Here is a 72,089-nt window from a genome sequence, read left to right as displayed (position 1 = left end):
GCCAGCTCCTCATATGCTGCACTAAATAAGGTTGGACGATGATGAAGCTTTAAATCACACAGCGATTTATTGCACAACAGTTATAACTATATACAAAGAAGCTCAGTACAGATATGGGTCTAATTGCACTGACTCCCAGGCTCACACGACAGGTCCCACCTACCTGAACCTGAGCCCTAACACCGAAGGGCTGAGATTCACATACTCCCATTCTGATAGGCCCCAGGAGGGTCATGTGATCCACAAATGATCACCCTTTAAAGGAACCACACTGTCACATTCCTCCCCCCTTAAGTTCCCTTATAAACACACAAAATAAACCTTTATATACAACTGTATACAATCAAAACAGCAGCTCCAGAAAGGGGGGCATCCAGCAAAGTTCATAAAGTCAATTGATCTGGGACTTTGACTCTTTGGGACTGTCATAACTGCACACCGGGTCCTCGGAGCTTTGGGGGGGGGGGGGGGGGATCAGAGTCTACAGCAGAGGCAGGTGGGTGGGCTAACACATTCCTAAGCTGAGCCAGGACCAGTTGCTTCTGCTTTCACTGACTGTCGAGTTTCTTCCTGGGGAACATTAGCTTTGCTAGCACAGACTCAGCTGCTGACACACTGGACTCTATTACTGAGTCCCGAGCACTGGTGCTGGGGCTGCAGCTTTCTGCCTTCTGATGTGATCAATGTGCTTTCACATATTGCAACCCTGCAGGCCAATGAGATAAGACACTGGGCCAGTCTTTCGAATAATCTTCCCAGATACCCAAGCTTCCCCCCCATCTCCCCCCCAGAGTTATGAACAAGAACATGTTGAATGATGAAGTTAATTGGGGGAGTCTGTGGGAAGGAAAAGGGACGTCTGGTAAGTGGGAGGCTTTCAAAAGTGTGTTAACCAGGGTTTAGGGTAAACACATTCCTTTTAGAGTGAAGGGCAAGGCTGGCAGAAGTCGGGAACCCTGGATGACTCAGGATACTGAGGCCTTGGTCAAGAAGAAGAAAGAGGCACATGACATGCATAGGCAGCTGGGATCAAGTGAATCTCTTGAAGAGTGCAGGGGGTGTAGGAGTAGAGTTAAGAGAGAAATCAGGAGGGCAAAAAGGGGACACGAAATTGTTTTGGCAGATAAGGCAAAGGAGAATCCAAAGAGCTTCTACAAATACATGAAGGGCAAAAGAGTAACAAAGGAGACAGTAGGGCCTCTTAAGGATCAACAAGATCATCTGTGTGCGGATCCACAAGAGATGGGTGAGATCCCAAATGAATATTTCTCATCAGTACCGTTGAGAAAAGCATGAATGTTAGGGAACTTGGGGAAATAAATAGTGATGTCTTGAGGAGTGTACATATTACAGAGAAGGAGGTGCTGGAAGTCTTAAAGCACATCAAGGTATATCCCAGGATGTTGTGGGAGGCTAGGGAAGAAATTGCGGGTCACCCTAGCCGAGATATTTGAATCATCGATAGTCACGGGTGAGGTGCCTGAAGATTGGAGAGTGGCAAATGTTGTGCCTTTGTTTAAGAAGGGCTGCAGGGAAAAGCCTGGGAACCACAGGCCAGTGAGCCTCACGTCTGTGGTGGGTAAATTGTTGGAAGGTATTTTGAGAGACAGGATCTATAGGCATTTAGAGATGCAAGGACTGATTAGGGACAGTCAGCATGGCTTTGTGAATGGAAAATCATGTCTCACAAATTTAATAGAGTTTTTTGAAGGGGTAACCAAGAAGGTAGATGAGGGCAGTGCAGTTGATGTTGTCTACATGGACTTTAGCAAGGCCTTTGACAAGGTACCGCATAGTAGGTTGTTGCACAAAGTTAAATCTCACAGGATCCAGGGTGAGGTATCTAAATGGATACAAAATTGGCTTCTTGACAGAAGCCAGAGGGTGGTTGCAGAGGGTTGTTTTTCAAACTGGAGGCCTGTGACCAGCGGTGTGCCTCAGGGATCAGTGCTGGGCCCACTGTTATTTGTCATTTATATTAATGATTTGGATGAGAATATAGGGGGCATGGTTAGTAAGTTTGCAGATGACACCAAGATTGGTGGCATAGTGGATAGTGAAGAAAGTTATCTCCAATTGCAACGGGATCTTGATCAATTGGGCCAGTGGGCTGATGAATGGCAGATGGAGTTTAATTTAGACAAATGCAAGGTGATGCATTTTGGTAGATTGAACCAGGGCAGAACTTACTCAGTTAATGGTAGGATGTTGGGGAGAGTTACAGAACAAAGAGATCTAGGGGTACATGTTCATAGCTCCTTGAAAATGGAGTCACAGGTGGACAGAGTGGTGAAGAAGGCAGTCGGCATGCTTGGTTTCATCGGTCAGAACATTGAATACAGGAGTTGGGACGTCTTGTTAAAGTTGTACAAGACATTGGTGAGGCCACACTTGGAATACTGTGTGCAATTCTGGTCACCCTATTATAGAAAGGATATTATTAAACTAGAAAGAATGCAGAAAAGATTTACTGGGATGCTACCGGGACTTGATGGATTGAGTTATAACGAGAGGCTGAATAGACTGGGACTTTTTTCTCTGGAGCATAGGAGGCTGAGGGACGACCTCATAGAGATCTATAAAATAATGAGGGGCATAGACAAGGTAGATAGTCAATATCTTTTCCCAAAGGTAGGGGAGTCTAAAACTGGAGGGCATAGGTTAAAGGTGAGAGGGGAGAGATACAAAAGTGTCCAGAGGGGCAATTTTTTCACACAGAGGGTGGTGAGTGTCTGGAACAAGCTGCCAGAGGCAGTAGTAGAGGCGGGTACAATTTTGTCTTTTAAAAAGCATTTAGATAGTTACATGGGTACGATGGGTATAGAGGGATATGGGCCAAATGTGGGCAATTGGGATTAGCTTAGGGGTTTTAAAAAAAAAAGGGCGGCATGGACAAGTTGGGCCGAAGGGCCTGTTTCCATGCTGTAAACCTCTATGACTGTGTGACTCTATGACATGTCTCCCCCAACGGAATCATGGTAGTCTTTCTGTGAGCCTGGCTTAGCCTGCACCCTCCCAGTCAAATTAGGGAAAATGAGGTCAAGGCAGCTTTCCGGACGTTGACCAATCAACAATTCAGACAGCGTGACCCCATCAGTAGCATGGGGAGGGGGTGTTATATGAGAGCAGAAGATTGGCTAATCAAAAGCGCAGTGGTCTGCTGGATTGTTTCCTCATCGATGCTTTGAACGTTTGCACTGATCTTTGTGCCTGTCCAGGGTATTATGGGGGCTGTGTACAGGGAGGTACGTGGCTGTGTGCAGGGTGGTATGGGGCGGTGTACAGGGTGGTATGGGGCTGTGTGCAGGGTGGTATGGAGCTGTATGTGCAGGGTGGTATGGGGCTGTATGTGCAGGGTGGTATGGGGCTGTATGTGCAGGGTGGTATGGGGCTGTGTGCAGGGTGGTATGGGGCTGTGTGCAGGGTGGTATGGGGCTGTGTACAGGGTGGTATGGGGCTGTGTACAAGGTGGTATGGGGCTGTGTGCAGGGTCTTATGGGGCTGTGTGCAGGGTGATTTGGGGCTGTATGTGCAGGGTGGTATGGGGCTGTATGTGCAGGGTGGTATGGGGCTGTGTGCAGGGTGGTATGGGGCTGTGTGCAGGGTGGTATGGGGCTGTGTGCAGGGTGGTATGGGGCTGTGTACAGGGTGGTATGGGGCTGTGTGCAGGGTGGTATGGGGCTGTGTACAGGGTGGTATGGGGCTGTGTGCAGGGTGGTATGGGGCTGTGTGCAGGGTGGTATGGGGCTGTGTACAGGGTGGTATGGGGCTGTGTGCAGGGTGGTATGGGGCTGTGTACAGGATGGTATGGGGCTGTGTGCAGGGTGGTATGGGGCTGTGTGCAGGGTGGTATGGGGCTGTGTAGAGGGTGTTATGGGGCTGTGTACAGGGTGATACGGGGCTGTGTACAGGGTGGTATGGCGCTGTGTACAGGATGGTATGGGGCTGTGTGCAGGGTGGTATGGGGCTGTGTACAGGGTGGTATGGGGCTGTGTACAGGGTGGTATGGGGCTGTGTACAGGATGGTATGGGGCTGTGTACAGGGTGATACGGGGCTGTGTACAGGGTGGTATGGGGCTGTGTACAGGATGGTATGGGGCTGTGTACAGGGTGTTATGGGGCTGTGTACAGGGTGGTATGGCGCTGTGTACAGGATGGTATGGGGCTGTGTACAGGGTGGTATGGGGCTGTGTACAGGGTGGTATGGGGCTGTGTACAGGATGGTATGGGGCTGTGTACAGGGTGATACGGGGCTGTGTACAGGGTGGTATGGCGCTGTGTACAGGATGGTATGGGGCTGTGTACAGGGTGTTATGGGGCTGTGTACAGGGTGGTATGGGGCTGTGTGCAGGGTGGTATGGGGCTGTGTGCAGGGTGGTATGGGGCTGTGTACAGGGTGGTATGGGGTAGTGTGTAAAAGGAGATAGTCCTTGCTTTGAATGGTGGCACGGTGGCACTGCGCTGCTGCCTCACAGTGCCAGGACCCGAGTGCAATTCCAGGCTTGGTTCACTGTCTGTGCGGAGTTTGCAGGTTTTCCCCGTGTCTGTGTGGGTTTCCTCCCACAGTCCAAAGATGTGCTAGTTAGGTGAACTGGGCTTGGGTAAGGGTGGGGTGGTGGGTCTTGTTAAGATAGTCTGTCAGAGAGTCAGTGCAGACACAATGGGCTGAATGGCCTCCTTCTGCTCTATAGGGATTCTGTGGTTCCATGATTTCATGAAACAGCCAGCAAAATCAATGTGGAGCCTCATCCAAGTGTGGCCAAGCCACTCATAGGGGTGTGGGTTTGCTGTGGGTGAAGGATCTGCAGCATTTGACAATGTTGATAAGAATTGGTCACACCCTCTATCTCCTTATCAATTCCTGGCCAATATATGTAGTTCCTGGCCAACATCTTCATCTTGGTTTGCCCAGGACATTCAGCTCCTGGGGAAGTGGCTGTCACCCCGGGTGTGGTACTATCTCTTAGCTCCCCGTCTTTGCAGCTGATTTCATCCCTATGCTGCAGACGATGCTGGAACTGCTCCGATTCCATCTGGTCAAAACTATTCACTTCACTTTCAAAAAGGCTGGATCCCTCTGGGTCTATGTCTTGCTGTGGGCCAATGAAATGGGCAGTGTCCAGAAAATTAGAAGGAGGCCATTCAGCCCATCGCATCTGCACGACAACAATCCCACCCAGGTCCTATCCCCATAACCCTATGTGTTTTACCCTGCTTGTCCCCCTGACGCTAAAGGATAATTTAACACGGCCAATCCATCTAACCAGCACATCTTTGGACTGTGGGAGGAAACCAGAGCACCTGGAGGAAACCCACACAGACACGGGGAGAATGTGCAAACTCCACAAAGACAGTCACCTGAGGCCAGAATTTATGATGTGGAGATGCCGGCGTTGGACTGGGGTAAACACAGTAAGCAGTTTAACAACACCAGGTTAAAGTCCAACAGGTTTATTTGGTAGCAAAAGCCACACCTTTGGTGTGGCTTTTGCTACCAAATAAACCTGTTGGACTTTAACCTGGTGTTGTTAAACTTCTTACTGTTGCCAGAATTTAACCCAGGTCCCTGGTGCTGTGAGGCAGTTGTGCTAACCACTGTGCCACCGTGCCACCATTCAAAGCAAGTACTATCTCCTGTGGAACAGACGACAAAGATACCATCTGAGGACGTGGGAGCAAGCTTAGAGCATCAGCATTAGAAATCTGTGCCCATGGCCTGTGCTGAAATGTGTAGCTATACGCAGCTAACAGTGAGGCCCATCTTTGTACTTGGGTCGATGTGATCGGCGAGACTGATTTGTCTTCATGGAATAGCCCTAACAACAGCTTGTGGTCCGAGTTGCTGGTGAAAAGGTGGCTGTACACACACTGGTGAAACTTCCTGACCACAAGTGTAACTGCTAGTTTATCGTTATCAATCTGTGAATAACTCCTTTCAGCATCAGACAAGGTCCTGGAAGCAAAGATGACGGGCCACTGCCTGTCATCTCCCATCTTACAGGCCCTTTGCCGTAAGGTGATGCATCACATGTCACTATCATCTGCTTGCCTGGATTAAAATGGAAAATAAGGTAGTTGACAGTAGGGCCTGTTTTACTTGGCTGTCCTCTGGGCATCTTCCCATTGCCAACATTAATTTTTTTAAAATATGGTGCAAGGGTGTCAAAATGGTCAACAAGCTGGCTAAAAAACAGCCATAAAAGGTGACCATCCTGAAGAAGAACTTCCCTTTGCTACGTTCTTCAATGAAGGCACATCTCTATTGCCTTTACTTTTCTTCTAGTGGGTGCAATTCTTTTGTATCGACTCAGAATCTGAAATACAGGGCCTCATTGGCCTGAAACGTACATATTTTTCTTGTAATTGTCACAATTCCTCACTATTCCATCTGGTTTTAGCACTGGGAATATTGACGCAGTCCACTCTGGGAATTGTAGCGGTCTTCCAACTTCTTCAACTCCAGCTCAACCTTTTGATGGACGGCAGGGGTCTCCAAACTTTTCAGTACGAGGGCCACATCGTATATTTTACACATTTTCGGGGGCCAAAGAAAAAAAATTAGTTTTATAAATGAATGAATAAAATTTAAATGAATGAATAAGTTTTATTTGGATCATCTTTGTAATCAGCATGATATGATTCAGAACAAAAGAGAAATGTGACAATTACAAAAGAAACAATGCCGTGTTTACACTGAGAAATGATATATAATGAGTAAAAATGTCAAACATTAGCAAATGCTCTGACAAAATAATCAATTACTTAACTGCAGATGAGAAAAGCAAGCTATTCATTTTTAATTGATTTTATTTACTGAAATTTTACAAATGTTTACTTGAAATGAGAATTTGCCCAATTTTGTGGCACGCAATGAGAAAAATAAACACGCCCCAAGAAAGAACTTCCGTAAAACAAAGCAAAGAAATTCAAAATAAACTTGAACCATTAATAAAGGTCGAACAAAAATAAATTCAGTCTGCACCTTTCCACACAATTCTGGCAGTTGGAGTTTTCAATCATAACCAACAAATCATGAAGTTTTGCACAAGATTAATGGGAATGATGGAACTGCTTTTTAAATTTCAAAATATTGCTGAACTGAAGTTTCAAGCTTGAGGAGCCAATTATTAGAATGGACTTCAAATGCTCATCAGGTAAATTTGCTCAATATTTGGACTTGACATACTTCATTTTTGAAAATGTTTGTTCACACAGGTACGTTGTACCAAAAACTGATACAAATCCACAAGCAAATCGCTTCAAATTTGGAAACTGCTCAGGCTACAAAGATTTATAAAATTGGATCAGATTTCCTTCTTTATAGAACATAGAACATAGAAAGCCACAGCACAAACAGGCCCTTCGGCCCACAAGTTGCGCCGATCACATCCCCACCTCTAGGCCTATCTATAGCCCTCAATCCCATTAAATCCCATGTACTCATCCAGAAGTCTCTTAAAAGACCCCAACGAGTTTGCCTCCACCACCACCGACGTCAGCCGATTCCACTCACCCACCACCCTCTGAGTGAAAAACTTACCCCTGACATCTCCTCTGTACCTACCCCCCAGCACCTTAAACCTGTGTCCTCTCGTAGCAACCATTTCAGCCCTTGGAAACAGCCTCTGAGAGTCTACCCTATCCAGACCTCTCAACATCTTGTAAACCTCTATCAGGTCACCTCTCATCCTTCGTCTCTCCAGGGAGAAGAGACCAAGCTCCCTCAACCTATCCTCATAAGGCATGCCCCCCAATCCAGGCAACATCCTTGTAAATCTCCTCTGCACCCTTTCAATGGCTTCAACATCCTTCCTGTAATGAGGTGACCAGAACTGCGCGCAGTACTCCAAGTGGGGTCTAACCAGGGTCCTATAAAGCTGCAGCATTATCTCCCGACTCCTAAACTCAATCCCTCGATTAATGAAGGCCAGTACGCCGTACGCCTTCTTGACCGCATCCTCCACCTGCGAGGCCGATTTAAGAGTCCTATGGACCCGGACCCCAAGGTCCTTCTGATCCTCTACACTGCTAAGAATGGTACCCTTCATATTATACTGCTGCTTCATCCCATTGGATCTGCCAAAATGGATCACCACACACTTATCCGGGTTGAAGTCCATCTGCCACTTCTCCGCCCAGTCTTGCATTCTATCTATGTCTCGCTGCAACTTCTGACATCCCTCCAAACTATCCACAACACCACCTACCTTGGTGTCGTCAGCAAACTTACCAACCCATCCCTCCACTTCCTCATCCAGGTCATTTATGAAAATGACAAACAGCAAGGGTCCCAGAACAGATCCCTGGGGCACTCCACTGGTCACTGTCCTCCATGCAGAGAAAGACCCCTCCACAGCCACTCTCTGCCTTCTGCAGGCAAGCCAGTTCTGGATCCACAAGGCAACAGCCCCTTGGATCCCATGCCCTCTCACTTTCTCAAGAAGTCTTGCATGGGGGACCTTATCGAACGCCTTGCTGAAGTCCATATAGACCACATCCACCGCTCTTCCTTCGTCAATGTGTTTGGTCACATTTTCAAAGAACTCAACCAGGCTCGTAAGGCACGACCTGCCCTTGACAAAGCCGTGCTGACTACTTTTGATCATACTAAACTTCTCTAGATGATCATAAATCCTGTCTCTCAGGATCCTCTCCATCAACTTACCAACCACTGAGGTTAGACTCACCGGTCGGTAATTTCCCGGGCTGTCCCTGTTCCCTTTCTTGAATATAGGGACCACATCTGCAATCCTCCAATCCTCCGGAACCTCTCCCGTCTCCATCGACGATGCAAAGATCATCGCCAAAGGCTCCGCAATCTCCTCCCTCGCCTCCCACAGTAACCTGGGGTACATCCCATCCGGTCCCGGCGACTTACCAACCTTGATGCCATTCAATAGTTCCAACACATCCTCTTTCTTTATGTCCACATGCTCGATCCTTTCTGTCCACCGCAAACCAGCAGTACAACCACCCAGATCCCTTTCCACCGTGAATACCGAGGTAAAGTATTCATTAAGCAGCTCCGCCATTTCTAACGGTTTTGCACAAACTTTTCCCCCTTCACCTTTTAAGGGTCCTATGCCTTCACATCTCATCCTTTTACTCTTGACATATTTGTAGAAAGCCTTGGGATTCTCCTTAATCTTACCCGCCAAGGCCTTCTCATGACCCCTTCTCGCTCTCCTAATTTCCTTCTTAAGCTCCTTCCTACATCCCGTATACTCCTCTAAATCCTTAACACCTCCTAGCTCTCTGAACCTTCTGTACGCCTCTCTTTTCTTATTCACCAGGTTCATCACAACCTTCGTGCACCACGGTTCCCGTACCCTACCAACACCCCCCTGTCTCATCGGAACGTTGTCATGCAGAGCTCCAGACAAACATTCCTTGAAAATCCTCCACTTTCCTTCGGTACTTTTCCCCAAGAATGCCTCCTTCCAATTTACCCGTCTAATTTCCTCCCTGATGACACTGTATTTCCCTTTACTCCAGAGAAACACTTTCCTAGCCTGCCTGATCCTATCTCTTTCCAATGCTATCGTGAAGGAGATAGAATTATGATCGCTATCCCCAAGATGCTCACCCACCGAGAGATCCTCCACCTGTCCAGGTTCATTAGCCAGCACCAGATCAAGTACAGCCTCTCCTCTAGTAGGCTTATCCACATACTGTGTCAGGAAACTCTCCTGGACACACCTAACAAACTCCTCTCCATCCAAACCCCTAGCCCTAGGGATATTCCAATCTATGTTTGGGAAATTAAAATCTCCCATCACGACAACTCTGTTATTCCTACATCTCTCCAGGATCTGTTTCCCCATCTGCTCCTCAACATCTCTGTTACTATTGGGCGGCCTATAGAAAACACCCAGCAACGTTACCGACCCCTTCCTGTTCCTAACCTCCACCCACAGAGACTCCGTAGTCAATCCCTCCACAGCGTCCACTTTCTCTACAGCCGTGACACTATCCCTGATCAACAGTGCCACTCCCCCCCCTCTCTTGCCTCCCTCCCTTTCCTTCCTGAAACATCTAAAACCCGGCACCTGAAGCACCCAGTCCTGTCCCTGAGACATCCAAGTCTCCGTAATGGCCACCACATCACAATTCGAAGCAGCAATCCACGCTCTAAGCTCATCCACTTTATTCGCTACACTCCTGGCATTAAAATAGACACATCTCAGACCTTCAGCCTGAGCACTTCCCTTCTCCATCACTCGTCTAACCTCCCTCTTACCCTGTTTACATTCCTTATCTATTTGCGAGCTAACCTCCTCGCTCTCAGTCCCCTCATTTTGATTCCCTCCCCCCAACCTTTCTAGTTTAAAGTCTCTCCAGTAGCCTTAGCCAACCTTCCCGCCAAGATATTGGTCCCCCTGGGATTCAAGTGCCACCCGTCTTTTTTAAACAGGTCACACCTGCCCCTAAAGAGGTCCCAATGATCTAAGTACCCAAATCCTTGTCCCTTGCTCCAGTCCCTCAGCCACGCATTCATTCTCCACCGATTCCTGTTCTCACTCTCCCGTGGCACAGGCAGCAATCCCGAGATTACTACCTTTGCATTCCTCTTTCTCAGCTGTCTACCTAACTCCCTATATTCTCTTTTCATGACCCCTTCCCTCTTCCTACCTATGTCAGCAGTACCTATATGCATCACGACCTTCGGCTCCTCTCCCTCCCCCTTCAGGATTTCTGGGACTCGACCAGAGACATCCCGGACCCCTGCACCAGGGAGGCAAACCACCATCCGAGAGTCCCGTCTGTGTCCGCAAAAACGCCTATCTGACCCCCTCACCGTAGAGTCCCCAATTAGCACTACCCTCCTTTCCTTACCCTTTTGCACTACTGGGCCAGGCTCAGCTCCAGAGACACTGCCACCGCTGCTTCCCCCAGGTGGGCTGTCCACCCCAGTAGTACTCAGACAGGAGTACTTATTATTAAGGGACACATCCACCGGGGTGCTCACCATCAACCGAGCTTTCTCCTTCCTCACTGTTACCCAGTTACCCTCCTCCCGTGGTCCCGGTGTGACCACCTGCCGATAGCTCCTGTCAATGACCTCCTCACTATCCCTAATATACTTGTCTTTCAGCATGTCATCTGATTGGAGATCAATAATTTCCATTTGAAACTGACTTGGGAGTGTTTCAACATTGCAGCCAAATGGATTTTGAAACAGCTTTATTTCATCTGTATTTCCATCAAGATCAGAAAATCGTTCCTGAAATTGTTTTTGCAAGTCCTTAATGATTTCTGTTGCAAATGAAGAAGGAAATTCTGCTTCACTTTCTTCATGAAATTTTTCACAACATGGAAAATGAACCAAGTTATGAACTTTCAGCTGTCCTTGAAATAGCATCAGTTTTGCCCTGAATGCCTTGACGTGCGCGAATAGATCACAAATCAAATTTGTTTCACCTTGCAACTTCAGATTCTATTGATTCGTATGACCTGTCACATCTGCAAAAAATGCCAATTTCCAAAGCCAGTCAGTGTTTGATAAAAGTGGTTTGGGTCTATTCTTCTCTGTGAGAAAGGAATCAATTTCTTCTCTGAGCTGAAAGAACCGTGTTAGAACCTTTCCACAACTAAGCCATCAAACTGCTGTATAATAAGGCAAGTCACCAAACTCAGAATCAGTTTCTTTCAGAAAATCACGAAACTGGCGATGATTAAGCCCGTGAGATCGAATGAAATTCACTGTTGAAACAACAGGTTTCAGAACGCAAGACATATCCACATATTTTCCGCACAATGCTTGTTGATGGACAATGCAATGCAGAAACATGGGCTTTGAGAATCCACCAACCTCACAAGCTTTTGTGATTTGTCCAACCAAACCTTTCTTCACCCCAAACATGTTCTTTCCTCCATCAATTGTCACGCATTGCAGTTTATTCCACTCCAGGTTATATTCTAACACAGTTTTTGCAATTCTTTGAAGATGCCTTCTCCAGTTACTGTGCTGTGCATGCTATGCACTGATGCTAATTCTTGTGTCACATTAAATTCACTGTCGACGCCATGAATGAATACTAGGAGTTGTGATGTGTCACACACATCAGTCGAGAGAATACAACTGAAAATTTCTTGCTTTGTCTGCAATTTGATGAAATATATTGCTTCCTATATCCTCAATTCTACGAGCAACAGTATTTGGCGCAAGACTGATGATTTTGAACAGATTTGCTTTTTCTGGGCATAACTCAGTACAAATGGGTATGATCTAGTGGCCATTACAGAAACGTGGTTGCAGGGTGACCAGGACTGGGAACTGAATATCCAGGGGTATCAGACATTTCGGAAGGATAGACAGGAAGGAAAAGGAGGTGGGGTAGCTCTGTTAATTAAGGATAACATCAGGGCGGTAGTGAGAGACGATATAGGCTCTAAGGAGCAGAATGTGGAATCGTTGTGGATGGAGATAAGGAATAGTAAGGGGAAAAAGTCACTGGTGGGCGTGGTCTATAGGCCCCCAAATAATAACTTTGAGGTGGGTCGGGCTATAAACAAACAAATAATGGATGCGTGCAAAAACGGAACAGCAATAATCATGGGGGATTTTAACCTGCATATTGATTGGTTAACTCAGGTCGGACGCGGTGGACTTGAGGAAGAGTTCTTAGAATGCTGCCGGGATAGTTTCCTCGAACAGTATGTTACAGAACCTACGAGGGAGCGAGTTATCTTGGATCTGGTCCTGTGTAATGAGACAGGTAAAATTAATGATCTTCTTGTGCGGGATCCTCTTGGAATGAGTGATCACAATATGGTTGAATTTCTAATACAAATGGAGGGTGAGAAAGTAGGGTCCCAAACCAGTGTCCTCTGCTTGAACAGAGGGGAGTACAATAGGATGAGGGCAGAATTGGCTAATGTAGACTGGGAGCGCAGACTAGTTGGTAGGACAGCTGAGCAACAGTGGCGGATTTTTAAGGAGATTTTTCTCAGTACTCAGCAAAAATATATTCCTGTCATAAAGAAGGAATGTAAGAAAAGGGATAACCAGCCATGGATAAGTAAGGAAATAAAGGAGAGTATTAAATTAAAAACCGATGCGTACAAAGTGGCCAAAACTAGTGGGGAATTAGAAGATTGGGAAAGCTTTAAAAAACAACAAAGAACAACTAAGAAAGCGAAAAAGAAAGGAAAGATGGATTATGAAACTAAACTAGTACAAAATATAAAAACTGATAGTAAAAGTTTTTACAAATATATAAAAAGGAAAAGATTAGCTAACGTAAATGTTGGACCCTTAGAAGACGAGAAGGGGGATTTGATCATGGGAAACGAGGAAATGGCCGAGGCCTTAAACAAGTTTTTTGTGTCGGTCTTCACGGTAGAGGACACAAATAGCTTACTGAAAATTGACGCTCGTGGGACTGTGAGGGGTGAAGTCCTTAAAACGATTACTATTACTAAAGTGGTAGTGCTTGGTAGGCTAATGGAACTAAAGGTAGACAAGTCCCCGGGCCCGGATGGAATGCATCCCAGGGTACTGAAAGAAATGGCAGAAGTAATAGCAGATGCGTTGGTTATAATTTATCAAAATACACTGGCCTCTGGGGAAGCGCCGGCTGATTGGAAAACAGCTAATGTGATGCCACTGTTTAAAAAGGAGGTAGACAAAAGGCGGGTAACTACAGGCCGGTTAGCTTAACGTCCGTAGTTGGGAAATTGCTGGAATCCATCATTAAAGAAGAAATAGCAGGACACCTGGAAAAAAATGGTTCGATCAAGCAGACGCAGCATGGATTCATGAAGGGAAAGTCGTGTTTGACGAATTGAATGGATTTTTATGAAGATGTAACGAGTGCAGTTGACAGAGAGGAACCGGTGGATGTGGTGTTTTTGGATTTCCAGAAGGCGTTCGATAAGGTGCCTCACAAAAGGTTGCTTCAGAAGATTAAGATACACGGAGTTGGGGGTAAAGTGTTAGCGTGGATTGAGGATTGGCTATCTAACAGGAAGCAGAGAGTTGGAATAAATGGGTGCTTTTCTGGTTGGCAGTTGGTGACTAGTGGCGTGCCGCAGGGATCGGTGCTGGGGCCTCAACTGTTTACCATATACATAGACGATCTAGAGGAGGGGACCGAGTGTAGGGTAACAAAGTTTGCGGATGACACAAAGATGAATGGGAAAGCGAATTGCATGCAGGATGCGAAAAGTCTGCAGAGAGATTTGGATAGGCTAAGTGAGTGGGCGAGGATCTGGCAGATGGAGTATAACGTTGACAAGTGTGAGGTTATCCACTTTGGAAGGAATAATAGTAAAATGGACTATTATTTAAATGGTGAAAAATTACAACATGTTACTGTGCAGAGGGACCTGGGGGTCCTTGTGCATGAATCGCAAAAACTCAGTTTGCAGGTGCAGCAGGTGATCAAGAAGGCAAATGGAATGTTGGCCTTTATCGCGAAGGGGATGGAGTATAAAAGCAGGGAGGTCTTGCTGCAATTGTACAAGGTACTGGTGAGGCCGCAACTAGAGTACTGTGTGCAATTTTGGTCTCCTTATTTGCAGAAGGATATATTGGCCTTGGAGGGAGTACAGAGAAGGTTCACCAGGTTGATACCGGAGATGAGGGGGTTGGCTTATGAGGAGAGATTGAGTAGATTGGGCCTGTACTCGTTGGAGTTTAGAAGGCTGAGGGGAGATCTTATAGAGACATATAAGATAATGAAGGGGCTAGACAGGGTAGAGGCAGAGAGATTCTTTCCACTTAGAAGGGAAACAAGAACTAGAGGACACAGCCTCAAAATAAGGGGGAGTCAGTTTAGGACAGAGTTGAGGAGGAACTTCTTCTCTCAGAGGGTAGTGAATCTCTGGAATTCTCTGCTCATTAAGCAGGACACCTGGACACAGGTAGATAGATTTCTGATCAATAAGGGAATTAAGGGTTATGGGGAGCGGGCGGGTAAGTGGAACTAAACCACTATCAGATCAGCCATGATCTTATTGAATGGCGGGGCAGGCTCGAGGGGCTAGATGGCCTACTCCTGCTCCTATTTCTTATGTTCCTATGTTCTTATAACTCTTCCACTGCTTCCATTATACACTCTTTGATGAGATCTCCATCGGTGAATGGCTTTCCTCTTTTAGCCAACACATAAGCTAGTTTGTAACTGGCCCTGGTTAAAGCTTCATTTTCAGTATCTTCTGCGTAAAAAAAGCTTGTCGGGAAAGCAACCTGTGTTGCGTTGATTCAAATTTTTCCGAACGCTGTGTTCCTGTGAATTGGGAACTTTTCTTTTTTCCTTCCATAACTGAATTGGTCTGAATTGCCGCCATCATTGTCATTGTTCGCGCTCATTTCAGACAGATGGAGCTTACGGATTGGATAAAGCAGCTGTCACTCAGTCAATGCAGAGCGGCAATTGGATAACAGATGTCTCAATTACTGATTCGTTTAATGAACTGTCACAGGACGGCAGCTCTGATTGGACAATATGTCGGAAAAGAGGGCGGGGATTCCCACAGGTCCATCAGACACCGTGTGGAGCGGCAGCAAATGTCCGGCCTGTGGCTTCCGTCCCCGCGTCCGGATCCTGAGTCAACGGCGGGGTTCCGGACGCGGGAGTGTTTTTGGCAGCGGGAATCCCGTCCTGCCCCACTGGCTGCGGGCCAGATGTTAGCCCGCTGCGGGCTGGATGTGGCCAGCGGGCCATAGTTTGGAGACCCCTGATGTCAGGGCATAAGGGACAGGCCGGGCTGTAAAGAATTTTGGCGTTTATCCAGAGTTTATGTAAATTTTAGCCTTCACTCCTCATATGTACAGCCTGTCTCTCTGAAAGACTTCTTGATATGTAAACAAGAGTTCCTGGAAAACCCCATCTGTAATGCTGAATATTTCCCGCCAATTCAACTTAATTAGCTCCTGCCAGTCTGGCCCCATAAGACTGGGCCTCTGTCCTTTCACTACCATCAGGGGTAGCTGGGCAGACTGGTGCTGATGTGACACTGATATTAATGTTGTGTCCAATAACTTCAGTGCCTCCCCTGTGTAGGTTGCCAACCTTGCCAAGGTTTAGCTGAGCCTGATTGGTCACAGAACTCTCTGTAAATACTTAGAGAGGTTTGTTCACCTTTTACCAGGGGCGAAGCACCTGTATCGACCTCCATCGTTACTGCACGCCCGTTAATCATAAGGGAAATTTCAATTGGAGGTGTTTTATTTAACGTTACAATATTGAGCTTATAAACTTCAGACTTCTCTTCCAAATTTTCCTCAGTAGAATAGAATCCCTACACTGCAGAAGGAGGCCATTACCCACTGCGCCAGCACCGACAATAATCCCACTCAGCCCCTACCCCCGGAACCCCACATATTTAGTCCTCCTGACACTAAGAGTCATTCAGCGTGTCCAATCAACCAAACCCACACATCCGTGGACATGTTTCCTAGAGTAAAAACAGAAAATGCTGGAAAATCTCAGCAGGTCTGAAAGCATCTGTGGAGAGAGAAGAGAGGCAACGTTTTGAGTTTGGATGACCCTTCATCAGAGCATCAGAGATTTATACTGTGAGGGTGGGGGGTGTAATTGACAAAGATATCATCGACAAAAAGACAAGGGGAATGTAAATAGTGGTGATGACAGGTAGAATAAATAGTGGCCATTGAGAGATAAGAAACTGTAAATGGCAGAACAAAGGTAAGGTTGTCAAAGGACAACCTGAGACATGTGACAGATGTCCCTCATAGTGGAGTGGGGGGGGGGGGGGGGGGGGGGAAGGAATACGATGGAAAATGAGATTTAAAGAAAAACGATGGAAGAAATTAAAATATAAAACAATATTCTATGGTATATAATTTAAAAAAAGAAAAAAAGGAATAAAATAAAATAAATAGAAATGGGGTGATGATGGAGGAGAGGGTTTATGCTCTGAAGTTGTTGAACAAAGAACAATACAGCACAGGAACAGGCCCTTCGGCCCTCCAAGCCTGCGCTGCTCATGTGCCCAACTAGACCATTCGTTTGTATCCCTCTATTCCCAGTCTGTTCATGTGGCTATCTAGATAAGTCTTAAACGATCCCAGCGTGTCCGCCTCAATCACCTTGCTTGGCAGTGCATTTTTAGGCCCCCACCACCCTCTGTGTAAAATACGTCCCCCTGACATCTGTGTTGAACCTTGCCCCTCTCACCTTGAACCCGTGACCCCTTGTGTTCGTCACCTCCGACTTGGGAAAAAGCTTCCCACTGTTCACCCTATCTATGCCCTTCATAATTTTATACACCTCTATTAGGTCGCCCCTCATCCTCCGTCTTTCTAGGGAGAACAACCCCAGTTTACCCAATCTCTCCTCATAGCTAAGACCCTCCATACCAGGCAACATCCTGGTAAACCTTTTCTGTACTCTCTCCAAAGCCTCCACGTCCTTCTGGTAGTGTGGCGACCAGAACTGGATGCAGTATTCCAAATGTGGCCTAACCAACACTCTATACAGCTGCAACATCATATGCCAACTTTTATATTCTATGCCCCGTCCAATAAAGGCAAGCATGCCATATGCCTTCTTGACTACCCTCTCCACCTGTGCTGCCACCTTTAAGGATCTGTGGACTTGTACACCCAGGTCCCTCTGTGTGTCTATACTCCTGATGGTTCTGCCATTTATTGTGTAGCTCCCCCTTACATTAGATCTACCGAAATGCATCACTTCGTATTTATCTGGATTAAATTCCATCTGCCATTTCTCCGCCCAATGTTCCAGCCTATCTATATCCTGCTGTATTCTCTGACAATGTTCATCACTATCCGCAACTCCAGCAATCTTTGTGTCGTCCGCAAACTTACTGATCACACCAGCTACATCTTCCTCCAATTCATTTATCTATATCACAAACAGCAGAGGTCCCAGTACAGAGCCCTGCGGAACACCACTAGCCATAGACCTCCAACCGGAAAAAGACCTCTCCACTGTTACCCTCTGTCTTCTATGGCTAAGCCAGTTCTCCACCCATCTAGCTAGCTCACCTTTTATCCCGTGAGATTTAACCTTTTGCACCAGCCTGCCATGAGGGACCTTGTCAAAAGCTTTACTAAAATCCAAATAGACGACATCCACGGCCCTTCCCTCGTCAATTGTTTTTGTCACCTCCTCAAAAAACTCAACCAAATTTGTGAGGCATGACCCCCCTCGTACAAAACCATGCTGTCTAACGCGAATGAGATTATTCAGTTCTAAATGCGCATATATCCTATCTCTAAGAATCTTCTCCAACAATTTCCCTACCACGGACGTCGAGCTCACTGGCCTATAATTACCCGGGTTATCCTTGCTACCCTTCTTAAATAACGGGACCACATTTGCTATCCTCCAATCCTCTGGGACCTCACCTGTGTCCAGTGAAGAGACAAAGATTTCTGTTAGAGGCCCAGCAATTTCACCTCTTGCCTCCCTGAGGAGTCTAGGATAGATGCCATCTGGCCCTGGGGATTTGTCTGTCTTAATATTTCCTAAAAAATCTAACACTTCCTCCCTTGTAATTGAGATTTTTTCTAACGGGTCAACACATCTCTCTGAGACACTACCAGCCAATATGTCCCTCTCCTTTGTGAATACTGATGCAAAGTTCTAAGTATAATTCCCCTCCTTTGTCCCTGAGATGTCTGATTCGTTCCCTAACAACCCTCTTGTTCCTAACGTATGCATAAAATGCCTTAGGATTCTCCTTAATCCTGTCTGCCAAGGACATTTCGTGACCCCTTTTTGCCCTTCTAACTCCCTGTTCGAGTTCTTTTCTACTTTCTCTGTATTCCCCAACTCAATGTTCTGTCCAGAAGGCTATAAAGTGCCCAGTTGGAAGATGAGATGTTGTTCCTCCAGTTTGCGTTGGCTTCACTGGAACATTGCAGCAGGCCAAAGACAGACATGTGGGCATGAGTGCAGGAGGGAGGTGTGTTGAAATGGCAAGTGACAGGAAAGTCTGGGTCCCACTTGCAGACGGGCTGGAGTCCTCATTTTTTCTCTGGGAACTAGGCGCCACCTGTCTGACTTTGCATCTGGTTTGTATGTGGCCCTTCTGATTACATCCGAAACAAATGAAACAAGACAGATTTGCATCTGTCTTGGGGATGGTCTCTCCTACAACGATAACATTCGTCCAACCCGTGTGGCTGGCGATTTCTTTCCCTGCTCTGCTGGGCCCTCGCGACTGGTATGTTGAGCGGCCACCATTTCCCACTAAATTTAGATTCACCTCACCCTGCATGCCTTGCGGTTCAGAAGCGCTCTGTTCAGCGCTCTTAGTCGCTCGAGCCAATTCAAACGCCGTGTCTCGGGATATTTTAGTTCCTGACAGCAGCTGTATTAGTGCAGCATATGAGATGATAATGTAACGTATCACTTAATGTTGGGCCAAACTCTCAGCCATCTGGTAAATCCTGGGAACAAAAGCAGAAACTGTTTCCCCTGGGTCCCTAATGGCTGAGTGCATAATGACGGAGGGTCAGGGACTGTAGTGAACCCTTATTAGAGCGACTAGCTGGTCAAAAGGTTTCGTATCCGGTGCCTCCGGAGATGTAAGGCTTCTTACGAGGCTATAATTTTGAGGGCCACAAGCCGTGGGTAAAATACCTTTCTGCTTTTCCTCACAAGTTATTTTATTGGCTGTGACAAAGTATTGAAAGTTTTCATCCACCGGCCTCGACCTTCAACCTCAAACAAATCCATCTGCCCAAACAGTGGTGTGGCTACTCGACCAAGGTAGGCACAATGACCTTTTACCTTCCTTGCAGGTTTTTTTTGGGGACTCACCCTTCCCCCTCCAGATGTTGACATCTTAGCAGCTGTATGCCAACTTATTCTCATCACCAATGTTGTAGCATGAGGAAGCCTTGAATCAGACAGTGATTTATTGAACAGTAGTTAAAACTATATACACACAAGCTCAATACAGATACAAGTCTAATCCCACCGACTCCTGGGCTCATGCTGCAGGTTTTGGCAATCTGAACCCGCTTTCTAACGCCTGATAGACTGAGGTGCATGCTCCCTTCCAATAGGCCACAATGGGTCATGTGACCCACAACCAATCTCCATTTATAAGGTAAACACTATCACTTGACTGTAACTCAGCCCGGGTATCTGTTATTCTGTATATAAACCACCCCAAACTTCCCAAAGTAATGAGAACTCATGTGGAAAAGCAGAGGTTTAAAACTGCGAGATTAGCAGCAGAAATGGCAGATAATTGTGAATTAGTTCATAGATCAAAGTTTGGGTTTCAACATCAACTTCAATCCATGAGGGATAAAAACTGGGGAAAAGAGAAATCTTCAGGTGGTAAAGGCGAAGGAAATCTCATTGGAGATAGTAAGGATAGTTTTCCTCAAGTTAAAAAGAAAACATATGAAGGTGGAAGAGAAATAAGAAGCCTCAGATGTTTTCATTGTAATAAAGTTGGACACACAAAATCGCAGTGTTGGTGACTTGGGAAAAGTACTGGAAAGACAGACTTGGTAAAACAGGATAAAGTAGTGGGGTTTGTTAAAGTGCCAAAGTAAAGCATGGTTGAAACTAAAGAGGTACAAAATAATGTACAGCCTGTTCAGAGATTAGTTAATAAGCAAGTACCAGATCTCTTTAAAGAATTTATTCATGTGGATAAGGTTTACTCATGTGTACCAGGAGGAGTAGGTAAAGAAGTTAAGATCTTAAGAGATACGGGAGCAAGTCAATCTTTTATAGTGTGAGGTGAGGAGATATGTAGTTCAAAAGGACTATTGCCAGAAAAGGTAGCAATATGTGGAATTCAGGGTGAGAAGAGTAGTGTTCCATTGTGTAAGATATGGTTGGAGAGTCCAATGAAAAGTGGTGAAGTGGTGGTAGGAGTGATAGAAAAAATATCTTTTCTATTTTGTCCTGTGTAAAATATAGCTGGATCACAGGTGAGAGTGATGCCTACAGTGGTTGAAAAGCCAATGGAAAATCGAACAGTATATCCTGGGATGTTTGTGGTAACAAGATCACAAAGCCACCGGTTGAGACAGGAGAAGGAGAAATCAAAGGGTAAAGATAAGGCGGTTGCGATTCCGTTATCAGAAACAATCTGAGCAGATAGTTGATAAAGAGCAAGAACAGGTGAAGGACAAAACACATATCTTTAGTTCAGGAAAGTTGGCAGTTGCTGTGTGGACCTGCTAGAAGAGACACGTGTCTCTCTGTCTGTCTTTCTCCAAAGGTGTTCTGAAAGCTCCAGGACAGGTAACCTAAGTCAAAGCAAGCATACCTGTATTTTGCGAACTAATTTTAAAGAGAGGTTTAAGTATAAGGGAAATTTTGCCTGATTGGAACTCATAGTGATAGATTAGCAGTTAAGAAGTGTATCTTGCCATGTTTAAGTATTGTTCAAGTGTTAAAAATTAAGCTAATTCATTTGTTAATTAAATTAAATTGTGTTATTAAACAAAGATTATTTTGATAAAAGCTTCCCAGTTTGTCAATATAATCTTACCTGGAGTGATTTTCTCAAACACATCCTCATCAATGATTGTATCACAGTTTAGGAGTTCTCTCCATCAAAGGTTGATGTTTTCTTTGTCTCTCAAGAGGGTTCTTACTCCGCACCAGTTTAGAGCCAGGGTGTTGGGTCCATATATTGCCTTGGTGGTACTGAAGAAGCCCTGGATAACGTGCCTGTCAGTGGGGAGTTGCAGTTACTCAGATTTCTCAGTTCACCATTGGTTCTTGATTTTCCTTGTTCTTCTTTGTTCCTCCACCATTGCTGATTGGTGAGATCCCATCTTTGCCTTGCTGGCTATGTCATTTTGCCAGGCGCCAAGAGCTTTCCTCGTCTTGTCGATGAGGTCTTGGATGGTGTGGTCGTTCTCGTTGAGCCAGTCTTGGTGTTTCCTAGTCTTGCAGCTGAAGGTTTCTTCACAGTTTGAGATGATAGCTGCCTTCAGCTCTTTCCAGTTTTCCTCCACTCCATTTGAATGAGCACTTTGGAGGTTATGGTGAAGGCATTGTTGGAAGGGGCAGCATGGCAGCACAGTGGATCCGGGTTCGATTCCCAGCTTGGGTGATTATCTGTGTGGAGTTTGCACATCCTCCCCGTGTCTGCGTGTGTTTCCTCCAGTTTCCTCCTACAGTCCAAAGATGTGCAGATTAGGTGGATTGGTTATGATAAATTGACCCTTAGTGTCAGCGGGATTAGCTAGGGTAAATGCATGGGTTATGGGGATAGGGCCTGGGTGGGACTCTGGTTGGTGCAGACTCAATGGGCCAAATGGCCTCCTTCTGCACTGTAGGATTCTATGATTCTAAGGTTACTAGCATGCTTGGCTCTTGAAGCCACCCAATATGGAGGCCTGTGACTAGTGGTGTGCCGCAGGGATCGGTGTTGGGTCCATTGTTGTTTGTCATCTATATCAATTGATCTGGATGATAATGTGGTAAATTGGATCAGCAAATTTGCTGATGATACAAAGATTGGAGGTGTAGTGGACAGTGAGGAAGGTTTCAAAGCTTGCAGAGGGATTTGGACCAACTAGAAAAATGGGCTGAAAAATGGCAAATGGAATTTAATGCAGACAAGTGTGAGATATTGCACTTTGGAAGGACAAACCAAAGTAGAACGTACAGGATAAACGGTAGGACTCTGAAGAGAGCAGTTGAACAGAGGGATCTGGGAATACAGGTACAGAATTCCCTAAAAGTGACGTCACAGGTGGATAAGGTCGTAAAGAGTGCCTTTGGCCCTTATAAATCAGAGTATCGAGTATAAAAGTTGGAGTGTTATGGTAAGGTTATATAAGGCATTGGTGAGACCGAATTTAGAGTATTGTGTACAGTTTTGGTCACCTAGTCACAGGAAGGATGTAAATAAGGTTGAAAGAGTGCAGAGAAGGTTCACAAGGATGTTGCCGGGACTTGAGAAGCTGAGTTACAGAGAGAGATTGAATAGGTTGGGACTTTATTCCCTGGAGCGTAGAAGAATGAGGGGAGATTTGATAGAGGTGTATAAGATTTTGATGGGTATAGATAGAATGAATGCAAGCAGGCTTTTTCCACTGAGGCTAGGGGAGAAAAAAACCAGAGGGCATGGGTTAAGGGTGAAAGGAGAAAAGTTTAAAGGGAATATTAGGGGGGGCTTCTTCACGCAGAGAGTGGTGGGAGTGTGGAATGAGCTGCCGGATAAAGTGGTAAATGCACTTTTAACATTTAAGAAAAACTTCATGGATTCATGGATGAGAGGGGTGTGGAGGGATATGGTCCAAGTGCAGGTCAGTGGGACTAGGCATAAAATGGTTCGGCACAGACAAGAAGGGCCAAAAGGCCTGTTTCTGAGCTGTAATTTTCTATGGTTCTATGGTTCTAATATTGATCTTTTTTCTGAGCTGTTTCTTCAACTTCTGCTGCTTCTGGTGGAGGTTGATAGTGGATGAGCTGGTGTATTTCCAGCAGTCGCCTGCACTGGTCATCGCTTTGATGATGAGGGTCATCCTTCTGTCTCGGAATCGGATGATGATGCAGTCAATCATGCGTCAGGGCTTTGATCGTGGATGTCTCCAGGAAGTCTTAAACTTGTCTTTTTGGTGGAACAGTATGTTAGTGATGACAAGCTGGTGTTGCACGCATTTGGTGAGCTGGAGAACACTGTTGGAGTTGCAATTCCCAATCTTTTCCTTTCCGATGGTTCTTTTCCAGAGTTGGGAGTCCTTTCCCACCCTGCGTTGAGGTTCCCAAGGAGGATGATCTTATCTTCCTTAGGATTCTTAGGATTCTCGATTAGATTCCAGACTGTAACTCACTCCCGGGTATCTGTTCATAGAAATCATAGAAACCCTACAGTGCAGAAGGAGGCCATTCGGCCCATCGAGTCTGCACCGACCACAATCCCACCCAGGCCCTACCCCCACATATTTTACCCACTAAGCCCTCTAACCTACGCATCCCAGGACTCTAAGGGGCAATTTTTTAAACCTGGCCAATCAACCTAACCCACACATCTTTGGACTGTTATTCTATATATAAGCCACCCGAACTCCCTGATTAGATTCCAGTCTGTAACTCACTCACGATATCTGTTATTCTATATGTAATCCACCCCGAACTCCTCGATTAGATTCCAGTCTGTAACTCACTCCCGGATTTCTGTTTTTCTATATATAAACCACCCCGAACCCCTCGATTAGATTCCAGTCTGTAACCCACTCCCGGCTATCTGCTATTCTATATATAAACCACACAAACCCCTTGATTAAATTCTAGGCTGTAACTCACTCCCGCGTATCTGTTATTCTATATATAACCGCATCCCCCCCCGAACGTTCGATTAGATTCCAGTCTGTAACTCACTCCTGGGTATCTACTATTCCATATATAAACCACCCTGAACCCCTCGATTAGATTCCAGACTGTAACTCACTCCTGGGTATCTACTATTCCATATATAAACCACCCTGAACCCCTCGATTAGATTCCAGACTGTAACTCACTCCTGGGTATCTGTTATTCTCTGTATAAACCACCACCGTACCTCAGTTAGATTCCAATCTGTAATTCATTACTGGGTATCTGTGATTCTACCCAAGCCTCTTGATTTGATGGCAGGGGCATTATTGTCTGTTCAGTAGTGTTTTTGTGTAAATACCTGCAGTTATTGTCACTGACATTATTCGGAAGTCTATGTTTCACATATCTGACAGGTTTACATCGGGAGAGGTACTCTGCGGCGCCCAGATCTGCTCACTCCTACAACACAATGCTGTTTTGTTTTCAGATTTCTGAAATAAACGGAATAGCTATTAAGCTGCACATTGATGTTATCTTGTGAATTGGACTGGTAATATCCCAGTGTAATGTGAAGAATGTGCCTGGGAGGCCTGTACGCTGTGTGATTGGCCTTCTCCCCACAGCCTGCCCACGCTTGCAGCACCCACACTGCTCTGCCAATGAGAGCGTGGTAACTGCACACACCCACTACCCACTCGGCCAGCAGTGGGGGTGGGATGTGGGAGGGAAGTGGGTGGGGTGTCAGGGGGATGTGGGAGCGAAGTTTTGGGACATGCTGCAGCTGCTTGCTGTTACCCCCCCCCCCCCCCCCCCGCCCCCATCTGTACTCCAGTCACTGAGTTCGTGCTGGCAGCCACTTACAACATATCTCCACTCACTGCGAACTTAACCCCTTCCTGCAACTGCTTCCTTAGATTTCTTCATTCCTTACGAAATATATTTCAGTGAGACAGCATGAGGAGGAAATGAGGGCGCAGGAGAGTGAGCGGGAGAATGACTGAACTTCAACCCAGTTCAAATTCCCAGAGCTCGGTGATAGTCTAGAGCAGAGATTAGCCCAATCGAATGGACTTTAGTAGTAACGCCCACCTGTGAGTCACAAGCTGGAGGGTTTGAAACCCACTGCAGACGGTCCCAGCAACTAGCGGCTGGAGCTCTGGCTTTGAATTCTGGCATCCCGTGTGATAAGCAGACTCAGCGGGGGCTTGAGGAACCCACTCACCAGATAGGACCCTCCACCCCCCTCCCCTCCACCATCCCATTGGCTGGCATGCATGATGGAAGGAAGGAGTTTTGACATTGTGACCTGTCAGATTCTGAATCAATCTGTAAAACCTTCCAGTACACCCACTAAGCACCAAGTATGAATTCATTCATTCATGTTTAAACTATGCCTACGTTACAATCATACCCAATTCTCTTGCCTGACTCTGTAACAGTACCTCCTGACTATAGTTCCTTCCCACTTTCATCTTAGATTTGAAGTTCTCTCTCAGCAGACACCCTGTCCTGACATGAGAATCATCAGCCCTTCAGGGCCCAAGTCTGAGCGAGGATGGAATGTATTAAATATACTGCAGGCTTGTAATAATGTTCATGTGTTGAAAGATGGGATGAAATGTGCTTTCTCCAAACGGTCGTGACTGAACACGTGGATTTAACTGTGAGCCAGTTGGTGTATCACCCTACCCTCTGTTCAGATGTGGACTTCAGCCCCTAGAATTATAAAACTGAAACACCAAAACAAAATCACTCAAAGAACATCTGGAGTTCACCTCGGTTTACTTTGCACCGTGTAATTCCGTCTGTTAACTCACTATTCTGAAAAGGTTTTTTTTTACAGTCCTTGTCTCTCCCTCAGCATGTAATTATTATCCTAATGACCTCACTCCTCAACAATCACAAGACCACTGCAAGGGTTAATCACTCTGTGTATCTGTATTTGTCTGTTTGCCAGTTTCTAATCTCTGTTCTTTTGTGTTCATTCCAAACTCACGCTGAAGTCATATTCTGGAATTTATCTAAAGAATATTAAAAACTTTACATATTTTTACTTTCTGTCTTCAGGAGAGTTTTCCATTTTGACATATTTTTGTCTCATTTTGTGTACAGGGCTTCCCATGATGAAGTGTCCATGGGACACTAATATCTGCTATAGACTTTCACCTAGCTCTGGGAATTTAGACTAGGCTGGAGTTCAGTCACACTCCCACTCACCCTCCTGCAATCTCATTCCCTCCTCCTGCTGTCACTCCCTGAAATCTATTTTGTAAGGAATGAAAAAATCTAAGGAAGCAGTTATAAGTGTCCACATGATAATTAAAACTGACTATGTAAACATTTCACATTGTAATTAATACCTCCCACCAGTGCTAGTGCTCTAACACTAAACGGCAACTTACACTCCAACCATTTCTACTTCCCTGCTGTCCATGTTACTCTAGGCTTTTCTTTGAAGTATAAAGTATGAAAGCATTCCGAGAGAAATAAACCTTTAAAATTGGGAAGAAATGTCAGCACACCCTGATCTTCCCCACTTCAACTGAAATCAATACTTGATTTAGACTTTTGTCTACACCTACAGCATCATGGGAGATCATTCCAGAAGTTGTCCTCAGTTTCCTCCAGTCAGAAGATGATCCATTGGCCTCTTTTAAGGATAATATTCCCACCCAGGATCGAACTGGGGACCTTTCGCGTGTGAGGCGAACGTGATAACCGCTACACTATATGATCCATTGGAATTCTGGTAAATTGGAGGGGGCTGGTTATCTGAACAATGGGAGTTGGGATGATTGGCTGGGATCACTTCTCAGCGTTTTGGTTAAGATCAAGCTTACGATTAAGTGAGAGTTCCTGTTCTTGTCAGTTTGGATCTGGTATGTCCCTTGTCTGGGGATTATGAATTGAATTGGTTTCTGGAGGAAGAGGTTTGCCCTGTCCACTCTGAAAGAGGAATAAATTAAAACTAAACAAAAAGATTCCTTCCTCAGTTTTGATGGAATCACGCACACATCAAGCTGAAATACCGTAGAATCCTTACAGTGCAGAAGGATGCCATCAGGTCCGCACCAACTCTCTGAAAAAGCATCTTACCCAGGCCCACCCCTTAACTCCACACATTTCCCATGGTTAATCCATCTAACCTGCATATCTTGGGGCACTAAGGGACAATTTAGCATGGCCAATCCACCTAACCTGCACATCTTTGGACTGTGGGAGGAAACCAGGGGGAGAATGTGCAGATTCCGCACAGACAGTGACCCGAGGCTAGAATTGAACCCGGGTCCCTGGCACTTTGAGGCAGCAGTGCCAGCAACCATGCCAGCACGCCATGCTGGAACTGTGCAGCTAAAAGGAGAAATATGCTCCAGTGGAAAGGAAACATCAGCTGGAGCGTGTGTAGAAATTCTCTGGGATACCCAGTGACACAGCTGGGCTGGCATGTGGGAATGTCCTGACTTTACAACACTGGGGATCAGGCTCACAGGGGGACGATTAGTACATCTGTCCCATCAATCATTCTGCTCCTTGTCACATGCGAGTAGAAGGGCTTAAACCACCACAGAAAGAAAAAATGTGGAGAGGGAACCGCGCCATAACCCGGTGGCCAGGTTCGACGTGTTTGAAAGGAGTTGCTCTGTCACAGTTTCTTCTGAACACCCGCGCTGGAGCATGTTGGAAAAGTTGAATGAGTTGTAGGGAGGCGGCAGGTTTGCAGTTACACGTTAGCAACTCCGGCTGGAGCCCAGCCAGAGGGAGGGAAAAAAACTTTCCAAAAGACCCTATCCTGGGGTCAATGAATAACCAATAGATCGGCAGCGATTAGCATATCACACTGGGGCGGTTAGAGGGAAAATCAGTGTGTGACAGGATCAGAGAGAAAGATCCTACACTGGAGTGAGACAGACAGGGAGAGACACACATGCACACACACAGGAGTGAAGGAGACATAGAGCGAGCACAGCTAGAGTCAAGGACACACACACACACATAGTGTAAGAGAGAGATAGAGGGAAAGAAAGATATAAGTTAACTCCACAAGGGACAGCACAGGCAACCTCTGCGAGAAACAGGATTTCTATGAAGACAGCTGGATTCCTTCAGTAAAGGATTGTCAGGGGAGAAAGTTATTATTTAAAAGCACAAGAGAAGCAATGGCAGGAGGAGGTTACATTGTCTGGATTTGCATGTTTCTCTTTCCCGTCAGCAGGGTGTCAGCGAACCATCCAGCCCATCACACAGGTAAAACCAATTCATATTTCATTCAAAAATCTCATTCAAACGCTAACGCCGTGTTTTAATGTCCGGCGTGAGAATGAAACTTTTTTCCTCTGACATTGGAGTGAAATCTATTAGAAAATGTAAATACATCAGTGGTTAATTTGGAGTATTGTTTGTGGTTTATAGGTTGTGTGCCCAGCAGCGGGTGGTTACAGGCTGTGTCCCATCATCATTCCTTTAGCACACAATGAGTTCCTGGCAAACCCAGAGGCTGGCGGTGACCGAGAGTAACCTCCCAGTCCTCAGAGTGGAGCTGCCAAACCCCTGCTCTGCCCGAGATTCTCCCGATCCCGGCATCAACACACAGCTCTCTGCACGGAGCTGGGGAACAGGGAGCAGAACAGAGCAGCATTTACCCCGAAAATGTAGCAGAGATATAGGTCTAACTGTAAAGGACAATACAGTCTCATAGCAAACCGTAATGGACATAAACTGTTATACAGTGCAAACCGCACTAAAATTATACACATCTAGCTGTAAATACAACACAATCACTCTAACTGTAAACTACAACACATTCACATATCTAATTATAAACAGCAATATAGTCCCACACCTAACTGAACTGAAAAGTTATACCTGAAGCTGTAAATTGCAAAACAGTCACAAAACAGTTAAACTAAATGGAATCACAGTTACATATCTAACTGTAAACTGTAATGCAGTCACCAACTCAATTGTAATTTGCAATATAGTCTATTTACAGCTGTAAACTGCATCACAATCACACATCTAAATGTGAACTGCAAAACCAACACCTGTTTAACTACAAATGTTAACCTGTAATATAGTCACCCTAACTGTAAACTGAAAAGCAGAACTGACTAAACCAAAATACTGCCACACTTAGGAAAGTTGGTTTGATTCATTATTGTCACAAGTATTGGGATACAGGGAAAAGTATTGTTTCTTACACACTATACAGACAAAGCATACCATTCATAGAGTACATAGGGGAGAAGGAAAGGAGCGGGTGCAATCATAATCATAATGTGATTAGATGGTATTGAAAGGGACATCATATATTTACAATTCAAGGTGTAACGAGCAGGATAGATAACAGGGGAATCAGTTGATGTAATAAATTTGGATTTTTAGAGGCATTCCACGAGGTGCCACACAAAAGATTGTTGAATAAGGGCTCCCATATAATAATTGAATGGAGAGGATTGGAAAGCAGAATAGAATAAACTGGGTTGATGGACTCTCTCTGGAGGTGCAGCTAATGTAAAAATACATTTCATCCAAAATAATGACATTGTATTTTGATACGTTTTGAAAACATTAAACTATAAAACTAAAGTCACAAAGTGCCAGCTGAAATGGTTGTTCCACTTTGTATCATTCTGGTTCAATCATAAATATTAATATTCAATGATGAGACACTCACGTTGAATAGTTGGTGTTTCAGCAATTTTTGAACTGCACAAAGCAGCAATTGATCAGAATGAGAACAGTGGAAAGTTCAAATACACTTCTGCAGTCCAGAAATCTACTGTTCAGAAACAATAATTATCCAGAAATATTTTGAGCAGACTCAGGCAACTCATGATCTCGGTTTAGTCCAGTGAGTGGAGACAGATACAGATACAGTGTTTGGATAAGTGAAACAATTTTCATTACCAATTTATAATGTTTTATCATGTTAATGCTTGAGGTAAATGTTTATATCAACGCTGTGTTTCTATTCGCACATTTGTAACTCAACATTCTAACATCATTCCAAAATCCAGAAAATTCCAAAATCCAGAAATGACTTGGTTCCCGAGCATTCTGGACTGGAGGTACAGTGTATCTATCTCATTCAGAAAACAGATTTAATAATCATTTGGTAGTTATTGATGATACAAGTTACAAATTGAACGTGCCAAGTTCATCTTAGTAACACTAGTGTGGTTACGTTTACAAACACAAGGGAATTTAGGAAAGACAGCAGTTTTCCATATTTTCAGTAAATAAACACATTAAGAATCCTGTCAAAAATGTTATCACAACCTTTTGCTTTGAACTCAGATTTGTAAATATAGCTTTAGGAATTTGAAACCATACAGATGTTGAATGTGCTGTGTAGATGGGTTAATCCTTTCCAATATGCACATCCTGACTTGATCATTCTAGAATTCATCAAATCTTTGCATCAATTGTAGTTTATTCCCAAATAATATATGAATATAAAACCTAGACCTAATATTGCTGCAAATTTTGATGCCTGGAATGAGGAATGTTCCATAACTATCACTAACTAATCTTAACATTCATTACATAGAGGATAAGTCAAGTGTTATATAGAGCAATGGTTCCCAACTGGTGTGCCGTGCACACTGACGTGCCATGAAGACCACCCAAGCGTGCTGCAAAAAAGATTCAAAATGATTAAAAATTCATGTAATTAAACTAACCTTTGTCTTCAGCTCTGTGGTTGACATCTCCAAGCCCTGGCATGTGAGCATGTGCGGGCTGGGAAGGAGCCGCACGTGCCTGGGTTAGATTTTTTTATGTTGGTCAGGCCCATACCTGAGACCAACGGGACTTGGAGCTGAAGGCAAAGGTTCCATGCTCCATGCTGAAGTTCCATGCTCCATGCTGAAGTTCCATGCTCCATGCTGAAGTTCCATGCTCCATGCTGAAGTTCCATGCTCCATGCTGAAGTTCCATGCTCCATGCTGAAGCTCCATGCTCCATGCTGAAGCTCCATGCTCCATGCTGAAGCTCCATGCTCCATGCTGAAGCTCCATGCTCCATGCTGAAGTTCCATGCTCCATGCTGAAGCTCCATGCTCCATGCTGAAGTTCCATGCTCCATGCTGAAGTTCCATGCTCCATGCTGAAGTTCCATGCACTACACAAAAAGCAAAAACTCAGAAAGGCTGTGAGAAGCAAGGAAGACGGAGAGGTCAAAAGAAAACAGGAGAGAGAGCAGTTAAAAATAAAGTTCCCAGTAAGGGAAGCAGACAGAGGTACAAAACAGTACGCAATAAAGCTAAGAAAACATGAAACATCCTCCAATTATAGAACGGACTGCAAGGAGCAGACCTTTAGTGAAGTGGATTCGGGAAATATTGCATTTGACATGCACCTGGTGATAAAGCTTTCATTGTAAACATCTCAAATTAATGAAAATTGCATTAGACGGTGGCTTGACTTTGTTTTAGGGGGTTTTGGAGATTAAAAAGTCTTTTGCTCGAGGGTAGTTCAGGGAAAATCAGAGGTGTGCCTCAACATTTTTTAATAATATAGGGGTGTGCCGTGACAGATGGAAGATTGGGAATTACTGATCGAGAGGATGACAGAATGAGCCTAAAGTGTGATCTATACATGGCAATTCTGAAACCGCCACTTACATTGTGTTAGCCAAGATTTTTATGAGTCCAGTACTCAATGACACCCTCCCCTCTCCCCACCCACTGAAGCAAAATGCCCCCAGGACCCTTCACAAGACCCTCTGGAAACACTCTCCCCTTGATGTACATATTCCATCTGACCTGCAGACAACCTTGTCCCTTCATTCGATTCAGACGGGCAACTGAGTGGGCTTAGGAAGTGGGGGGCTGCCTCTGGCCTGGTTTCATGTGGTTAATGCTTGGGAGTATAAATAGTTTGAGCCTTGTGCTGCAAAGGGGTTTGGCCAGCTCTTGACCAATCTGATTGAGATAGACATTGTATTGGGCGCAAAGCAAAAGGGAGAGGAGGAACCCAGCCTTTGGGGAGTTGCTGAAAATACTTCACATTCTTAAAGAAAATACCTTTTTGTATTTCCAGAATCAAGTAATTTAACCATTTAACCACTGTCTAACTAGCTGCCTCCATTCATTATCCGGTCATCCCCACACCCAACTTTAATTTACCCCAACATCAGCAAACATTTTCATCATCTTCAATCCATGTATCCCACCACCACATTCAGTTAATCCATCTCAGCGCTCTCCGTCTGTCCATCTGTCTCTCTCTGCTTGCATGCATCCATAAATCCCTCCTGCCATGAATGCATCCCATCAACATTCAATACCCTGGGTGCGCCTTTACTGCAACCCCATTAAGCATTGTTCTTAACTCTCCACAGCTGCTCAAACTGAAAAAGACTTTGGCCATATGCAGACAAAGTTCTCTCTTCGGACTGCCTCGGATCCTGAGGGTGATTCTTGCTACCTGATCCCAGGCCAGTTGGAAACCGTCAGACAGTGCAACTTCAACCATACTGCAAGAACGTTCTTGGTCATACATGGATGGACAGTAAGCACAATCAAATAGAAATCCATCAGTAATGTCTAATCAGTGCTCCCTCAGTAAATGGAAACGGTTACAAACTCTAATTGGTCTTGAAGTTTATTTATTAGTCACAAGTAAGGTTTACATTAACACTGCAATGGAGTTACTGTGAAATTCCCCTAGTCACCACAGTCCGACGCCTGTTCGGGTCAATGCACCTAACCAGCATGTTTTTCAGAATGTGGGAGGAGACTGGAGCACCCGGAGGAAACCCACGCAGACACGAGGAGAATGTACAAACTCCACACAGACAGTGATCCAAGCCGGGAATCGAACCCAGGTCGCCAGCGCTGTGAAGCAGCAGTGCTAACCATTGTGCTATCATGCCACCCAGATACCTTGTCAGCCAGATAGGTAGACAAACATGTTACTGGCCGGATTCACCACACTAAATCCAAACTCCAGCAAGGAATGGATGGGCAGAGTGGCCTCGATTGCTCAAAAACAACATACAATCCAACTTCAACACTCCCCTCAAACACACTCAATCCAACCTCAACACTTCCCTCAAACTCACTCAATCCAACCTCAACACTCCCCTCAAACACACTCAATCCAACCTCAACACTCCCCTCAAACACACTCAATCCAACCTCAACACTCCCCTCAAACTCACTCAATCCAACCTCAACACTCTCCTCAAACACACTCAATCCAACCTCAACACTCTCCTCAAACACACTCAATCCAACCTCAACACTCCCTCAAACTCACTCAATCCAACCTCAACACTCCCCTCAAACTCACTCAATCCAACCTCAACACTCCCCTCAAACTCACTCAATCCAACCTCAACACTCCCTCAAACTCACTCAATCCAACCTCAACACTCCCCTCAAACTCACTCAATCCAACCTCAACACTCCCCTCAAACACACTCAATCCAACCTCAACACTCCCCTCAAATTATCAGATCTCTCCCATCAAAGAGGTACGGTAGGATTATCTTTATAAAATAACCTTCGCATTGCCAGTGTATGCCAATGCACTTCACCGCCAGTGAGGTTTGTTGTAATTGTGGCTGCAATGATAATGTCAGAAACACAGGAGTTAATTGCACAGCAAGCCCGCCCAAGAAGCGGTGTGATGTTAACCTGATTTGTTTCCAGTATTGTGATTTTAAAAAGCTCCTGTATCTTTCTGAAGAACGGAGTTAGTGACTAATAATACGTCTGATAGTAACAGCAGTGAAACAGAGACTTATTCAAGCTCGATAGTCTATATTTACTGTGGGGAGTCTGTCCTTAATGTTTGTCAAGAGACTGTCCCTACATGGGTTTTTCTCATTTTTCTGCCAATATTCGTACAATTTCATACAGTGATTTCATTCTCATTATGCTTGCTTTGTAGGTTACAGGCATGTTTGAGAGTTGGATTCCAAAGCTAGTCCAGGCTTTATATGAGAGAGAGGGGGACTCCAACGTTATTGTGGTGGACTGGTTAACTCGAGCTCATCAACACTATCCAATTGCTGCTGACAACACTAAGCTGGTTGGCCGTGACATAGCCCACTTTGTTGAGTGGCTGGAGGTGGGTCTCACTCCCTTGTGTCTTTTCCATTTTTGCCTCTGTCTTCACTTCAGCTTCAGAATTTCCAGAAGGATATCTCCACTGACCCCAGTCTCTGGGTGCTATTACACAGTGATGCCCGAATAAAAACACAAACATCTCTTTGTAAATTTCTTTGCCACCAAATCTCTTGTGAACCGCAAAAGCCCCCCACAGTCTCCCTCCCCCCCACACAGCCCCCCATCACCCATAGCCCCCCCACACAGCCTCCCATCACCCGCAGCCCCCCCACACAGCCTCCCCCCCGACACAGCCTCCCCCCCGACACAGCCTCCCCCCCGACACAGCCTCCCCCCGACACAGCCTCCCCCCGACACAGCCTCCCCCCACACACAGCCTCCCCCCACACACAGCCTCCCCCCACACACAGCCTCCCCCCACACACAGCCTCCCCCCGACACAGCCTCCCCCCGACACAGCCTCCCCCCGACACAGCCTCCCCCCGACACAGCCTCCCCCCCGACACAGCCTCCCCCCCGACACAGCCTCCCCCCCGACACAGCCTCCCCCCGACACAGCCTCCCCCCGACACAGCCTCCCCCCGACACAGCCTCCCCCCGACACACAGCCTCCCCCCACACACAGCCTCCCCCCCCACAGCACCCCCCCCCCCACCCACAGCGCACCCCACACACCCTCCAAACCACACACAGCCCCTCCCACACACACCCCTCCCATGAACAGCACACCCCAACACAGCCTCCCTCCCACACAGCCTCCCCCCCACACACCCCTCCCACGAACAGCACACCCCAACACAGCCTCCCTCCCACACAGCCTCCCCCACACACAGCCTCCCCCACACACAGCCTCCCCCCCACACAGCCTCCCCCCAACACAGCACCCCCCCCAACACAGCCTCCCTCCCACACAGCCTCCCCCACACACAGCCTCCCCCCAACACAGCCCCCCCCCCACACAGCCTCCCCCCCTCACAGCCCTCCCCACACAGGCCCCCGCACACACAGCCTGCCCCCCCGCACACACAATCTCCCCCCCGACACACAGCCTCCCCCCATGCACAGCCTCCCCCCCCCCACAGCCTACCCCCCACACCTCTCCACCCCCACGTAGCCTCCCCTCCCCCAGCCTACCCGCCCACCCCCCATCTCACTTCCTGCCCGTCACTCATCTTTGCTGAGATCTGAAACATCATTTCATTAGATCTCAAGCTTCTTTTAATTAGCAAATTAACAACGGCAGCAAGACAATGCATTTGTAACAGATATGCATTTATATCATGCCTTTCACGCCCTCTGACCATCCCAAAACACTTTGCAACTAATCAAAGATCTTTGTACTGTAGTCACTGTTGTCCTAATGAGTCCACTGAGTTTGAGAATGATTTGCTTTCTGTCTGGTTCAGTGGATTCTGAAATAAGTCCAATGTGCGATAAGGAAACTTTGCCCATGGTACAGGAAGGGTTTTGTAGAGGAGTTGTCCAGAGGTTTGTGCACTCTCTGCCATACATTGGCTTTGCCTGTGCACATTCCCGTTGATGTCTCTGTGTTTGGTACCTTCCCAAATGTGTCTTCTCCATTTTGGTTGATCACAAGCCAGGGACTCCCATGAATCTTGAGGCTACCTTTTGGTGATATTTTGAGGACAATGTTTCCCCTGTCCTCCCAGGAATCTCCTGCCAGAACTGAGTTCCAGAGTGAGCTTGGCAGTCTGGTTTGGGTGTATGAAAAGCATGTCCCACCCAGTGAAGCCGGTTTCGGGTGATTCATGCCTCAATGCTGGGAACGTTGGCTCGGGAGAGGACGCCTTTGGGTGGCATTTCTTGTCACCAGATTTGGAAGATCTTGTGAAGGCGTTGCTGGGTACCTCTCCAGTCTCCTGAAGGTTGTCCAAGTCTCTGTAGCCTCTAGGAGTGCGGGGATCAGAGCTGCCTGGTAAACCGCAACTTTAACCTCGCGTTTCAGATCCTGATCCTCAAATACTCTTTGCCTCAGCTGGCCCAATGCTGAGCCGGCAGATCATTTTAATTTGGATAAATCTGGTCACCTGTGTCGGCCTTTGTAGAGAGGAGGCTCCCAAGATACGGAACAGAGTCAACATAATCATAGTGAGGGAGGTGTTGTGAAGTGAGAAAAGACTGTTGTGTAGTCACTGTGGTAATATTGGAAATGTGGTAGACAGTTTGTGCACAGCATGATCCCACAAAAGCCATGACATCACCCACAAACTCAACAGCTGCAGTTTCTTCATTCTTTCATGCAATGTGTTGCTGGTTGGGCCCCCAGCATTTGTTGCCCATCCCTAATTGCCCTTGAACTGAGTGGCTTGCAAGGCCATTCCAGAGGGCATTTAAGAGTCAACCACATTGCTGTGGGTTTGGAGTCACATGTAGGCCCAGACCAGGTAAGGACGGCAGATTTCCTTCCCTAAAGGACATTAGTGAACCAGATGGTAGTTATTATGGTCACGGTTGCTGAGGCTATCTGTATAATTGAATATGAATTCCACTAGTTGCCGTGGTGGGATTTGAACCTGTGCCCCACTGAGTTACTAGTCCAGTGACATTACCACTGCACAACCATCTATCCTCAACTCTGACAGTTCTGGGTACTTGGTTTTAGGGGGAGTGCAGAGTACCTTTATTGGGATGGTAACTGTGGGTCTATTGGCTGCCGTGTTTCATATATTACAACAATGAGTACACTTGTAAAAGTATCCCCTTGGCTTTGCGATGTCAGGAGCGGGGTCGCCAATCATCCCTGATTTTCCAGCATCTTCCTGGAATTGACCTGTTGTCTTGCCTCCCTGGTCAAGGCTGCCCGGAATGTGATTTGTCCAGGATTTCTGCTACAGGAGTTGTTTCTATAGATATTCCTTTTCTGAGGAAGGATGTTCTTGCTCTTGAGGGAGTGCAGCGAAGGTTTACCAGGCTGATTCCGGGGATGGCGGGACTGATGTATGAGGAGAGATTGACTAGGTTAGGATTGTTTTCACTGGAGTTCAGATGAGTGAGGAGGGAATCTCATAGAGACTTATAAATGCAGGGAGGATGTTCCCGATGGTGGCGGAATCCAGGGGTCACAGTCTGAGGATTCGGGGTAGACCATTTAGGATGGAAATGAGGAGACATTTCTTCACCCAAAGAGTGGTGAGCCTGTGGAATTCATTACCACAGGAAGTAGTTGATGTCAAAACATTGAATGTTTTCAAGAGGTGGCTGGATATAGCACTTGGGGCGAATGGGATCAAAGGTTATGGGGAGAAAGCAGGATTAGGCTATTGAGTTGGAAGATCAGCCATGATCGTAATGAATGGTGGAGCAGGCTCGAAGGGCCGAATGGCCTCCTCCTGCCTGTCCTCGGCACTAGTGACGCCACGTTCAGAATACTGTGTACAGTTTTGGTCCCCTTATCTAAGGAAAGATATATTCTCACTGGAGGCTGTGCGGAAGAGGTTTACTCAGATGATCCCGGTTATGGAGGGATTGTCTAATGAGGAAAGACTGGTTGGGTCTGTACTCCTTGGAATTCAGAAGAATGAGAGGTGATAACAAAGAACAAAGAACAGTACGGCACAGGAAACAGGCCCTTCGGCCCTCCAAGCCTGTGCCGCTCCTTGGTCCAACTAGACCAATTGTTTGTATCCCTCCATTCCCAGGCTGCTCATGTGACTATCCAGGTAAGTCTTAAACGATGTCAGCGTGCCTGCCTCCACCACCCTACCTGGCAGCGCATTCCAGGCCCCCACCACCCTCTGTGTAAAAAACGTCCCTCTGATGTCTGAGTTATACTTCGCCCCTCTCAGCTTGAGCCCGTGACCCCTCGTTGAGCCCGTGACCCCTCGATATGTTTGAAACATTGAAGGTTCTCAGGGGGTTTGGACAGGGTAAATGTTAGGAGAATGTTTCCACTCATGGGGGAGTCTCGGACCAGAGGACAGAGTCGCAGAATAAGGGCTGCACATTTAAGACAGAATTGAAGAAGAATTTCTTCTCTCAGCAAGTGGTGAATCTTTGTAATTCTTTACCCCGGGAAGTTGTGGAGGTCGAATCCTGGAACATTCTCATGCCTGAGATCCAGAGGTTTTTAATCAGCCGGGGAAATAAGGGTTACAGAGCGAAGGCAGCAATATGAACTCAGGGGGTGTTAGAACAGCCATGGTCTTATTAAATGGTGGAGCAGGCTCGAAGGGCTGAATGACCTCTTGGTCCTAGTTCTTACTGCCTTACGATTGTAGAGCTATTCTCTGTATTTGTGTCCATGAAGCTACTGGTCTGATTCCGGGAAATATTGATTTGTTTTTTTCCCTTGCTGATGTGATTGAATCAGAGATGAGGACAGCTCGTTCCGTTCTGTGGGAATGTGAAGTGTGATGGTGAGATTACTGTCTACCATAACAGCTCCACCTCTGTACTGCAGATAGAATATGCTAATGTGTGACAGAGACGATGATGTACCTCTGACATCAGTTAGTCATGTGTTGGACCCTCCAGGGAAAGGGCAATGCACCTTGTGTGGATGTAGTGCTAACAAACACATGTTAAACAGATACCAGAGACTGTCTGAGGACTAAGTCCCACACCTCAAATCCAAGTCAGAAAGCCCCAATCTCAGAACGCTCTCCACTTATCATGGTGTTGTGCGAGACTGTTTAATTGTGTTTAGATACAGGTCCCAGCAAGAAATCACACCCTGCCCTTTATCTGGGAACTGGATTTGGATCATTGTACCAATCGCTCATTATACATGCAACATCAGACCCTGTTTCCTGTCTTGGTCCAATAGGACAAAAGGTCAAAGGTTGCTGGCAGTAGGACACTATTGATCATGCCCTGTCTTCTCCAACTAAAAGTAGCCCCACCCTGTGCCATGTCTTGAGAGATTCAGCTGCAAGAATCAAATAGAATTTTCCTGAATTAGAATTTTAAAAATTCCACCTGTGATTATGGATCAAAAATGAGTAAATGATGCTGGTCAGCAACAAGCTGGTGTTGGACTGAGCTTATGAGGATGAACGGCCTCCTCCTGTGCGACATGCTAGAAGGGCTGAATGGCCTCCAGCTGCCCTAGGAATGCCACAAAGATCAATAAGAAGTGTGTGTCCTCTATTCATTCCCTATAGGAAACGCTGAACTTCCCAACCCAGCAAGTCCACATGTTGGGGTACAGTCTCGGGGCTCACGTTGCCGGCTTCGCAGGAAATTACGGACTCTACAAAGTGGGTCGGATAACAGGTACAGTCATGGTACAGTCCGGATAATGGCACTGTCTGGAATGTGCACTATTCAGCTTACCATGGGTGTGGTGGAGAGTGATTGGCCAGTTTGTTTGTGGAGGGCCCATGAGGGGTGAGGGCCCATGAGGGGTGAGGGCCCTTGAGGGGTGAGGGCCCGTGAGGGGTGAGGGCCCATGAGGGGTGAGGGCCCGTGAGGAGTGAGGGCCCTTGAGGGGTGAGGGCCCTTGAGGGGTGAGAGCCCTTGAGGGGTGAGGGCCTGTGAGGGGTGAGGGCCCGTGAGGAGTGAGGGCCCGTGAGGAGTGAGGGCCCTTGAGGGATGAGAGACCGTGAGGAGTGAGGGCCTGTGAGGAGTGAGGGCCCTTGAGGGATGAGGGCCCGTGAGGGGTGAGGGCCCGTGAGGAGTGAGGGCCCTTGAATGGTGAGAGACCATGAGGGGTGTGGGCCTGTCAGGGTTGTGGGCCTGTGAGGGGTGAGGGACTGTGAGGGGTGTGGGCCCGTGAGGGTACTGGGCCCGTGAGGGGTGAGGGCCCTTGAGGGGTGTGGGCCCGTGAGGGGTGAGGGCCCTTGAGGGGTGTGGGCCCATGAGGGGTGAGGGCCCGTGAGGAGTGTAGGCCCGTGAGGGCCCGTGAGGGGTGAGGGCCCGTGAGGGGTGAGGGCCCATGAGGAGTGAGGGCCCTTGAGGGGTGAGAGACCATGAGGGGTGTGGGCCCGTGAGGGTTGTGGGCCCATGAGGGGTGAGGAACCGTGAGGGGTGAGGGCCCATGAGGGGTGAGGGCCCGTGAGGGCCCATGAGGGGTGAGGGCCCATGAGGGTTGTGGGCCCGTGAGGGGTGTAGGCCTGTGAGGGGTGAGGGCCCATGAGGAGTGTAGGCCCGTAAGGGGTGAGGGACCGTGAGGGGTGAGGGACCATGAGGGGTGAGGGACCGTGAGGGGTGAGGGACCGTGAGGGCCCGTGAGGAGTGTGGGCCCGTGAGGGTTGTGGGCCCATGAGGAGTGTAGGCCAGTGAGGGGTGAGGGACCGTGAGGGGTGAGGGACCGTGAGGGGTGAGGGACCGTGAGGGGTGTGGGCCCGTGGGGGGTGAGGGACCGTGGGGGGTGAGGGACCATGAGGGGTGAGGGACCGTGGGGGGTGTGGGCCCGTGGGGGGTGAGGGCCTGTGAGGGGTGAGGGACCGTGGGGGGGTGAGGGACCGTGGGGGGGTGTGGGCCCATGGGGGGTGAGGGCCCGTGAGGGGTGAGGGACCGTGAGGGGTGAGGGACCGTGAGGGGTGAGGGCCCATGAGGAGTGAGGGCCCGTGAGGAGTGAGGGACCGTGAGGGGTGAGGGACTGTGAGGGGTGAGGGACCGTGAGGGGTGTAGGCCCGTGAGGGGTGAGGGACCGTGAGGGGTGTGGGCCCGTGGGGGGTGAGAGACTGTGGGTGACGGGAGATGAAGTCAGAGCGGGTAGAATGAGGAGAGGATGCAGAGTGTAAATAGGAGCCAGTCTGTTGGAAACTCACTTGTTGCAGACAGTTTTGGGAGAGTGTGAGAGCGATTGAGAACAAGGTGATTAACTGAGGTGTGTGCTGATGCATGAGGAGTTTGGGCCTGCGGTCTTGTCTCTATGTTGTGCTCAAGAGTTAAAGATGTAAGTAATGAATGTATTTGTAATTATTTCACTGATATTTGACTGAACTCTGTGTATTGATTTATTTAATGTCTGTGTTTCTATTTGTTTTCTCCCTGCCTCAGGCCTTGACCCTGCTGGGCCGAAGTTTGAAGGGGTGGAGGCCCACTATCGCCTTTCCCCGGACGATGCTGTGTTTGTGGACGCCCTGCACACGTTCACCCGGGGATCACTGGGCCGGAGTATTGGGATCCAGCAGCCGGTGGGCCACGTGGATATCTATCCGAATGGAGGAAGCTTTCAGCCTGGCTGCAGCTTGGGAAGAGTGTTGGGAAACATGAGGTCACAAGGCGTGTACGGTGAGGACACCGGCTGCAGTCAGCTCCAGAGTTTATAACAGAAAGAGAAGCAAATTGCATTTATATAGCACCTTTCAAAGTCTCATGATGCAGCCAATTAAGTACTTTCAAAGTTCTTGTGATCATGAATGTGGGAATATGGTTGAGAATTTTTGCACAGAAAGATTCCATTAATTTCATAGGCTGTTTAATTGACTTTGATGGAGGGGTTAACATCCTGACTTGGAAATGTATCCAGAGATTGAGCCGGGAACCAGAATTTATCAGGTTCTGAGGTAGCATGAAGTCAACATGTCGTCCAATGAGAGTCGGTGCGTCGGTTGGAGGGTCGGTCGGAGGGTCGGTCGGTGTGTCGGTCGGTGCGTTGGACGGTGGGTTGGTCGGAGTGTCGGTCGGTGGGTCAGTCAGTGGGTCGGTCGGTGGGACGGTCGGTGCGTCGGTCGGTGAGAGTCGGTGCATCGGTCGATGCATCGGTCGGTGAGAGTCGGTGGGTCGGTCGGTGCGTCGGTCGGTGCGTCGGTCGGTGCGTCGATCGGTGTGTTGGTTGGTGGGTCGGTTGCTGCGTCGGTCGGTGCGTCGGTCGGTGCGCCAATTGGTGTGTTGGTTGGTGGGTCGGTCGCTGCGTCGGTCGGTGCGTCGGTCGGTGCGCCAATTGGTGTGTTGGTTGGTGGGTCGGTCGCTGCGTCGGTCGGTGCGTCGGTCGGTGCGCCAATTGGTGTGTTGGTTGGTGGGTCGGTCGCTGCGTCGGTCGGTGTGCCGATTGGTGTGTCGGTTGGTGAGCAGTCTCTGCAGACACGCATTCCCACCAGTCTCTAATTACCAGTTTGTTTTTTCACAGCTGTGGCCGATGCCATTAAATGTCAACATGAGCGAGCCATTCACCTGTTCATCGACTCGCTCCTGAACGAAAAGTACCCGAGTGTTGCCTACCGCTGCTCCAACCAGGAGACGTTTGAGAAGGGTGTTTGCCTGAGCTGCCGTAAGAATCGCTGCAATACACTGGGATATGATGTGCGCAAAATCCGAAGCAAAAGGAGTGGCCGTATGTACCTGAAGACCGGGGCAGACATGCCCTTCCGAGGTAGGCATCAAACCCAGTGCCACCCTGCCCACCTGCCGCATCATTAACTCCAAGCCCAGGACCAGGTGTTAGAAATAGCGTGTGTCTCTAATAGAGGCACCATCTCCTGTCCTTACAGGAAGCCCCCTCCATTGGTCAAGTTATTAATTGGAGTTGCTGAGCTTTATGTTGGCAGAAGCGATTTGTTAAACAGAATGTTTAATCCTCTCAGTTGCTAAATTTGCACCTTCAAGGTTTGAGTTTATTATGGGAACCTCATCCCACTGAAACATTGATCTCTCCCCATGTCACCTCTGTATCAGCCTCCTCGGGCTGTTGGCTCAGTGAGTATGTTCCCATTGATTCTGCATGTTTATCCACCATGGTGAGTTTCCCAAAGCTTGTGTAACTATGACTATCCAAAGGAATCTTTCCCTCTCACCCCAACCCATGTCTCCACCCTCCACAGTCCATATGAAGAGGTATGTATCAAATGCCTTGTGAAAGCCCATGTCCACCACATAAATAGCATCACCCTCATTGACCCTTTCTGTTACCTCCTCAAAAAGCTCCAGCAAGTTAGTTAAACACAATTTTCCCTTTAGAAATCCATGCTGCCTCTTCATAATCAACCCACATTTTTCCATGTGACTAACTCTATCCTGAAATTTGTTTCTAGAAGCTTGCTCACCACTGATGTTAAACTGGCTGCCCTGTAATTGCTGGGGTTACCCTTACAACCTTTTTTGAACAAGGATGCAACATTTACAATTCTCCTTTCCTCTGACACCTCCTCTGAGTCTAGAGAAGACTGGAAGAGTATGGCCAGCACCCCTCACTTTCCATCCTCACTTCCTTCAATAGCCTCGATGTATCTCATCCGGTTCCAGTGACTTGTTAACTTTCAGTATCAACGGTCTATTCAACACTTCCTCCTTATCAATTTTGAACCCTTCTAGGGAGAGAGTTTTCTCATCTGTTGCCATGGTCTGGGCAGTATCTGCATCATTGATAAAGATGGATGCAAAGTATTCATTTAGTTCCTCAGCCATGCCCTCTGCTTCCTGTGTAAATTCCCTTTTAGGTCCCTAATCGGTCCTATTCCTCCTTTTACCAGCCTTTTACTATTTATGTGCCTATAGAAGAATTTGGGATTCCCCTTTGTTGGCTGTCAGTCTTTTCTCATAATCCCTCTTTGCTTCTCCAATGGGCTTTTTCAATCCCCTCTGAACCTCCTGTGTTCCTCTTGATTCCCAACTGTATTTTCTACCTGACACCTGTCATAAGTACACTTTTACTTCCTTTAAGAAGTGTTAGGTTTTTTAGGGAACATTAAAACTGACAAAGCCCCAGGGCCTGATGGCATCTATCCTAGACTGCTCAGGGAGACGAGAGATGAAATTGCTGGGCCTCTGACGGAAATCTTTGTCGCTTATTTGGACATAGGTGAGGTCCCTGAGGATTGGAGGATAGCGAATGTGGTCCCGTTGTTTAAGAAGGGTGGCAGGGATAACCCAGGAAATTATAGGCCGGTGAGCTTGACGTCCGGGTAGGGAAGTTGTTGGAGAGGATTCTTAGAGACAGGATGTATGTGCATTTAGAACGGAACAATCTCGTTAGTGACAGACAGCATGGTTTTGTAAGAGGGAGGTCGTGCCTTACAAATTTGGTGGAGTTTTTTGAGGAAGTGACAAAAACGGTTGACGAAGGAAGGGCTGTGGATGTTGTCTATATGGATTTCAGTAAGGCTTTTGGCAAAGTCCCACATGGGAGGTTGGTTGAGAAGGTTAAGGCTCATGGGATACAAGGAGAAGTGGCTAGATGGGTAGAAAACTGGCTTGGCCACAGGAGACAGAGGGTAGCAGTCGAAGGGTCTTTTTCCAGCTGGAGATCTGTGACCAGTGGTGTTCCGCAGGGCTCTGTACTGGGACCTCTGCTATTTGTGATATATATAAATGATTTGGAAGAAGGTGTAACTGGTGTTATCAGCAAGTTTGCGGATGACACAAAGATGGCTGGACTTGCGGATAGCGAAGAGCATTGTCAGGCAATACAGCAGGATATAGATAGGCTGGAAAATTGGGTGGAGAGGTGGTAGATGGAATTTAATCCGGATAAATGCGAAGTGATGCATTTTGGAAGAAATAATGTAGGGAGGAGTTATACAATAAATGGCAGAGCCATCAAGAGTATAGAAACACAGAGGGACCTAGGTGTGCAAGTCCACAAATCCTTGAAGGTGGCAACACAGGTGGAGAAGGTGGTGAAGAAGGCATATGGTATGCTTGCCTTTATAGGACGGGGTATAGAGTATAGAAGCTGGAGTCTGATGATGCAGCTGTATAGAACGCTGGTTAGGCCACATTTGGAGTACTGCGTCCAGTTCTGGTCGCCGCACTACCAGAAGGACGTGGAGGCGTTAGAGAGAGTGCAGAGAAGGTTTACCAGGATGTTGCCTGGTATGGAGGGTCTTAGCTATGAGGAGAGATTGGGTAAACTGGGGTTGTTCTCCCTGGAAAGACGGAGAATGAGGGAGATCTAATAGAGGTGTACAAGATTATGAAGGGGATAGATAGGGTGAACGGTGGGAAGCTTTTTCCCAGATCAGAAGTGATGATCACGAGGGGTCACGGGCTCAAGGTGAGAGGGGCGAAGTATAACTCAGATATTAGAGGGATGTTTTTTACACAGAGGAATGCGCTGCCAAGTAAGGTGGTGGAGGCAGACACGCTGACATCGTTTAAGACTTACCTGGATAGTCACATGAGCAGCCTGGGAATGGAGGGATACAAACGTTTGGTCTAGTTGGACCATGGAGCGGCACAGGCTTGGAGGGCCGAAGGGCCTGTTTCCTGTGCTGTACTGTTCTTTGTTCTTTGTTATTAATTCCTATCTTCTTTTTCATCCAAGGAGTTCTGGATTTGTTTGTCCTCCCTTTCCCTTTTAAGGGAAAATACCTTGACTGGGCCATTTCTATTTTGATAGTTGCCCATTGTTCAGCTACAGTTTTTCCCACCAACCTTTCATCCCAGTCTAACCGGACCAGCTCCGTTCTTGCCCCATTGAAGTCGGCTCTTCCCCAGTTAATCATTTTTACTCTGGATTGTCTATTATCCTGTTCTAATATCATCTTAAACCTTACAATACAATGATCACTGTTTCCTAAATATTCCCCACTGGTCCTTAATCTATTTGGCCCACCTCATTTCCAAGAATCGGGTCCAACAGTGCATCCTTTCTTGTTGGACTGGACACAGACTGCTGTGGAAAATTTTCCTGAACACAATCTAGGAACTTTCTCCGCCCTTTACACTCCCACTGTCCCAGACCACATTTGGGTCAATAAAGACCCCCATTAAAACTACTCTAACATTTGCATTTCTCTGTGATTTCCCTGCAGATTTGTTCCTCCACATCCTTCTCACTAGTTGGCGATCTATAGACTATACCGAGTGATGTAATTGCACCCTTTTTGTTCCTTAGCTCAAACCTAATAGATTCTGTCCTTGACCCTCTGGGACATCCTCTTTCTCCAGGAGTGCAATGCCCTCCTCAACCACCCCACTCCCCCTTTCCTTCCTTTCCTATCTTTTCTGAACACCTTGTACCCAGGAATATTTAACACCCAGTCCTGCCTTTCCTTGAGCCAGATCTGTTATCACCACAACATCATAATTCCACATGTCAATCTGTGGACTCTCCAATCCTACTGACTACGCTCTGTGCATTCACTGTACATGCACAGTATCCCTGATTAAGATGTGATTACTTTCTCACTTACTCTGACTTCACCTATTAGCTTACTATTCTGCATTCTATTGCTTTCTGTCCCAGTATTTTGGTATTCCTGTCTAATATTTCCTCTTGGTTTCCACACCCCTGCAAGTTAGTTTGTTGTCCTCCTGACAGCACTGACCATCTGTGTGAGGCCAAGCTGGGGAAGGAACCCCCCCCCCGAGTGTTTCTGTGAGGGGTAACCCGAACTTACTCCAGAGAGATTGCAGTCAGTGATTGGAGACGGATGTTCCAATAATGCTTCTGATTGTCCCAGTAATCAATATCTCTTTTCTCCCACAGTTTATCACTATCAGTTAAAGATGCATTTCTTCAGGAACATTAACCAAACTGAGACATCTGCAAATTTCCTCATTTCACTGTGCGGAACCCTGAATGAATCCAAAGGACTTGTTGTTCGACTGTGAGTATATTGCAGCAGTGAGTGAGTGCTGGGTGAAATCTTGTGGAGGTGATGGGATCTTGCTTGCTGGCTGAAGACTGGGCGAAAGACCCAAGTTGCCCCCATTGGGGATGGTCCACCAAACCACAAGCCAATCAGACAATTTACTCGCCAGCCATGGCCCTTTCCCTGGGGTCAAGAGGCTGGCAACTCTTTAGCTCATGATGTGGAGATGCCGGTGTTGGACTGGGGTAAACACAGTAAGGAGTCTAACAACACCAGGTTAAAGTCCAACAGGTTTATTTGGTAGCAAAAGCCACTAGCTTTCGGAAAGCTAGTGGCTTTTGCTACCAAATAAACCTGTTGGACTTTAACCTGGTGTTGTTAGACTCCTTACTCTTTAACTCAGCAGCACCACAGTGGAGATGGTGGCTGCTGCTGGGAAGACACCAAGGCCAAAAGTCACAGAGTGTGGTTGAATGAGGGAGCCGTCCCCAGGAGATGAGAAGCTGCCCGCACAGTTTATCCATTGTGCTGTCCCCATGGTGACAGGCCGCCCTACTGCCTGGGTTAATCTCACCAATGGCGGGATGGGATCCTTAAGTGGTCATTAATTCTCCATTAACTGCCTCAATTAGCAGTGGGATGGGAAACGAGACCACCGGCCTTCCCAGCTGGACTGAATATGGTGAAGGCTGGAAGCCGCTGTGGTCCCACACGACCCTCTCCCACCTGATTAAATACCCGCACTCGCCCCACACAGCACTAGAGAGGCAGAAGATTCGCCTCCCCCTGTGGGTGGGACCCGCAGCTCTGAGACAGGAGGTCAGAGACGTAAGCACGGAATCCAGACTGTTGCTTCAACTGCAGTACTGAGGGAGTGCTGCACTGCCGGAGGGGCTGCTATTCTGACAAGATTTAAACGGAGTCCCATCGTGCAGGCGGATGTAAAAGATCCCACGGCACAATTAAAAGAGGAAAACGGGAGTGATCGCACTGTCCTCAGCCGGATTGGTTCATCGCTGTTTGTGGGAGTGTGCTGTGTGCCAATTGGCAGCTACATGTCTCCACATTACATGGCGGCACGGTAGCACAGTGGTCAGGGCAGCACGGTAGCACAGTGGTTCGCACTGCTGCTTCACAGCTCCAGGGTCCTGGGTTCGATTCCCAGCTCGGGTCACTGTCTGTGTGGAGTTTGCACATTCTCCTCGTGTCTGCGTGAGTTTCCTCCGGGTTTCCTCCCACAGTCCAAAGATGTGCGGGTTAGGTTGATTGGCCATGCTAAAATTGCCCCTTAGTGTCCTGGGATGTGTAGGTTAGAGGGGTTAGTGGGTAAAACGTGTAGGGATATGGGGGTAGGGTCTGGGTGGGATTGTGGTCGGTGCAGACTCGATGGGCCGAATGGCCTCTTTCTGTACTGTAGGGTTTCTATGATTTCTATGACTTCAAAAATACTTGAGCGGTAAGACACTGTGAGGTCTAACAAAATTCAAAATTCATTTTTCATCAGTTCTTACTGTCACAGTTGCTTGTTACAGAATAGCAGTCCCTCCGGCAGTGCAGCACTCCCTCAGCACTGCAGTTGCAGCGACAACTTGGATTATGTGCTCAAGCTCTGACCTTCTGTCTCAGAGGTGAGGGACCCACTCGCTGAGAGTCGAGTTCTCTGCCCTCTACAGAGCTGTGTGGGGCTAGAGAGGGTATTTAATCAGGTGGGAGAGGGTCTTGTGGGACAGCAGTTGCTTGTTACAGAAGATTCCACATTCGACAAGGTATTTTCTGATGTAATGAAGGACTCTGTGTCGTTGCTTCCATTGTGTCTGATGTTTATTGATATCCTCGTGTCCTTTGACAGCCCAGACATTTTGCCAAACAGAACCTATTCCTTCCTGGTTCACACTGAGATTGATATTGGAGAGTTGCTCATGGTGAAGTTAAAGTGGGAATCCTCCTCTTCGCTCTGGTCAAGCATCATGGGAACAGTCAGCAACCCATGGACAATGTGGAAATTCTGGGAGAGCAGTGAGCAGGTCACCAGTGACCTGGAGATAAGGAAGATGCGAGTGAAGGCTGGAGAGACACAGAAAAGGTTGGTTCGGATGTTCACAGAGCCTACAGGGGAGCAGTGATTCTCCCACACCCACTCACCTGTAACCTCTGGGGCAGAATTGTTGTTGCTGTCATAAAACGGGATGTTCAATACTGGCACCTCTCAAAGCACTGGCACTGTCCCCAGCACTGGCACTGTCCCCAACACTGGCACTGTCCCCAACACTGGCACCACCCCCAGCACTGGCACCACCCCCAGCACTGGCACCACCCCCAGCACTGGCACCTCCCCCAGCACTGGCACCTCCCCAACACTGGCACCTCCCCAGCACTGGCACCGCCCCCAGCACTGGCACCACCCCCAGCACTGGCACCTCCCCCAGCACTGGCACCTCCCCCAGCACTGGCACCACCCCCAGCACTGGCACCTCCCCCAGCACTGGCACCTCCCCAACACTGGCACCTCCCCAGCACTGGCACCGCCCCCAGCACTGGCACCACCCCCAGCACTGGCACCTCCCCCAGCACTGGCACCTCCCCCAGCACTGGCACCTCCCCAACACTGGCACCTCCCCAGCACTGGCACTGCCCCCCAACACTGGCACCTCCCCAGCACTGGCACCGCCCCCAGCACTGGCACCTCCCCCAGCACTGGCACCACCCCCAGCACTGGCACCGCCCCCAGCACTGGCACCTCCCCCAGCACTGGCACCACCCCCAGCACTGGCACCTCCCCCAGCACTGGCACCTCCCCCAGCACTGGCACCTCCCCAACACTGGCACCTCCCCAGCACTGGCACTGCCCCCCAGCACTGGCACTGCCCCCCAGCACTGGCACTGCCCCCAGCACTGGCACCTCCCCTAGCACTGCCCCCAGTGCTGGCACCGCCCCCAGCACTGGCACCGCCCCCCACACTGGCAATGCCCCCAGCACTGGCACTGCCCCCGGCACTGGCACCTCTTCCAGCGCTGCCGCTGCTCCCCAGAGCTGGCACCGCCCCCGCTGGCACCACCCCCACTGCTGGCACCGCCCACACCACCAACACCGCCCCCAGCCCTGGCACTGCCCCAAGCACTGGTTAGCACTGCTACCTCACAGCGCCAGAGACCTGGGTTCAATTCCCAGCTTGTGTCACTGTCTGTGTGGAGTTTACACATTCTCCCCGTGTCTGCGTGGGTTCCTCCGGGTGCTCCGATTTTCTTCCAGGGTCCAAAGACGTGTGGGTTATGTGGATTGGTCATGCTAAATTGACCCTTAGTGTCAGGGGGACTAGCTAGGGTATATGCATGGGGTTATGGGGTTAGGGGCTGGGTGGGATTGTGGTTGGTTCAGACTTGATGCACCGAATGGCCTCTTTCTGCACTGTAGGGATTCTATGATTCTATAAATTTTTGTGAAGCAAAGGTATTAAGGGATATGAGCCAAAGGCTGGAATATGGATTTGGGCACAGATCAGCCATGATCTCACTGAATGCTGGAACAGACTTGATGGGCTGAATGGCCTGTTCCTGTATTTCTCAGCCCCCCCAATGCTTTAAATCTTTCTGTTTTACTGTAAATAACATCTCCATAAAATCTGCATGAACAGCCTGGTTAAGGACGAATGCTGAGAAAGATGCAGCCGGGAATGTCCCATTGTCAAAGTGCCAATCAGCTTTGAAAAGCATTGACTGACAACGTGAGGTTAACACATCCTGAGGTCTGATCCCAGGCTCTAACATTGGTGAAAGATCATTGGAGACCCAGAGTGAGGAGCAGCTGCTCTGGGATTGGACTGAACTTCTGCCAGTGTTCGAGTGCGAGATTGTAGAACCATCTGCCCAAACTCAGTGAAGTTTAGCTGTCCTGCTCTGAATAACTGTTGATTAATGTTTCCCTTTTGTAAATACAGGATTGTGTTCTGCGCAAAAAACTCCGCCTCTGTGAAGCTGCAGGCTGGACAGGAGTTGACATTTGTGAAGTGTCACAATTGAGGGATTTGCCGGAGATCCACCAGAGAAGGTGAGTGCTGTGGTTAAGGGATGAGCAATGAATGTGTCATTGAAGCTTTTCCACTCCCTTACCCAATCCTAAATTCTTCTAACCATCAGAGACACAATCAGGGAACACAGTTTTCCTTTGGTACTGAGATAATCGCTCAGCAAGAGTGAAACCATCGATTATCAGATGAGCAGGTGAGGGGTTTGGGACACAGGAACATTTGTCACTTGGATATCTCTGCTCTGAGCTGCACCACATCCACTATCTGTGGGTAAGGTGGTCGCCAGATTTCTGTCAGCGTGATTGGAGTCACTCTCCTGAATGTTCCCAATCCAGTGGCAGTGCAGCTGAACACAAATGAGCAGACTTATTGAGAAATTCAAAAAGACTTGCATTTACATAGCACCTTTCACATTTACCAGACACCACAAAGCGTTTTACAACCAATGAAGTACTTTGAATGTAATCACTGTTGTAATGTTGTAAAGACAGCTGCCAATTTACACAGCAAGATCCCACAAACAGCAATGTGGTCATGGCCAACTCACCTGCTTTTTGTGATGTCGTTTGAGTATTGGCCAGAACAATATAATGACAAAATTATTTTAGTGGCACTGCCCCCAGCCCTGGCACTGCCCCCAGCCCTGGCACTGCCCCCAGCCCTGGCACTGCCCCCAGCCCTGGCACTGTCCCCAGCCCTGGCACTGTCCCCAGCCCTGGCACTGTCCCCAGCCCTGGCACTGTCCCCAGCCCTGGCACTGTCCCCAGCCCTGGCACTGTCCCCAGCCCTGGCACTGCCCCCAGCCCTGGCACTGCCCCCAGCCCTGGCACTGTCCCCAGATCCCTGGCACTGCCCCCAGCCCTGGCACTGCCCCCAGCCCTGGCACTGTCCCCAGCCCTGGCACTGTCCCCAGCCCTGGCACTGTCCCCAGCCCTGGCACTGTCCCCAGCCCTGGCACTGCCCCCAGCCCTGGCACTGTCCCCAGCCCTGGCACTGCCCCCAGCCCTGGCACTGCCCCCAGCACTGGCACTACCCCCAGCCCTGGCACTGCCCCCAGCACTGGCACTGTCCCCAGCCCTGGCACTGCCCCCAGCCCTGGCACTGTCCCCAGCCCTGGCACTGCCCCCAGCCCTGGCACTGTCCCCAGCCCTGGCACTGCCCCCAGCCCTGGCACTGCCCCCAGCCCTGGCACTGCCCCCAGCCCTGGCACTGCCCCCAGCACTGGCACTACCCCCAGCACTGGCACTACCCCCAGCCCTGGCACTGCCCCCAGCACTGGCACTACCCCCAGCACTGGCACTACCCCCAGCCCTGGCACTGTCCCCAGCACTGGCACTACCCCCAGCACTGGCACTACCCCCAGCACTGGCACTGCCCCCAGCACTGGCACTACCCTCAGCACTGGCACTGCCCCCAGCACTGGCACTACCCCCAGCCCTGGCACTGCCCCCAGCACTGGCACTGCCCCCAGCACTGGCACTACCCCCAGCACTGGCACTACCCCCAGCCCTGGCACTGCCCACAGCCCTGGCACTGCCCCCAGCACTGGCACTGCCCCCAGCACTGGCACTGCCCCCAGCACTGGCACTGCCCCCAGCCCTGGCACTGCCCACAGCCCTGGCACTGCCCCCAGCAGTGGCACTGCCCCCAGCACTGGCACTGCCCCCAGCACTGGCACTGCCCCCAGCACTGGCACTGCCCCCAGCACTGGCACTTCCCCCAGCCCTGGCACTGCCCACAGCCCTGGCACTACCCCCAGCACTGGCACTACCCCCAGCCCTGGCACTGTCCCCAGCCCTGGCACTGTCCCCAGCCCTGGCACTGTCCCCAGCCCTGGCACTGTCCCCAGCCCTGGCACTGCCCACAGCCCTGGCACTGCCCACAGCCCTGGCACTGCCCACAGCCCTGGCACTGCCCCCAGCCCTGGCACTGTCCCCAGCCCTGGCACTGTCCCCAGCCCTGGCACTGCCCACAGCCCTGGCACTGCCCACAGCCCTGGCACTGCCCACAGCCCTGGCACTGTCCCCAGCACTGGCACTTCCCCCAGCCCTGGCACTGCCCCCAGCACTGGCACTGCCCCAGCACTGGCACTCCCCCAGCCCTGGCACTCCCCCAGCCCTGGCACTGCCCCCAGCCCTGGCACTGCCCCCAACCCTGGCACTGCCCCCAGCACTGGCACTGCCCCCAACCCTGGCACTGCCCCCAGCACTGGCACTGCCCCCAGCCCTGGCACTGCCCCCAGCACTGGCACTGCCCTCAGCACTGGCACTGTCCCCAGCCCTGGCACTGCCCCCAGCACTGGCACTGCCCCCAGCCCTGGCACTGCCCCCAGCACTGGCACTGCCCTCAGCACTGGCACTGTCCCCAGCCCTGGCACTGCCCCCAGCACTGGCACTGCCCCCAGCCCTGGCACTGCCCCCAGCACTGGCACTGCCCCCAGCACTGGCACTGCCCCCAACCCTGGCACTGCCCCCAGCACTGGCACTGTCCCCAGCCCTGGCACTGTCCCCAGCCCTGGCACTGCCCCCAGCAGTGTCAGGCTTCGCTCAGTGGCTGACACGTTCTGCTTTGTCAGAAGATTATGTGTTGAAGCATCACTCCAATAGTACAAGCTGATATTTTCAGTGCTGAGGGAGTGCTACTCTGTCAGAAGTGTCATCTTTCAGATGAGATGTTAAACCAGGTGGACAGAACTGCAGTAGTTTAAAAAGGCAGCACACCACCACCTGCTCAAGGGCAATTAGAAATGAGCAATAAATGTTGGTCTAGCCAGCGATGCCCACATCCCATGAATGAATAAAAAATAAAAATCCCACAGCCCTACTATGAAGAGCAGCAAAGGGATTTTCACCAATATTTATCCCTCAGCAACACCATTAAGATTATCATCATTATCTGATTAGTGTTTGTGAGATATTTTCCCTTCATTGGAACACTAGGTTGGCTTTGAAGCATTTGGAACATCCTGAGGTTTTGAAAGACGCTATATCAATGCACATCTTTCTTTTATTTATGATAGAGCCCAGAGTGGGTCAGTGTAATTCAGAAATTCACACTGTGGTTCCCACCCTCAAGGTTGGAGGGGATCCCTTGGCTACTCTGCCAAGCTGTCCTGAGTGCGGTTTTGCTTGGCCCACTGGTTAAAGACAGTTCTTCTGATTGGCCGAGACTCAGGTTTGCTTGACCATCAAATTGGCTTGAGTGAATTTCCAGGTGTTTCATTTCGCCCTCTGTTCTTACGCTGCTAATGACACTCGGAGCTTATTCATTATCCCTAAAACTTGAGTCAAGCCAGTAATGGATACTCTATATGTGCAGCCTGAACAATAATCGAGAAGCGTGAACACCACAGAGGACGGTAGTCTCTTGGTTTTCACCCTTGACATTAAGCCCAGTCCCATTTGCTTCATCTGCAGCACAGTGTAGACCATCGACACGATGCACCACAATGCACCCATGTTACTGTGCCCGCACCTCCCTACCATGTCAACCTCCAGCACTCAGAACTTCAGGGCACAAAGCAGACACGTCCCCTCCAAAATGAGAATGGCACTGCCAAATCTACACTCCCGTGCTGGTCTAGAAAAATACAGGGGAAGATTAAACAGGAAAAGAAAGCTTATCATAGTCACAAAAACTCAACACTGCAGATAGCCGAGAGAAGTATAGAAAGTACAGGGATCAAGTAAAAAGAAATAAGGAAATCAAAGAGAGGGCATGAAAAAATATTAGCAAGCAAGACTATTGAAAACCCAAAGATGGTTTAACAGTGTACAAAGAGCAAAGGGATAGTTAAGGAAAAGGTGGGACCTGTCAGAGCTGAAGAAGGGAACTTGTGTGAAAATGCGGAGGATATGGGAAGAGCATTAAAATAATTTTTTGACTCTGTATTCACAAAGCAAAGAGATGATGCAGATATGGTAATCCAAGAGGAGTAGTGTGAAATATTGGATAAAATCATAATGAGACAGGAAGTGTAGAGGAGTTGAAAGTGGATAAGTTCCCAGGCTGGATAGATTGTTCCCTCGGATGTTGAAGGCGGTCAGGGAGGAAGTAGCAGATGCTCTGAGGATGATTTTCCAATCTTCACTAGATACAGGGGCAGTGCTGGAGGACTGGAGGAATGCAAATGTGCTTCCATTGTTTAAAAAGGGTAACAAAAGAAATGCCAATTATAGTCTTATTTTGATGATGGGTGAATTGTTAGATTCAATCCTGAGAAATCAGATAGACTGTCACTTAGAAAGACAAGGGTGTGTCAGGGATACACAGCATGGCTTTGTTAAAGGAAGGTCATGTCTTACAAATTTGATTGAATTCTTTGAAGACGTGACAAGGAGGGTTGATGAAGGTAGTGCAGTGGATGTTGTGTACATGGATTTTAGCAAGGCGTTTGACAAGGTCCCACGTGGCAGACTGGCCAAAAAAAGTAAAAGCCCTTGGGATACAGGGTAAAGTGGCAAATTGGATCCAAAGTTGGCTTAGTATTCGAAAACAAAGGGTAATGGTTGATGGCTGTCCTTCCGAGTGGAAAGCTGTTTCAAGTGGAGTTCCACAGGGCTCAGCTGTTTGTTTTATATAATTAACAATTTGGACTTGAACGTGGAGAGCACGATTGAGAAGTTTGCAGACAACACAAAAATAGTGGATAGTGTAGCGGATAGCTGTAAACTCCAAAATGATATAGATGGGTTGGTGGAGTGTGTAGGAAAGTGGCAGGTGGAGTTTAACTCTGATAAGTGTGAGGTAATGCATTTAGGGAGGTCAAACAGTAAAAGTGAATACATAATAAATGGGAATATACTGAGGGTGTCGATGAAGTGAGACCTTGGCATGCAAGTGCACAGATCCATAAAGGTAGTAGTACAGGTAGATCATGTTGTAAAGAAGGCATATTGGGATGCTGTCTTTCATTGGCAGAGTTATAGAGTACAAAATTAGGGATATAATGATGAAACTGTATAAGACACTGGTGAGGCCACAACTGGATTTTGTGTGCATTTCTGGACAGGAAGGATGTGATCGCACTGGAGAGTGTGCAGAGATTTACTAGAATGCTGTCAGGGCTGGAGAATTGTAACTATGTGGAGAGGTTGGGTTGTTTTCCTTGGAACAGAGAGAGCTGAGGGGTGACATGATTGAGATATACAAAATTGTGAGGGTTAGAGAGACAGTAGACAGGAGAAACCTGTTTCCCTCGGCAGAGTGTTCAAAAACCAGGGGTCATAGATTCAAGCTAAGTGGCAGAAGGGTTAGAAGCGAACATGAGGAAAAATATTGTACGCAGAGGGTGGTGGGTGTCGGAAATTCGCTGCCTAAATTGGTGGTACTTTAAAAAGTACCTGGATCTGCTTCTTTTGGGCCATGTGGAGGAAGATAGGATTAAAAAAGGGCATCTGGGTGTCTTTGGGCCAGCGTGAACAAGATGGGCTGAATGGCCCCCTGTGTTGTATGATTTCTATGGTTCTATAATGCCTCTCCCAGGTCAGACACCATCCTGACTTTGACAGTTATTACTATTTTCTGATCCTCATTGGGTCAATGTCCGGGATTCTCCGATCTCGTTCACCCCACCACCGCTGCCAATGAGAACAGAGAATGTGGCGCTCAGCCAAAACTCCATTCACTGCAGCACGGAGAATCCCAGCGAGGGCGGGGAATCCCAGCGAGGGCGGGGTCGGAGAATCCCAGCGATGGCGGGGTCGGAGAATCCCAGCGAGGGCGGAGAATCCCAGCGAGGGCGGGGTCGGAGAATCCCGGCGGGGTCGGAGAATCCCAGCGAGGGCGGGGTCGGAGAATCCCAGCGAGGGCGGGGTCGGAGAATCCCAGCGATGGCGGGGTCGGAGAATCCCAGCGAGGGCAGGGTCGGAGAATCCCAGCGAGGGCGGGGTCGGAGAATCCCAGCGAGGGCGGGGTCGGAGAATCCCAGCGAGGGTGGGGTCGGAGAATCCCAGCGAGGGCGGGGTCGGAGAATCCCAGCGATGGCGGGGTCGGAGAATCCCAGCGAGGGCGGGGTCGGAGAATCCCAGCGATGGCGGGGTCGGAGAATCCCAGCGAGGGCAGGGTCGGAGAATCCCAGCGAGGGCGGGGTCGGAGAATCCCAGCGAGGGTGGGGTCGGAGAATCCCAGCGAGGGCGGGGTCGGAGAATCCCAGCGATGGCGGGGTCGGAGAATCCCAGCGAGGGCAGGGTCGGAGAATCCCAGCGAGGGCGGGGTCGGAGAATCCCAGCGAGGGCGGGGTCGGAGAATCCCAGCGAGGGCGGAGAATCCCAGCGAGGGCGGAGAATCCCAGCGAGGGCGGGGTCGGAGAATCCCAGCGAGGGCGGGGTCGGAGAATCCCAGCGAGGGCGGGGGTCGGAGAATCCCAGCGAGGGCGGGGTCGGAGAATCCCAGCGAGGGCGGGGTCGGAGAATCCCAGCGATGGTGGTCTCGGAGAATCCCAGCCTGGGCGGGGTCGGAGAATCCCAGCGAGGGCGGGGTCGGAGAATCCCAGTCCCTATCGGAGAATCTACAGAAGTGTTTGCTCATTCTCTCAAATAGCTGCAATCACACTTGTTCACTTTGATATTCGTAGTCAAGTTTCCAGCTTGTGATTGATTTATTTCTGGTATATTTCTCTAGGTGCGCTGACACAATTAAAACAAACTTACACCCTGGAATATCGCAGTGTCCTGAAAACATTCTCATTTCTACGCAGACGTCACAGTCTCAGACCAACTTCCTGCTTCCAAAGAATTCTTTGGCTGTTGTCATTCCGAAGAAATTGGATGTGTTATTGTCTGCATCAAAGACAAACATCGCACAAGATGGATATAAAGAACAAACAAAGACACAGTTTGCTCTGATAAGCAGCCTCTGTTCAACAGAATACTTCATAGATCGCATTTCATCATCTGTTACACACATAACTTTCTTTTCATGCACTGATGCAGTCTCACTGCAGTGTGAGTGATGGAGTACAGTCTCACTGCAGTGTGAGTGATGGCGTACAGTCTCACTGCAGTGTGAGTGATGGAGTACAGTCTCACTGCAGTGTGAGTGATGGAGTACAGTCTCACTGCAGTGTGAGTGATGGAGTACAGTCTCACTGCAGTGTGAGTGACAGGGCACAGTCTCACTGTGGTGTGAGTGACAGGGTACAGTCTCACTGCAGTGTGAGTGACAGGGTACAGTCTCACTGCAGTGTGAGTAACAGGGCACAGTCTCACTGCAGTGTGAGTGACAGGGTACAGTCTCACTGCAGTGTGAGTGACAGGGCACAGTCTCACTGTGGTGTGAGTGATAGGGTACAGTCTCACTGCAGCATGAGTGACGGAGTACAGTCTCACTGCAGTGTGAGTGACAGGGCACAGTCTCACTGTGGTGTGAGTGACAGGGTACAGTCTCACTGCAGTGTGAGTGACAGGGCACAGTCTCACTGTGGTGTGAGTGACAGGGTACAGTCTCACTGCAGCATGAGTGACGGAGTACAGTCTCACTGCAGTGCGAGTAACAGGGTACAATCTCACTGCAGCTTGAGTAATGGGGTGCAGTCTCACTGCAGCATGAGTGACAGGGTACAGTCTCACTGCGGCGTGAGTGACAGGGTACAGTCTCACTGCAGCATGAGTGACAGGGTACAGTCTCACTGCGGCGTGAGTGACAGGGTACAGTCTCACTGCAGCATGAGTGACAGGGTACAGTCTCACTGCGGCGTGAGTGACAGGGTACAGTCTCACTGCAGTGTGAGTAATGGGGTGCAGTCTCACTGCAGCGTGAGTGACAGGGTACAGTCTCACTGCAGCACGAGTGACAGGGTACAGTCTCACTGCGGCGTGAGTAACGGAGTACAGTCTCACTGCGCCATGAGTAACGGGGTACAGTCTCACTGTACCATAACGAGGTACAGTCTCACTGCGCCATGAGTAATGGGGTACAGTCTCACTGCGCCATGAGTAATGGGGTACAGTCTCACTGCACCATAACGAGGTACAGTCTCTCTGCGCCATGAGTAACGGGGTACAGTCTCACTGCGCCATGAGTAATGGGGTACAGTTTCACTGCGCCATGAGTAATGGGGTACAGTTTCACTGCGCCATGAGTAATGGGGTACAGTCTCACTGCGCCATGAGTAACGGGGTACAGTCTCACTGCGCCATGAGTAACGAGGTACAGTCTCACTGCGCCATGAGTAACGGGGTACAGTCTCACTGCGCCATGAGTAATGGGGTACAGTCTCACTGCGCCATGAGTAATGGGGTACAGTTTCACTGCACCATAACGAGGTACAGTCTCACTGCGCCATGAGTAACGGGGTACAGTCTCACTGCACCGTAACGAGGTACAGTCTCACTGTGCCATGAGTACTGGGGTACAGTCTCACTGCGCCATGAGTAACGGGGTACAGTCTCACTGCGCCATGAGTAACGGGGTACAGTCTCACTGCGCCATGAGTAATGGGGTACAGTTTCACTGCGCCATGAGTAATGGGGTACAGTTTCACTGTGCCATGAGTAATGGGGTACAGTCTCACTGCGCCATGAGTAACGGGGTACAGTCTCACTGCGCCATGAGTAACGAGGTACAGTCTCACTGCGCCATGAGTAACGGGGTACAGTCTCACTGCGCCATGAGTAATGGGGTACAGTCTCACTGCGCCATGAGTAATGGGGTACAGTTTCACTGCACCATAACGAGGTACAGTCTCACTGCGCCATGAGTAACGGGGTACAGTCTCACTGCACCGTAACGAGGTACAGTCTCACTGTGCCATGAGTACTGGGGTACAGTCTCACTGCGCCATGAGTAACGGGGTACAGTCTCACTGCGCCATGAGTAACGGGGTACAGTCTCACTGCGCCATGAGTGATGGGGTACAGTCTCACTGCGCCATGAGTGATGGGGTACAGTCTCACTGCGCCATGAGTAACGGGGTACAGTCTCACTGCGCCATGAATACTGGGGTACAGTCTCACTGCGCCATGAGTAACGGGGTACAGTCTCACTGCGCCATGAGTGATGGGGTACAGTCTCACTGCGCCATGAGTAACGGGGTACAGTCTCACTGCAGCGTGAGTGAAGCTTCATCCTGATGAGAGATGCTGTCTTTCTATTTCAACAGGTTTATTTGGAGCACAAGCCACAAGCTTTCGGAGCACGGCCCCTTCATCAGGTGAGTGGGAGTTCTGTTCACAAAGAGGGCTCATCTATATATGCCCTGCTTGTGAACAGAACTCCCATTCACCTGACGAAGGAGCAGTGCTCCGAAAGCTTGTGGCTTATGCTACCAAATAAACCTGTTGGACTTTAACCTGGTGTTGTGAGACTTCTTACTGTGCTTACCCCAGTCCAACGCTGGCACCTCCACATCATGTCTTTCTATTTGCCATACTCTATTTATTTAATGTATATATCAGTATGTATAAATCTACTTTGTAAATATGAGAGATATTTTTTACTTGTGTTTCTTTTGTCTGACTGTACAGGTGGTCTGAAACTGTCCGAGTGTCCCTTTCCCAGTCTTTATCGTGTTTGCTTGCTGCTGTGTAAAAGTTGCAGTTTGTACCAGAGCAGTTTGCTCTGAGCCTTTCCTGCTGTTTATTTATGTATCAGTAAATGGGGATGTATTCTGCACTATTTCTATATGAACAGTCTTCATTTCTAAAAGCACAATATATACTCTCCACTTCACTCCATTATCCAGTGTTTTTATCCCTGAATTCTCTGATATTTGAGAGGAGAGAGGGATTCTCGGCCTGTGTCTATCGCAGAGAGAGCGGTCCAGTACTCTGTATCTGTAACACACTGAGCAGTAGCTGTATGGTTTATAAAAAATAGATCTTGTTGGTAGTGGGGATGCCTTCTCTCACCCATGTAGCTTTGTAGTGTTTACTTGTTAGCGATAGAAGACAGTCTGTGGGAGAATGTGAGAGCAGCACAATTTGCAGCACAGCATTGGTTGTCTTAGTAACCGCAGGCATGGAGGGTCTGGAACAATGGGGTGGGCCAGTTGGCAGTCAGGCCTGGCAGTGTGTCCCAGAAAGGGTAAACATGAACCCCCCTCCTCCCCCCCCCAAACAAAGACTCCAAGGACATAGCAACAGCTCGGCAAATGCTTCCGTTAGACAGAGTGAGGCACAGTTCACACTCCAAGTCATATCACAGCATTTATAAATATATATTTCAAATCACTGCACTTAAATAAAAATGTTATCAAGAATAGGCTAACGGAGGAGAGCAGTGTTGATGGGAGGACTGACTGGTGTAGGAGAGGCTCTTGTACTGAACCTAGCCTGATATCTACATTGTACACTCCCAGACTCTTACTGAGTTGCCTCCTCCCAATGATGGAAGGGAAACTGGGCAGTTTCAGAATCTCACACCCGGGTGGGCAATGTGCTGTGACACAGTAACTGGGTGGGAGGTCCGAGGCAGCAATTACGGATAAAGAGGGTGCAGTCTTATTGGCGGGAGTCATATTTCCCTCGGGATCTCAGCCTTTCATCATCAATGTCCCTGAGCTAGGTGAAGAAAGTTATGAGGCACAGGCAATTGGGTAGAGCAGAGAGTTACAAAGGAACAGCGATTCAGTTATTGGGTCAAATTATAGCAGATACAATTCAGTGTGAGCAAATGTGAGGCCATCCAGTTTGGGTCAAATTTGAGAGATTAGGAAGCAGAGAGATCTGGGTGTTGACAAATCCCAGAGAGAGAGTGGAGAGGGAAGAAAGCGAATGTGTCACTGTGTCACTAAGGGAACACAAAGGGGAGAGAGTGATGCTGCAGTTGTACAGAGTCTTAGACAATATCTAATGACTGAGTTCAGTTTTAAACACCACACTGTATTGGTCCTGGAGAAGGACAGTGAGGATCCACCAGAACCTAAAAGGTTAAATAACGAGGAGAGATTCCAACTCTTATATAAAACAATTAAGCTAAATTGAACAAACCGGGGGACACAGTGAAAGAGATACAGCAAAAACAAATCATAAATGAAACTAATGAAGCTAGAATGTGATTAAAGGGGTCATTAAGACACTCCTGTCCCTGCGGTGCCTAACAAGCACAGAATGGGAGGAGAGGTTCCAAAACTCATCTTGTTTTCCCTCAAGTAACTGGTTTGATTAGTAAGTTAACGGATGACACAAAGGTTGGTGGATTTGCGGATAGCGATGAGGACCATCAAAGGATACAGCAGAATACAGATCGGTTGGAGACTTGGGCGGAGAGATGGCAGATGGAGTTTAATCTGGACAAATGTGAGGGAATGCATTTTGGAACATCTAATACAGATAGGAAATATACAGTAAATGGCAGAACCCTTAAGAGTATTGATAGGCAGAGGGATCTGGGTGTATAGGTACATAGGCCACTGAAAGTGGCAACGCAGGTGGAGAAGGTAGTCAGGAAGGCATATGGCATGCTTGCCTTCATCGGCCGGGGCATTGAGTTTAAAAATTGGCAAGTCATGTTGCAGCTTTATAGAACCGTAGTTAGGCCACACTTGGAATATAATGTTCAATTCTGGTCGCTGCACTATCAGAAGGATGTGGAGGCTTTGGAGAGGGTACAGAAAAGATTTACCAGGATGTTGCCTGGTATGGAGGGCATTAGCTATGAGGAGAGGTTGGAGAACCTTGGTTTGTTCTCACTGGAACGTCAGAGGTTGAGAGGCGACCTCATAGAAGTCTACAAGATTATGAGAGGCATGGACAGAGTGGATAGTCAGAAGCTTTTTCCCAGGGTGGAAGAGTCAATTACTCGGGGGCACAGGTTTAAGGTGCGAGGGACAAGGTTTAAAGGAGATGTATGAGGCAAGTTTTTTACACAGAAGGTGGTGGGTGCCTGAAACTCGTTGCCGGGGGAGGTAGTGGAAGCGGATATGGTAGTGATTTTTAAGGGGCATCTTGACAAATACATAAATAGGATGGGAATAGAGGGATATGGTCCCCGGAAGGGTAGGGGGTTTTAGTTCAGTCGGGCAGCATGGTCGGTGCAGGCTTGGAGGGCCGAAGGGCCTGTTCCTGTGCTGTAATTTTCTTTGTTCTTTGTTGACTTTAAGGAGTTGCTGGAGTGATCTGATTAAGATATTTAAAACTATTAAATAGTTATCTACCGGAGATAATGATGTGCTCTGGCAGTGGAATCCAGGAGAAGCAGCAATTATCTTAAACTTAGAGCTCGGCCTTTCTGGGGTAAAAGCTGCAAGCAGTTTGTCATGCTGTGGGGGGGGGGGGGTGGAAATCTGGAATTCTGCCCCCAGAAAGCTGTGAATGATTGGAGAGGTGGGTATTGTGGGAATCGATGGACATTGTTAGTACTCAGGTCATAGGAACGATATTGAGGCAGATGGAACAAAGATGAAAATACAAATGAACCATAGAACCCTGCCGAGCCCTGTAAGAATTTGCCTCACTCCTCTACACTTGAGATAATAACAGACCCGGTGTCCTCAGTCTTTCCTCATAGGATAATTCCGCTATCCCAGGAATCAGCCTGGTGAACCTCTGTTGCAGCCCCTCTATGGCAAGTATATCCTTCCATTGATAATGAGATTAAAACTGCACAATACTCCAGATGTGGTCTCAACAAGATTATACAATTACAGCAAAACATCCTTACTCCTGTACTCAAATCCCCTCCCAATGAAGGTCAACATACCACTTGCCTTTTTAATTACCTGATAACTTCACAATTATTCACATCATATTCCACCTGCCAAGTTCTAGCCCATTCACTTAGCCTGTCCAAGTGCTCTTGAAGCCTTCTTGAATCCTCCTCACAACTTTCAGTTTGGTGTCATCATCCACACCATCCAGCTTGGTGTGATCAGCAAATTTGGAAATATTATAATTGGTCCCCACATTCAAATCATTGATATAGATTGTGAAGAGCTGTAGCCCCAGCACTGATCCTTGTAGTACCATACTAGAAACAACTTGCTACCCTGAGAATGATCCATTTATTCCTATTCCTGCTTTCTGTCTGTTAACCAATTCCCAATCCATGTCAGCATATTTCCACTAATCCCATGCGCTCTAATTTTATTTACTGACTTCCTGTGCGGGACTTCATCTAAAGCTTTCTGAAAATCCAAATACACCACATTCACTCGTTCTTCTGTATCGGTGCTACGACGAATATTCTCAAGAAACTGCAACAAGACTGTCGAACATGATTTGCCTTTCATGACTCTGCCCAATTTCACAATTATTTTCCAAGTGTCCAGTTATCATGTCCTTTACAATAGATTCTAACATTTTCCCTACTACTGACATCAAACTAACAGGTCTGTTCGTTCTCCATTCACTCTCCCCCTCCCTTTTTAAGTCATGGGGTTACATTTGCTACTTTCCAGTCTACAGTCTTTCAGAATCTATAGAATGTTGAAAGATAACCATCAATGCATCCACTATCTCTCTCTAGCCGCCTCCTTCGGAACTCTGGGATGTAGCCCAACTAGTTATCAACTTTCAGTCCAATTAATTTTTTGAGTACTGCCTCTTTATTAATACTAGTTTCTTCCAGTTCCTCATTTTCCAAGTCCCTTGGTTCCCTTGTATTTCTGGGAGATTCTCTGCATCTTCCTCCATGAAGACAGACACTAAGGGGGGAATTTTATCGCCCACCACGGGAATCGTAGCCAGTGGAGCGCGGACCATGCAAATGTCCGTTGATCTCGGGCGGGATTTTCTGGTTTTGGGACGAGCGCAGCTGAAAAATTTAGTTTCTCTGCCATTTCCATATTATCCACGATAAACTTTCCTGTCTCCACCCGTAATGGAGCCGTGTTATTCCTTGATAATCGTTTCCTTTTCACACACTGAAAGAAGCTTTTACAGTTTATGTTTCTTGCAGGCTTGCCTTCATATTCTCTTTTCCCTTTATCAGTTTTTAGTCCTCCCTTGCTAGATTCTAAATTGTTCCCAATCCTCAGGCTTATCACTTTTTCTGGTAACATTATGAGCCTTTGATCTAATGCAATCTTTAACTTATTTCATTTTGTTGATTTGCCTTTCCTGTTGGGTTTTTGTGTTCTTAGAGGAATGTATATTTGTTGTAATGATACTGTATTAAATACCAGCCATTTCCTGTCCATCATCAAATATTTTAGTGTATTTTCCCAAATCCACTGAAGCCCCTCATAGCTTCATAGTTTCCATTCATAGAATCCCTACAGTGCAGAAGGAGGCCATTTGTCCCATCGAGTCTGCACCAACAACAATCCCACTTAAGCCCTATCCCTGCAACCCCACATATTTACCCCACTAATCCCTCTAACCTACTCATCACCGGACACTATGAGGCAATTTACCATGGCCAATGCACCTAACCTGCATATCTTTGGACTGTGGGAGGAAACCGGAACACGGGAGGAAATCCACGCAGAAACAGGGAAAACGTGTAAACTCCACACAGACAGTGATCCAAGCTGAGAATCGAACCCAGGTCCCTGGAGCTGTGAGGCAGCAGTGCTAATCACTGTGCCACCATGCCACCCCAAATTGTTCAGATTTAAGACCCTAGTTTCAGAACGAACTATAAAGTAACAGTAAAATTCCATTATATTATGGTCACTATTTCCTAAAAGCTTCTTTACAGCAAGGTTATTAATTTGCCCCTTCTTGATACATAATACTAACTCTAAAATAGTCGGATCCCTAGTTACCTCCTGAACCTTACTGCTTCTGAAATCCATCTTGTACACACTCCAGGAATTCCTTCTCCACAGTTAGTTTTAATTTGGTTTACCCAGTCTATCTGTAAACTGAAGTCACCTAGTCACCCATGGGCGGCCTTTCAGAGGGTTGGTGCAGACTTGATGGGCTGAATGGCCTCTGTAAGGATTCTATGATTCTAACTATATTACCCATGTTACATGCAGCTCTAATTTCCTGATTTATGCCATGCCCAGTGTTAACACCACAGTTTGGTGGTTTATAAACAACTCCCACCAACATTTGCTACTCCTTCTGTTTCTTAGCGCCACCCAAACTGATCCTTGGATCTAAGATTCTGCCTCATTAATGTACTGAAGTCATCTTATATTAACAGCACCACCCCACCTCCTTTTACTTTTTGCCTATCCCTCCTAAACAAATATCCTTGAATATTCGGTTCCCAGTTCCCTCTAACCACGTCTCTATAATGGCAATAAAATCATACCTTTTACCGCTTTCTGTACCTTTAAACATCTACCTTGTTGTGAGTGCTGTGTGCATTCAGATAGAGTGCTTTGTCTTAACATTATTCTGCATTCTGATCTTATTTGATGCTTGTCTTTGCTTTGTTTGTCTTCTAATTTCACTTCCTCATTTTCTGCTTCCTTTTACCAGTTTTGCTTCCCTCCAATCTGAGCTTCTTTTCAGCTTCCCAGTCCCTGACAATCCAGTTTAAATCCTCCCCAACAGCATCAGCAAATCTCCCTGTGAGGGTGTTAGTTCCTGCCCTGCTAAGGTGTAACCCGTCCAACTTGTACAAGTTTGTCAAAGCTTTTTGTCTTGCACTCATCAGGACAATTGCCAGAATACCATTGTCAGGAAACAACAAATATATACTGTATGAGCAGAGAGTGCTGATTGTTTGGCAAGTAGACTCTGATTGGTAGAGTCCTTAACCTGGAGAATGCACCAGTTGATGGTGACTGACAGTTAACTATCAACATAGTTTGAAATTTAAACCAGGCAGTTTGACTCTGATTGGTCAATGAACTAGATAATGCTTTTCACTTATTTTGTTTAGTTCTCTACATCCATCCTATACCAGTACTGTCCCACATCCTCTTAACTATGCAGATTTGCAGCAACATCACCATCACCTTCTCAAGGCAATTAAAGGTTTGTACTGAATACCAGTGATGCCCACATCCTGAGCTACAAGGGACTTAATACATCCACTGATGCTGCAAGCCTTCATAGTAACACATTTTTCTTAAACAGTGAAAATTCACTTTTGTTTTGTCTGTCTTATCCTCTTGACGTCTGTCACCCACCTCACATGTGGAGGTGCCGGTGTTGGACTGGGGTGGGCACAGTAAGAAGTCTCCCAACACCAGATTAAAGTCTAACAGGTTTATTTGTAATCACAAGCTTTTGGAGCGCTGCCCCTTCATCAGGTGAGTGGAGTGATGAAGGAGCGGCGCTCCGAAAGCTCATGATTCCAGGTAAACCTGTTGGACTTTAAGTTGGTGTTTGTAAGACTTCTGAACTGTGGGGAGAGGACAGTAAAACGATTTTCAAATTTGGATCACCCGCAAACCTTGACATTGTGTTTAGTGTGCATGAGTCTTGGTCATGGATATATTTGAAGAAAATCACTGCTCCTAGCACTAGTCCCTGAAGAACCTCACTGTAAACCTTGCTGCAGTCTGCAAGAACAACTCTTCAATTCTATTTCCTGTCAGTCAGTAAACATTGTATTCATGCTGACACTGTCCATTTCATTCCACAGGCTTCAGTTTTGACCACTCTGTTGTGTGATCAAATGTGTTAAGGAAGTCCAAAACAACAACATTATTCTCAGCAACCCTCTGTTAGCTAATCAAATAACTCACTTCAGTTCATTAACTAGGATTGGCTTTAACAAACCCATACTGACTTTATTTATTGAAATCATAGAAACCCCAAAGTGCAGAAAGAGGCCATCTGGCCCATCGAGTCTGCACCAACCACAATCCCACCCAGGCCCTACCCCCTTATCCCTAAACATTTACCTGCTAATCCCTTTAACCTATGCATCTCAGGACACTAAGGGGCAATTTTAGCATGGCCAATCCACCTAACCCGCACATCTTTAGACTGTGGGAGGAAACCAGAGCACCAGGAGGAAACCCACGCAGACACGAGGAGAATGTGCAAACTCCACACAGACAGTGACCCAAGCCGGGAATCGAACCCAGGTCCCTGGAGCTGTGAAGCAGCAGTGCTAACCACTGTGCTACCGTGCCGCCCCTGGTAAAGATTGGTGTGCGTAGGATACACATCATTCACTTCCCAGTAAATTGTGTAGAGTGACACTCCCTTATTGAATCCCACGTTAAGAGTTTTAATGATAAGGAAATTACTGGTAAACAGACGATGATATCAAAGCATAAACACTCCCCAGTACGTCAAACATTGGCTGCTTCATCAAATAACCTTGAGTAACCTCTGGATGACCTCATTAACCGGGGTTGTAAACGGTCTTTGCTGTCAATTGGTGGCTTACCCTTTGACGATGGTACAGGTTGCTGTTGCACGAGACTAGCTTACTACCTGCAAGGTATAAACAATTCAAAGAATTGCCAGGGAAACGCAGGGTTAGTGTTAGAGAGGTGAGTGCCTTCAGCATCGTAATGAGCTTCAAACTGGGGCCAGTCACAGAGAAACCGGCTGAGGGCTTTAGAATAGAAATGTATTTAAAATGTTGAAGGCTTCACCTCTCACTGAAGAATTTAGATCAACAATGGACAACAATGTCCCTTTCATTGTGGATCCACACTCCAACATTACAACACCAAGCACACTTCAACTGAGCTTTGTGAGCTGTGAAGATTGTTTGGAGCATCCTGAGTGTGTGAAAGGCGCTATACAAATGCAAATTCTTCATTCTTATGCTCTGCAATATCACTGCCAATAAATGTTAATCTGCACTGCAATAAAACCAAGAACAGAACTCAGGCAGGGCAAGGGAAGTGCTTTGCACATGTGTTAATTGTTGGACATAAAGGGGGAGGGCAGAGGGGGAGAGGAGAGGAGATAGAAGGGGAAGGGGAAGAGGGGAGAGGGAGATGGGAGGATGAGACAGGGGAGAGAGGGGTGAGTAGAGGGGAGTGAGGAGGGTGTGAGGAGGAGGAGAGGAGGGGGAGATGGGAATTGAAATGGGGGTGAGGAGGTGGGAATGGGATGAGGGGAAGGGGAGGATGTGTGGAGGGGGAGAGGAGGAAAGGTGCAGATGGAAGTGGAGGGAAGGGAGGAGGGGATGACAGGATGGGGGGGGAGATAGACGGGAGAGGGGGTGAGGATGGGGAGAGGAGAGGGAATAGGAGAGGGGTTTGAGAGCAGCACGGTGGCACAGTGGTTAGCACTGCTGCCTCACAGCGGCAGGGACCCAGGTTCGATTCCCGGCTTGGGTCACTGTCTGTGCAGAGTCTGCGCGTTCTCCCCGTGTCTGCGTGGGTTTCCTCCGGGTGCTCCGGTTTCCTCCTACACTCCAAAGATGTGTGGTTTAGATGGATTGGCCATGCTAAATTGCCCCTTAGTGTAGCTAGTGTAAATGCACGGGGTTATGGGGATAGGGCCTGGGTGGGATTGTGGTCGGTGCAGACTCGATGGGCCAAATAACCTCCTTCTGCACTGTAAGATTCTATGATTCTATGAGGAGGTGATTGGGGGCAGAGGAGGGGAAACAAGAGGGGTGAGGAGCAGAGGGATGAGGAGCGGAGGGGTTGAGGAGGGGAGGTTGAGGAGGGGGCGTTGAGGAGGGGGGTTGAGAAGAGGGGGGTGAGGAGGCTGGTGAGGAGGGGGGTGAGGCCTTCAACAAACACCCTGACCTCAGCAGTGTGAGCTCCAGGCGATGTTCACTCCCAGGCCACATCTGCATCTGCCCGAGGCTGTGAGGCTTCGACGTGAAAAACCATTTCCACATGTACTTTCTTCATGAAGGAGAGGTGAAAGCTGGGAAGAATCATTTGGACTTAGCATTACGGGGAGTTATAGACCATAGAGATCTCGGGGTACAGGTTCAAAGCTCCTTGAAAGTGGAGTCACAGGTGGACAGAGTGGTGAAGAAGGCATTCGGCATGCTTGGTTTCATTGGTCAGAACATTGAATACAGGAGTTGGAATGTCTTGTTGAAGTTGTACTAGACCTTGGTAAGGCCACACTTGGAATAATGTTGTGCAGTTCTGGTTACCCTATTATAGAAAGGATATTATTAAACTAGAAAGAGTGCAGAAAACATGTATTAGGATGCTACCGGGACTTGATGGTTTGAGTTACAAGGAGAGGCTGGATAGACTGGGACTTTTTTCTCTGGAGAATTAGGGGTGATCTTATAGAGGTCTATAAAATAATGAGGGGCACAGATCAGCTAGATAGTTAACATCTTTTCCCAAAGATAGGGGAGTCTAAAACTAGAGGGCATAGGTTTAAGGTGAGAGGGGAGGGATACAAAAGGGGCAATTTTTTCACACAGAGGGTGGTGAGTGTCTGGAACGAGTTGCCAGAGGCAGTAGTAAAGGCGGATACAATTTTGTCTTTTGAAAAGCATTTAGATAGTTACATGGGTAAAATGGGTATAGAGGGATATGGGACAAACGCCAGCAATTGGCACTAGCTTCGTGGTAAAAACTGGGTGGCATGAACAAGTTGGATCAAAGGGCCTGTTTCCATCCTGTAAACCTCTATGACTCTGGGAACTTGGATAGGTGAAGAATGGGAAAAATCCTTTGGACTTAGCTGTCCAGTCAACAGTATAAACGTTTTGAGTTGTGTGACTCTCCCTGGGATGCATGTCTCTGCTTTGCAATCATTGACTCACAGGTAAAGACATCTTCAACTTGTGTATCCAATGAGACATTGAATCAACTTGCAGATCCAATAAAACAACCACATTCATTGCTGAGATTCATTGCTGAGATTCAGGGAGCTGCTAATGTGCCTTCTGTAAGCATTCTGTTGCCCAACTCCTCTTTATGAGTAAGACTAGATCACCGTTAAAGAGGCTTATTGTGTCCAGTAGTCTGGGGATTTAGATTTCAAGTTGAGGGCTGATTCAATGGGCTCATTCTGGATATCTCTAATCGCCACTGTACCTTGTTGTTCGCATCAATAGTAATGAGCTTAAGTTCTCTGCATGGCAAAGCTAGCTGCAGTTGGTGCATGTATAGCCATGTGATGAAAGATATGTTGGTTGATTGTAGCTACATTGTCAGTGTTATCACACCAAGGCATTGAATTGCCCATTACGTGTGATTAACCCAGCAGTTGCTGATTGCCTTCCAGTGTCGGATGTCTATGTCCTTCAGTACCCTGGGACATTGGTGTCTACCCAACTATCACTGTGGCTCAGTGTGTGAGTCCCAGGACACAATATGTGTTAATGCTGCCAGTGATCTGATTGGATCTCTGGTAATGTTTACAGTGTGGAATTGCTTGCTCAATCTCCTTTGTAAGGATTTGGTCATCATTGCTTTCCATGCTGGCTGTTGCATAGCTAACTTTGTGTCTGTTTATGCAACCTCATCCCAACTGCAGGAAGGCCGTACACACAGCAGATACTTTAACTATCCTCTCAGCTTCTGCTGCCTGTGACCAGCTACCGCCAGTACCGCTTTGTCACCTAGCGAGTCGCTATCTTTCTCACTGTCACAGCTAAAAGAATGGTTGTTGCCTGGTATGGAGGGGCTTGGTTATGAGGAGAGATTGGGGAAACTGGGGTTGTTCTCCTTGGAAAGACGGAGGATGAGGGGAGACTTAATAGAGGTGTATAAAATTATGAAAGGCATAGATAGGGTGAACGGTGGGAAGCTTTTCCCCGGGTCGGTGGTGACGTTCACGAGGGGTCATAGGTTCAAGGTGAAGGGGGGGAGGTTTAACACAGATATCAGAAGGACATATTTCACACAGAGGGTCGTGGGGGCCTGGAATGTGTTGCCGGGCAAGGTGGTGGAGGCGGACACACTGGGAACGTTTAAGACTTATCTAGACAGCTATATGAACGGAGTGGGAATGGAGGGATACAAAAGAGTGGTCTAGTTTGGACCAGGGAGCGGCGCGGGCTAATTGTTCCTGGTTTCTCGTTTCAAGGCTTCATTCTACGATCATCTTGCTGGTGCCAGTACAGAGTGAGACTGCGGATAGTTGGGAACCTGTCTCGGGGGCAGGGAATTCATATGGTGTTCGTGGAAGTGGAAATGACTAGGGTTGGGAAGCATTTTCCGATCGGGGCCATTGTGATCTCCTGGACTCGTTTCGATCGCCTCAGGGGGTCGGAGAGGAATTTCCCAGATTTTTTTTCCCCATATTGGCCCTGGGGTTTTTCACTCTGGGTTTTCGCCTCTCCCTGGAGATCACATGGTCTGGAATGGGGGGGTGGGGGTAAGTTAATAGGTTGTAATGAACAAAGCATCGTAGCTGTGAGGGACAGCTCGGTGGATAGGATATTGGTATGTAGATAGGCTGGAAAATTGGGCGGGGATCCTGGATTCAGGATTCAATCCTGGACCGGGGAGCGGCGCGGGCTTGGAGGGCCGAAGGGCCTGTTCCTGTGCTGTATTGTTCTTTGTTCTTTGGTCCGAGTCTTCCGACTCTGCCCAGACATTTCCAAAGATTAACAATGG

The 72,089-nt window shown here is 48.0% G+C and overlaps 1 protein-coding gene and 1 non-coding gene across 3 annotated transcripts; one reads left to right on the top strand and one right to left on the bottom strand.

The window, feature by feature from the left end:
- Nucleotides 1–26,908: 26,908 nt before the first annotated feature.
- Nucleotides 26,909–26,977, bottom strand: trnav-cac (transfer RNA valine (anticodon CAC)). The gene has a single exon. It is a non-coding gene; the product is annotated as a tRNA-Val (tRNA).
- A 1,146-nt stretch (nucleotides 26,978–28,123) lies between these two features.
- On the top strand, nucleotides 28,124–60,406 carry LOC144479401 (lipoprotein lipase-like). 2 transcript variants are annotated; one of them, XM_078198024.1, is made up of 10 exons: nucleotides 28,124–28,490; nucleotides 32,589–32,758; nucleotides 34,145–34,324; nucleotides 39,447–39,558; nucleotides 41,290–41,523; nucleotides 42,362–42,604; nucleotides 46,661–46,781; nucleotides 48,616–48,849; nucleotides 50,702–50,811; nucleotides 57,413–60,406. In XM_078198024.1, exons 1-9 carry the CDS (start codon nucleotides 28,403–28,405, stop codon nucleotides 50,781–50,783), a joined length of 1,464 nt encoding a protein of 487 aa, XP_078054150.1. In that variant the 5' UTR covers nucleotides 28,124–28,402; the 3' UTR covers nucleotides 50,784–50,811; nucleotides 57,413–60,406. The 2 variants fall into 2 exon arrangements, with proteins under 2 accessions (XP_078054150.1, XP_078054151.1); XM_078198025.1 differs by having other exon boundaries at nucleotides 57,489–57,584.
- Nucleotides 60,407–72,089: the final 11,683 nt, after the last annotated feature.

This window comes from Mustelus asterias, chromosome 26 (genome assembly GCF_964213995.1).
Source record: "Mustelus asterias chromosome 26, sMusAst1.hap1.1, whole genome shotgun sequence".
Lineage (NCBI taxonomy): Eukaryota > Metazoa > Chordata > Chondrichthyes > Carcharhiniformes > Triakidae > Mustelus > Mustelus asterias.
Note: the sequence above shows the minus strand (reverse complement) of the source record. Positions and strands in the feature narration are given on the sequence as shown.

Coding starts and splice junctions, on each gene's coding strand:
- LOC144479401 (XM_078198024.1), top strand. CDS start 28,403: ATGGCAGGAGGAGGTTACATTGTCTGGATTTGCATGTTTCTCTTTCCC. Junction 42,605..46,660: donor GGCAGACATGCCCTTCCGAG/GTAGGCATCAAA, acceptor TTTCTCCCACAG/TTTATCACTATCAGTTAAAG. Junction 48,850..50,701: donor GCTGGAGAGACACAGAAAAG/GTTGGTTCGGAT, acceptor TTGTAAATACAG/GATTGTGTTCTGCGCAAAAA.